The following is a 72,089-nucleotide window of genomic DNA, read 5'->3' on the forward strand; positions in this document are numbered from 1 at the left end:
TTTAAGAACACACTATGTACCTTTGACTAAATTTATTAACATTTCTCAACCTAAGCCTTTAGATTTGAAATGAAGCATAATATTCTCTCCCTTAATTATAGCAAAACAACTTTACAACCCTTACGACTTTGCAAGGTATAACTCTTGTTTTTCTATAGTTAATATTGTCAACTTGCAATACTTTCCATAATAATCATACAATCATAACTTTTATGCTCCCACTATCATGATGATTACTATAAAACATAACACTTATGCTCCCACTAGCTTCGACATGTATTCATAAACATCTTAACTTTCAGAAAAACAATAATTATTGAATTTCTTAAGTTCATGTTTCTAATACTTAGTGCTTTGATAATCTTTTATCAAGGCCTCTTAAACTTATACACCTTTGCCTTTGATAGTTCATATGTGTGTCTAAACAATTAAGACTAATTGCCAAACCTCACAATTCAAATCATGGAAAGGGATACTATAACCATAATTGAATTCGAGAATGCAACTTTACAATCACTATCTTCTTAAAATATTTCTTAGTGAAAGCATTTCCTTACAATCATTTTCATGAGGGATGAAATCTTATGACACTTAGATTTAAAGCGGTGTATTTGTTCCTATCCATGTGAATTTGTTAAAAACAGAGTTTACGACAAATTTAAACTCATATGGATCGAACTTTCTTAATCTTGATTTCTTGCCTTATGGTAGCACAGCTGTCCACCACGTCTTCCAAGTAGTTAAGCAGCTCACTTTTTCCTATCAATGTACCTTTCATTGATTAAGGTGCTTTGCCTTTTATGCATTCAAAATGAGAACTCATAGGACTTACATGCATAATTAACTCAATTGGAACAACACAGAAAGAAAATAATGTCAACACGATAGGTTGTAAACCTCAACTCGTGTGCTAGTGATGATTGATAAGGTTTATTTGACTTGTTCTTGAAACCTTTCAAGACCATTAAGACTCCCACTAACTCCTTGACATATAAGATTCTCTTGTCAATAACCATTTCTTGACAAAACAAATATTCAAGAGTTAGTGTAGTTTTTTTTTTTATCAAAACACTTCATAAAATGGTCCTAATTGGTCTTTGTCTTATCCAAGACATCACAACTTTCCACATTTTATGAACGTTATAAACCTTTTAATACTTGTCACTCATTGTCACAATCTTAACTCTAAGACTTGTTTTTGGAACGAAGTATGATTGACTTCTTGATTTAACCATTTCTTCAATTCTTGATTCCTCTACATAGACATACAATTGTACGAAGACTCACTTAGATGATTAATTAAGATATGGTTCTTAATCATAAAGACCTATCATAAAGCATAAAAGGTACTCTCCCTTCTTAGAATGGAGAAACTTTTATCTTTCTGCCTACTTGATTCTTCTTATTCGTTTTGCTATTGATTTAAACCTTTTTAATCAATTCCGAATTACACTTTATCTTATAAGTATAATCATATTTACTAAACTTCTAGTAAATCATGATGAATATCTTTGTTACTCTTGTGGTGAACTTGATCAACACATAACCTTGTGTACTCGGTCTTCTAGTCCTTTACTTGACACTTTGTCAGCGAATTAGTCTAATTTCCAAATATGAAATTTCTCATTCATCATGCAACCAAGTTGCGTGATTCCAAATTTCTGTCCAATTGAAATTTGGGCGATGAGAAACTCTCTCTATTTGGTAAATTCTTGACTTTTCCATAAATAACATAACTAAGAATCATATCCATTCATTGTAGAAATATGGAAACATCAATTTTCATAACGATTTCATTGCAAGGAAGTAAACAAATAAATAAGTCAAAATTTATTTTATTTATAAAAGCAGCGGAAAAACATTTGTCCTTACAATGCAAAATCTATTGAAAACTATGTAAAAGGAAAATTTCTATCATAACTATCTAAGCTCAAAATCCAATCTTCAAGTCCATGCGATCGAGATCCATCTCTTGTGATTAGATTCATCTTGCTCTCTTATCAAGCTTCCTTTCTTTTCACCGATCCTGCAAAACATTCAAATGCAATCTTATCACATCATGTATTAAGAATCAATTAATAGGAACTTAACGGAGTTAGATAGTGGATTTTACCTGAAGCGTAGTCATACTTTTGACTCTCCCATCTCTTAGATCTCTTAGGTAAATAGGGGAACTTCGTCTCCAATGCCCCTTCTCTTGGCAATAAAAGCAAATTGACTCTTTAGGAACAACACATGGAACTACTTCAAACATCGCCTTTCTCTTATGATCAAACTTTTCGATCATTGCATGTATTTCATTGCCATTGTCTATATCCATAGAGGTCTTGAAGGCAGATTCACCAATCAACTTTGCTTTTCTATTGCGCCAAACCATTGCTGGTTCAGCAGCAATAAGCATATAGGTGAGATCAATAAGGGTCACGTCGTGGTTCATCATATACTACTCTCTTACGAACTCACTATACGAGTTAGGAAGTGACTGAAGAACCCAATCAATAGCCATCTCTTCACCGACAATGGATCCCATCATTCTTAACTTATCAATGTGTGACTTCATCCCTAAGACGTGTGCACACACCGACTTTCCTTCTTTATGTTTACTTGCCAAAAGGGCTTGAGTGATATTGAACCTTTCAATTTTTACAATCTTGTGGGTTAGGGAGAATAATTGGAGGAGGAGGAGGAAGAAGTGAAGCATGATTTCTTGTTCCTCGATCGAATCGTGAAATATCATCTTCATGTGGAATGCTTGTTCCACAAGATTTGGGAAGACCATAGTTGTCGAACTTTGACATCTACAAAACGGGAGAAAACAAATTCAAGTTCGTTGATCGATTGAGCCCTTAGTAAATCACCCAAATGAGATACCAAGGCTAGAACCCAACACAATACGCTACAACCTAGAAAAGGGATGCTGTAATCTAGTTGCAGAATATTTGAAGGTAAGTGAATGACGATTCACTAATTTCCACCATGAAAAACGAAAAAGAAATTTAAGTTTTAAATCTATGAAAACTCCTATATCCTTTGAGATTCATTGAACATTTCAATGGAATATTTAATTCTTGATATGCCCCTCTTATTTGTGACTGGGATGCCGAGGATCACAAAGCGGGTGTGAATAACCATGCAAAGTTACATGGTGCCCTCACATGTTACAGTCACCTATTCGATGTGCCAGTAAACCACACACGCTCCACCGAACTATGAAAAACATTGAGTCACCCTTTGCTACTTTTGCTTAGAACCATTTAGTGTGTCGGTAAACCACACACGCTCCACTAACGTCTTCGCAAGGGCACAAAGTGTAATTTCATGGAATTGCATGAATTCACTTTGCCTAAGTAACTAAGATTGGGAATTTGTAAAACATTTAGTTACTTTTGTATTTCATTATACTTATAATGGAAGGTTTCGTCCTATCCTACCCGTTCGGCTAACGACCCTCCACTAGTCAAGAGTGCGGTGGGTAAGAGTAGATACCCATTCAATCGCCATATTATAGGCAATTTCCTTAATCACCCTTTATAGACCAGCTTCGTGAATGAGGCCTACTAACGGTAAGACTGACTTTTACTCATACATATATATAATATTAGACTTCTAATGTTATATATAGTATAGGGTGCATTTTACACTTTTAAAATATTAGGTGATCAAATTTAACAATTATACTTTTAATTCAATTAAATTGTAAACCTAAACTTTTATGGATTTATTAAATCTCTTTTAATTATACACCTTAATCAATTAATAAAGCCATAAGGGAGTGATTTGAACTTTTCAAAACATTTCTATGGTTTTAGAATTTAACATTCCTAATTAACTTTTAATCAACTTTTAAATTCCAAAACTTGAGGGAAAATTTTGAAACATTTCAAAACATTAGGGTTTAGAATATATATCACAATTAAACAATTAATCAAAATTTAAATTCCAAAACTTGAGGGCAAGTTTTGAAACCTTTTTCAAAACATTAGGGTTTTAACTATTTAAATTTCAAAACTACAAAACTTTTGGGTTCAAATTTAAACTATAAAACCTAAAGGGGGAAATATGAAACTTTTCATAACAACAAGGATCAAATAACAAATAATTCAAATTAACACTTAATCACATAATTATCCATATTTGATTTATTTAATGATTTCTTGCAAAACAATTTATCAATTTACTCAAAATAATTAATCAATTATCATATAAGGAAACAATTATCTTATTAATTGATAAATATCTTCAATTAGATCAAAATTATAGTCAAATATATCAAATAATTGAATTAATATTGATCTAACATGATAAGGTAACTATCCATAAGCAAAAACTGCAAGAAAACCTGAGATAAGCACTATTTGACGAGTTGACTCGTCGAGTCAAGCCTGGACTCGTCGAGTCACCCTGGACTCGGCGAGTTCAGCTATGGACTCGGCGAGTCCAGCCTCTAGAACAGCAAAAAATCGAATTTTTTAGATATACAATGCATCAATACAATTGAAACCATCCTAGACTCTGATACCACTGATGGGTTTTGGTCATAAGACATCCTATATGCTCATACAAACCCTAATGCTTGGATCTAGGTTTCTCTATTGTAGATGCTTTTTATCCAAGACTATAAACCCTAATTCTAGCATATGGAAATCGATATTAACATATAATTAGGTTTAAGATATTACCTTGATTGTTATGTAGCAATAACAATCTGAATTCCTCTTTGAATTGACTTGGAAGGCTTAGAGTCACAAGTGTCACTCCTCTAATGTCTTACAAACACCAAGAGCAAATGGAGAAAGTATAAAGAGAGAGGAGAGAGGTAGGAATTCGTCCTTAGGACTTCTTGGGAAGGCTTAAACGAATTCATGAGCCTTAGGGGGTTTATATAGGTGTAAAGATTAGGGTTTTAGTCCTTATCCTTATCTAGTTGCTTGCCCACCAAGTAACCATAAGATAAGTCTTAGAAACCCTTATCCTAGTCAAATTCTAAGGCATTATCTCCTTAAATTCGTTCACCCTATATTTAAGATAATCCTTACCTTATTTTGTAACTATCACATAATTACAAAACAGCCCCTCTAGTTTAATTAATTACACTTGATCACAAAATTAATTCCTAATTAATTATTGACCAATATTAATTAAACCAATATGATTTCTCCTTTAATATATTATTCTTATAACATATTAATAAATCATAATAACCTCTCTCTCTATTTATTTCTCCAATCAAGTTGCTTTGGTGAAGGCAACCCAAAAGGACCATGCACCATCGGGTCAAGTACATACCAAAATAGTTATGGACTTAGACACTAATCCAACACTACCATGATTAATTAATAAAATAAAATACCCATCTTAAAAATGAAACCTTCCACGTCTCTGCTTCTCCCTAGTTTCCTTCACTTCGTTCATCAGAACCATTTTCTCCAACGGATCAAGCCTGTCATACGCTTCTGCATCTCTCTCCAACATACTTTTATACCTTTTGTATTCAGATTTCATAAGCTTTGCCATGTTTTTTATTCTTAAATTATTTAAAGCAATTACATAACTTTATTTTTTACCTGTAAAACCGCAAGCCTAACCCCCCTTCACTTTCCGCTATATACGACTCCATATGAATCATAAGATACACTCCACAGTCTGATCGTTCTTTTTCTATTTTCCATGTGAATTTCATTACACGAGGTTTAATTTTGTTGAAAGTTGTTGAATTTTTTGTAATTCTCTGTCTTCAAATAGTTGCCAAGCAATTTTTTCTATCGTGCAATACAATCAATTTATTACAATTTAGTTTTAACAACACAAAATTAAATTCACATAAAAAATTCTAAAATGTAATTCTTAATCTGACGACAAGAATTTGTTTCCTTCCATATATATCTTCAACAGTGCCTCTTCTGTTGACATGGTCTATAATGCAATAGGCGGGTACCCTTGGATCAAAGCATATTAAATAATATTTACTCTTCTTAACTACTGGAAAGAAAACCTGGTATACACTAGAATTTATAACAATAAGCTATATTTGTATAATAAATATTATAATATAGAACATAATTATTAATCAAATTTCCAGTCCAACATCCTTGAGACTTTGATTAATTGGTAGACTTCTAATATGGAGTTTCAGCATCAAATCAAATAATGATTGGGTTCTATCGTACACAACCGATGCATCAAGTATCTCAACTACATGTATACATAAATGAAACAATCAATTAAACATATATTATTATTTAGTAATAAACTTATATGAATATGTACCAAAAAGTTTGTATCAAAGAAAACTCTAGCAACTGATCCTACATCCCTTAGTTCCTCTATTATGTTGAGTGATGATGTCCAACAGTCAATCATTATAGCATGCATAAACGTGTGGCTTTTAAAATGATATGCAAATCATTGATGCAATACATGACCGCTCCCAATGATACGTATCTCTTCCCTGCTCAACAATTTTAATCAAATCAATGACAAAACTATGTTTTAAAAGCAAAACACTATTTTATATATATATATATATATATATATATATATATATATATATATATATATATATATATATATATATATATAATCTCAATTACCCATAATCTCTTTTTGATGCAAAAACTGAATTGTATAATGCCATCTCATCCTTCTTCACCTTGTCACCCATTCTAACAATCCTTTCAACAAACAATTATTTTCCATATATAGGTAACTTTGGTCCTCTTCTCCCTCTTTTTGCATTGTTATCATATTCCACACCTACTGCAACTATTTCCAAAATTTCTTTTTATTTTTCTTTTCTTTTTTATAACTGTTCAACGCGGGCTCATCTTTCATTTCAATTGTTGTTGCCAACACTTCAGGATGATCCAAGAATTGTGAACATGTTAGATGGTCTGTATTATCGACCTTTTCCTCATTAGGTGTACTAAAACCTCCATCATCATCCTTTTTATCCCCATAAACTACTAATCCTCTAACCGGAGAGATTCCACCTTGATTACCATCATCGTCATCTCCTTTGATACTATCAGCATCAAAACCATGTTCGTTATCTTTCATTCCTATAGTTCCTTCATTCTTGACTTCGTTGAACGATTTTTTTTTGTACTACTCCTTCAACATCAAGCTATCAGGGAATTTTTCCATTCCAGCTTGCAAAGCCATTTCAACATTCTTCTTTTTGGATAAGATTATTCCATATCTATGCTCGATAACAGCCACGTAAGCCTGAAAATTATATAACAGGTTATGAATACTAAAATTCTGATAGAAATACTGTTAAAAATAATAATTGTTTCAATTATCTTAAGCTTTCACCTAAACAGTTTAAATATATTTTACAGGAAATTTAGAACGTATCATATTTTTCATTATAACTTTATGTCTTACCTCCTCATTCCCATAGTCTCGCTTAAGCCCATCCAATATTTGATCTTCATCCATCATTTCATCATCAGCATCAACATTTTCAAAGTTATCCTGAAATTGCCTTCCAAACCCTCTAACACTAATGTCCAACTTCTATATTTTTTCAAGAACATCGCGCGTAACATGTCTAACAAACGGTAACCTTTTCATTATCTTGCCGCCTGAGTACTTCATGTTATACACATACACCAACTACATCACAATTGTTTTACAATTATGAATTCAATATACATATTTCAATATAAATTCGAGTATAAATCTACTCAAGACAACAAGATTACCATCAAAATGAGTATAGGTCCACTGTAATAGCATGTCTTATCATCCATTCTCCACAACTATTTTTTGCTAACCAAACAATCTAGAATATACTTACACCAATCAATCTTCGAGAAGTCTTTTACCAACACCAACTTATTAACAACATCTAGTTGATTTGTACCACTCAAAGTTGATTCCACAAATGTGTTAATAAAAAGGGTAAGGAAATTCAGACTAAACATAAGATTGTCTTGCTTTGTGTTTTTGATCCTTTTCTGGTATTCTTCACCAGTAAACCCTTTTTTCTCATATTGATTTTTCTAATCTTGTAGAGTTGAAGTATCTTTATCACAACTAATCATGTTCAAGAAGTCTTCCCCTTCATTTGGTAACCCCAACATATCATGCACCGTCTCTTTTGTAATTTTAAACACATCATTCTCTAGAATTAGACAATTACTCTGTGGATCATAGTGATCTAATATATAGTAGTTAAGTTACCCCAGAGTAGTGTCCATGTCAATATTCAGAAGTGAACCAAAACCAATAGACACAATCCTATTTTTCTATGTAAGGGACATTACTTTCACAGCTTCACTAACCTTTCCAGGAGTCACCCTAGTAGCAAGTCTTCTAAAACCTTCTGGATGCTCCTTACTTACTTTTGTAACCTTTCCCTCTATCTTTTTGATATTCACATTCTCATTTTCTATTTTTCCCTTCTTTCTCTTTGGATATTTCTTTCAACGTGGATCATTTACTACCTTTTTTCTATTACCAACATCTTCCTTATCTTCCACATCCATACCAATGTCTACCTTTTCATTCTTTCTCTTTGACCCACTCATACTGTCCACAAGTAATTCATTTGAACTTGTTGGTTTTTTTCTTTCATACCTTGCTTCTACTGAATTCTTATTATCCTTTTCATGTGTTGTTCTTGCAGAATCCTTCCTTTTCACCCTTTTTACACTTGTACTATCAATACGTATCATCTCCTGTTCATATTTGTTATCAACTGTTGAATCACATAAATATAGTTAGTCATGACCTACTCATTGGCACTACACAAGAATTATATTGTATACCAATTACACTAGAATTATATTGTATAGAATTACAAGTTCTACTAGAACTAGTATACAAATTTATAAAACAGTATTTAAAAACACTTAATAGTACATCAATTTTAATATAATCATATATTATACAATCAAAATTTTTACTAGCCATAAAAGGAAGTAAACCAATTTAAGAAATTACTTGAAACTCTGTAACACTATAAATTGTCAAATAAAATTTTCAATTTTAAATTACCAACATCACATATAATAATTCTCAAAATCTCAAGTGTCGATGTCATAACATATTTCAAAATAGTTTTCAAAATTAATTATCAAAATCAAGGATCCTTATTCATCATTCTTTTCTCTTGTGTGTACAATCAAGTCGCCGCCTTCCCGTGATCTTGATAAGAACCTGAAACACATAACACATAACACGGTAAGCACGAAGCCTAGTGAATTCCCCAAAATACCACATACACATATTAGCTACTCGAGGCTATAACTCTGTAGGACCCTCCAATCCGATGTGTCTCGGTGGGACCCTCCAGTCCCATGTCTTGTTGGACCCTCTGCTCCGGTCTGGGTGAGAACCCTTCTGTCTCACTACTCGATGAACCCTCCGGTTCGGTCTAAGTGAGGACCCTCCGGTCTCATAGTTCGTTGGACCCTCTGATCTGGTCTAAATATCACATAATATAGTACACATCACATATCACACATAAAATGCACATCTCAAGCAAGCATATTAGACCCTCTGGTTACGCATAATTACCACTCTAGGTAAAGTATAGTGAGAAGACTCACCTCGGATTATGTACCGAAATCTAACTGTATGCCAAACCCACAATTATCCTAATTCAGAACTAATTTTGAACTCTCACTCATTAGGTCTAAAGGTAGTCCACTAACCAGCCCATCAATGACCTTGAACCCATTGGGCCCACCAAGGCTCAATAATAAATGGGCTTTCTCGAGGCCCAACTCTCTCACATCTAATGTCAAGCCCAACTCAAGGGTACGAAGCACATATGTATAATCCTCTGGTCCAAGAATCTACTACAACAAGTCTAAAGTCCAGGCCCAACACTCAAGGACAAAACTGAGACTTAGCCTAAAAGTCTACATTAAAGTTATGCAGGATGTACCACTCTTGGTACGTTCAGCGTACTGACAAATCCATATTGGCCATCGGGGACACTGGGGTAGTTCGCGGGGCATACAGGAATTATGCTCAGCGTACTCCCCAGATTCACTCTTTCTACTCATTTGGTCTTAAACAGTTAAGACATTACCTCAAACCCCAGATCCAGACTCCCTAATGGCACTTACTTCATAAAGTTAGTGACTTTATGTCTTTGCATGGCTTGAAAGGTCACAAACACCCAAAACACTCACTTCCTTATCTCAAAAACCTCTTATCTCATGCATGGCTTTATTCCAACATCCAAGATTGGATTTTTATGACATAACTATATACTCAAAAGGTCATATATTATGCTCTGGAGTTCAACAACTCATAAAGCTTCAAGCTTTGGGACCAAAAACCCTAAAATGGACCCAAAACAAAACTAGAACAACAAAGCAAGTTCAAAACTTGATACCTCTGTAATATGCACTAACATGAGAAGAACATAGATCCAAAAGCTAAGTGCTCAAGCTATCCACTTTCAAAGCTCCTACTTCTTCAAAATCCAGGTGATCACCCCACTAGATCTACATGAGAAAGCCACCAAGATTCAAACTTTATGCTTTATGGACCTAAATCAACATGAATAGGGTTGGGATCCAAAAGCTCCAAGCCAAGAAATGCTTCCTTAAGGAGCTCCTTCTTCCACAATATGCACCAAAAACTCACCAAATCACCAAAAAGCTCAAGAATCACTCAAATGGAGGCTTAGGGTCGATTTCTAAGGTTTAGAGGGATGGAGGCTAAAGATATTAGGGTTAGGTTATGAGATAAGGAGTTTAAATAGGGTCCAAGATCCTTTCAGGTCTGATTGGCGTATGCCCAATGTTCATATAGTACGCCCAACGTACTCTGAAGAATATTCACGACCACCCCTGGTCAGTACGCCCAGCGTACTCCAAAATTACGCCCAACGTACTCGGCTAAGCCTGCAAACCTCAAAAGTTCTGAAGGCCATAACTTTTTCGTTATAAATCCATATTCGACAATCCTTATATCCACGAAAAAGGTAACGAGAAGCCCTACACTTATATCAACTTTATTCCTCCTGAAGCCAACTCGAACTCAGATCCAAAATTCATGAAAAGCCCGCACCAGCTCCTTTAACAATACATTTGGGCTCTAAAGCACTAACCAAAATCTTTTATCACACAACCTACCTTACCCATATCCCAAAAGGCCTAAACCTTTCTATTTCAAATGCTCAAAACCATTTCATACTCGGATTAAGGCCCACGGGCCTTAAATCACAAAACAATCTGGAACAAGATGTTACAAACTCCAGATTCTACATTCTTCTTTACATGTTCTGATTTTGAAGATTTTTTTCTATTGTCCTTTGTTTTACTTGATCCAACAATACTTATACGAATTGGTTCATGTTCTACACCAAATGCTTCATCAATTAAGAAAATATACATATTATCAAAATGTTATAACCGAATCTATATATATATATATATATATATATATATATATATATATATATATATATATATATATATATATATATTCAAAATCATACTATAAATTAATAGACTGTGCAAATCATATAAATAATTCTGTTAGAGTGATACCACTTACATTAAATTTTAAAGAACACCATTTGTTACCATTATAACTTATTCTTCAATAATTGTTATTATTAGTTTTTCCCTTGTAGTATCAACATTTTCCAAAATAAGCACGCATACTTCAATCCGTTAGACCCCAATCTATACTTACTATATTGTCATTCTATAAGACTGCAATACATGTTCATACACTGATTCTTAGAGGATTGTAGTCAAATACTAATTACCAATAAAGGAAGGCCCCCAAATAACTAAACTCTTTCAATTCCCAATCTTAGTTATTTTAGGGAAAATGTGAACATGGTGCTAGTCCATGGAATTCACACTTTGTACCTTACCAAGTCGTTGGTGGAGCGTGTGTGATTAACCAACACACTAACTAGGACTAGTAAGGATCACGAAGGGTGACTTAATGTTTGTCATAGATCAATGGAGCGTGTGTGGTTAACCGGCACATTGATTAAGTGATAATATTAAGAGTACCAAGTGAATTAGCATGGTTATTCACACCTTGTTTTGTGATCCTCGGCATCCCAGTCACAAAACTTGAAGGGCACAATCGAGATTGAAACATGCCATTGAAAAGTTCAATGAATCTCAAAAGAATCTAGGAATTTCAAATCCAATTAAACCTAATAAATCATTTCGTTTTCATGGTGGAAATTCGTGAATCGTCATTCACCTACCTTTCAAATATATTATTACTTAGATTACGGCATCCCTCTTCTAAGTGTAATATATTGTGATAGGATCCTAGCCTTAATATTACATTTGGGTGTCTTATTAAGGATCCTATATATATCTAATCTAAACTTACTCTCTTTTCAGATGTCTTCCAACACTAATGCTTCAGGCTCTAACCCAACTGGTTCTTTCTCTCTCATGAATCTTTGTGGGAGGGTCATGTTTGATGGTTCCAACTTCATGGATTGGATTAGGAACATCAGGATGGTTACTCGTTACGAGGACAACGAATATGTCCTCGATAAGGAGTTAAAAGAACTTGATGAGTCTACTGCTGCTCCTGAGGAGATCGCTGAATTCAGGACTCATGAGAGAGATGCTACTAAGGTGGCATGTATCATGATGGCCACGATGACAGCCGAGCTCCAAAAGTCATATGAAGATTTCTACCCTTTTGAGATGCACCAAGACCTGATGGAAAGGTACCATCAGAGTGCTCGTCAGGAGCGGTATGAAATAATCTCCTCCATAATAACTACCCGCATGAAGGACGGTGAATCCGTCACGGGCCACATGCAAAAGATGCAAAGGTATGTGGACCGTTTGCTGAAGCTGAATGTTAACATCCCCGAGGAGTTGGCAATTGACATCATTTTGCACTCCTTGCCTTCTTGTTATGATCATTTTCGAATGACATATCATATGAACAAGGAGGAAGTTACCCTCAGCAAGCTTCAAGGACTCTTGAAGACCGCGGAATCCGGTCTTAAGGGTAAGGCGGTTGTTACCTTTACTACTCCTACTCCAACATCTACCCTTATTTTAGCTATTGGGCAAGGCAAAGGGAAGAAGAGGAAGCACCCTTCGAAGGGTACCAAGGGAAAGTCTCTTGAAGGCTCCTCATCAAAGACCAAGGGCGGTTCTGCTACTCCTTCTGCCATTCCCAAGGATGCTGAATGCTTTTATTGCCATGAAAAGGCACACTGGAAGCGAAACTGCCCTAAGTACTTGCAGGATCTAAAGGATGGGAAAGTGAAACCCACCCATGCAGGTATTTACACTATATTGTTTAATTACTCAACATATTCTAACTCTTGGGTGCTTGATACAGGATGTGGTATTCACATATGTTCTGATTTGCAGGGCCTAAGAAGAAGTGAGGATGTGGAGCACGGAAAGATAAACTTAATCATGGGGAATAGGAAGGCTTCACCTGTTTCCAAGATTGGAGTTTATACTTTGTTGCTTAATAATGGGTTAAAATTAGATTTGAATAAATGTGTGTACTCGTCTGAAATGGCAAGGAATATTATTTCTTTTCATGCTTTGTACAAACAAGGTTTTACCTTTTCGTTTGATAATGAATGTGGTGGTATTAATGCTTTCTTTAAAAATGTGTTTTATTTTAAAGCATTACCTTGTGATGGTGTGTATCAAACTGTGTCGATTGTAGACAACTTAGGAAATAATGTGTTGTATATTGATTCTTCTACTAGCCTTGATAAAGCATCATTGTGGCATTGTCGTCTTGGACATGTAAACAAGAAACGCATAGGCCAACTCCAAAAGAGTGGAGTCTTGGAATCATTTGACCTTAAATCGGATGATAGTTGTCAATCTTGTCTACTTGGAAAAATGACAAAAACACCCTTCACTGGAACTTGTGAGAGGGGTGAGGGTTTGTTGGACCTAATACATACTGATGTATGTGGGCCATTCAAAACCGCCACAAGGGATGCTAATCGGTATTATGTGACTTTTATTGATGATTTTAGTAGATATGGGTATGTCCACTTAATCAAACATAAGTCAGAAACCTTTGAAAGGTGTAAGGAATTCAAACAGGAAGTAGAAAATCAATTGGGCAGGAACATTAAGATGCTTCGATCCGATCGAGGTGGTGAGTATCTTAGTACCGAGTTCCTTGACTATCTTAAGGAGTGTGGGATTGTCTCACAATTGACTCCTCCCAGGACACCACAGCTGAATGGTGTATTTGAGAGGCGTAATCAAACCTTGTTGGACATGGTTCGCTCTACGATGAGTCGAGTTTCGTTACCAATCTCTTTTTGGGGGTATGCCTTAGAGACTATCGCCCATATCGTTAATCTAGTCCCTAAAAAGAAGGTTACCAAAACACCTCATGAGATGTGGACTGGGAAGGTTCCCAATTTAGACCACATCAAAATTTGGGGTTGCGAAGCTTTCGTGAGGTGTGAAACTCATGATAAGTTTGAACCCCGAAGTGAAAGGTGTATTTTCATCGGCTACCCACAGAAATCCTTCGGTTACCTCTTCTACAGACCCAGTGAGAATGTGGTCTTTGTAGCACGAAGAGGGATCTTTCACGAGAAAGAATTTATAAGCCAAGGAGACAGTGGGAGGCAGATTGATGTTGAAGAAATTCAAGAATCAATTGGTGAAGGAACCTCAGACACTAGCAATCAACATGAGGAGGAAACTCCTGTTGATCCAGCTGACGAGTCTGTACCTCTGAGGCGTTCCACACGGGTTAGGAACACACCTTCGTTTTATTATGGTTTTCATATTACTACGGAAGGTGATACGTTCATCAATGATAGTACACTGGTAAATTTGGATGAACCTAGCAGTGTTAAGGAAGCCATGGCAGACCCGGAGTCTGCTAAATGGAAGGAGGCTATGGACAGCGAGATACAGTCCATGTGTGACAATCATGTTTGGAACTTGGTTGACAATGTACCAGGCCGTAAAATAGTCGGGTGAAAATGGATCTTCAAGAAGAAGACAGACATGGAAGGAAAGGTGCATACTTATAAGGCTCGACTGGTTGCGAAGGGGTTTACTCAAACTCAAGGTATTGATTATGATGAAACCTTCTCGCCGGTAGCAAAGATTAAGTCTATTAGGGTTATGTTAGCCATTGCAGCATTTCATGATTATGAAATATGGCAAATGGATGTCAAAACCGCTTTCCTTAACGGAAAGTTGACTGAGGATGTGTACATAAATCAACCAGAGGGTTTTGTCAGTGCAGAGTACCCTAATAGAGTATGCAAGCTTCAGAAATCCATTTATGGATTAAAACAAGCATCTCGTAGCTGGAATCTTTGTTTTGATGAGAAGGTAAAAGAGTTTGGCTTCTCGAGAAGCGAAGATGAGTCTTGCGTTGTAACAACCCGAAATTCATATCCTTAATTGTAACCCATTTTGCGACTCGTTCCGATCATCCAATCGCCGTTTTCCGATTTCGTTTCCATTTCCGACGTTTTATTTAGTCGTTAATGTGAATTTTATTTTATGACTTAATAAGTGTCTTAATACCCTTATAACTCATTCTAACGTCTCATATTAATGATCGGAACATTTTTAGAACCAACCATATCGGGTTACGGCAAATTGGCCGGGTGCGACCAAAAGCCCCGTCTAACGCCGGTATCGGGTAGAATTCTAACATGTCCCGAACTTGGACACTATTTAAAGTGACTCAAGTCTCCATTTTGAAGCTTTTGCTCCATTTTACAACTATCACTCCAACCTTTCTCCTCAAACTAGATTTTAGGGTCAAAATCTCAAGTTTAAGGCTTCAAATCACCAAGGTACCTTCCCTAATTAGTTATGCAACATCTTTAGCCCTCAAATTCGAGTTCAAACCATGGGATAGGACCATTAACATGAGTTTATGGCCCTAGAACAGTCCAAGGCCGTAAACTCACATAAAGAGGGTTTTTGGAGCAACAAAACCCTTCCAAATCTCAATTGGACCTTGTATATGGCTAGAGGACTTTATGAAATGGAATTAGAATGCCTCAAACCAAGATTTGAAGCTTTGTACATGAGTTTACGGCCTTGGAAGGTGCCATGGCTGTAAACACATATTATGAGGGTTTTTAAGCGATTTAACCCTTCCAAAACACAAACAAGACTTAGATATGATTTTTAGAATATTAGAATTGGACTTAGAACACTTCAAACACAAATTTTGAGAGGTTTATATGAGTTTACGGCCAAGACATGTGCTTGGGCCATAAACTCCTCAAAAAGGGGTATAAAATCAATTCTAAGGTGTTAGAAAGCCATCCAACACCACCAAAAGCCTTGGAATAAATCATAGAACCAACCAAAAATAGTTTAAGGACTTTAAACACATCAAAATCCCACATTTGAGAGTTTACGGCCATAGAACATGCCCCATGGCCATAAACTCCTAAATGGATGTCAAATGGTGCCCAAAATTGATTTCTAGACTTGTTGGAATTTTTAGAATCATATGTGATTAATTTTGGGACCTTAACAACACTTATTCTATGAGATATGTGAGTTTACGGCCATGGAACCAATGCCTAGGCCGTAAACTCCCTTAAGTGTTGTATTTGATGATTTTAATTCAATCCAAGCCTTAGTTAAAATTATTCCAGGCATTTCCAAGTGTCCATACCCATTTGTGAGCCATTAAACACCATAAACCACCCCTCTATGAGTTTACGGCCGTAAACTCATGGGGAATGGGTGTTTAGGCCGTAAACTCAATTAGGAAGTTTACTCTTGGGGAGTAAACTCAAATCCCAAGTCCCACGCTTCAATTCCCGTCCGTAGATGTCACCCGGGTCACTCCAAACACCCGTTTTGAGGTATTTTCGTTCGTTGGAGTGTAACTTCATATCTAGTTAGAGTTTGTAAATCTAATTAGATATAATTGTATGCCATTTCATTTTACATAGGAACCTCGCGAGTTATAAGGCCTCGATTCGAAATTTAACATCCGAAATCGACACATATCCGCGTCCGGTGAGTTCATACCCCTACCCTTTTTTCAAAACTGTTTTCAGGGGGGAATACAAGCAAAAGTACAAGTATAGTTTGTACTTAATCACATGATTTCAATTAAATGGCTTCATAATTGTACAATTTAAGAATTGAAAACCTTTTTAAACAAACTGTTTTATCTTGCAGAGTTGTTTGCTTTTAACCCGATTTTCAATTCTTATTATACACTGTTATATTGTGTACTTTGCATTTGATTGTTCACATTTAAACTGATAGAATACATAAACCATTGTAATGTCTGTAATAAAACACTAAGGTTCGAGTGTAAAAGACAGACTCCATTAGAAAACATGAAACATCTATATGTCCTTAACAATACACCTAGGCTCGAGTGTGATAGATAAATACCATCATAACACACAAATCACTGTAATGTCCTTAATAATACACCTAGGATCGAGTGTAAAGGACCATAATCATTAAATAACACCTAGGTTCGAGTGTAATGTCCTTAATAATACACCTAGGGTCGAGTGTAAAAGGACAGCCATCATTAAATAACACCTAGGTTCGAGTGTAATGTCTTTAATAATACACCTAGGGTCGAGTGTAAAAGGACAACCATCATTAAATAACACCTAGGCTCGAGTGTAATGTCCTTAATAAAACACCTAGGCTCGAGTGTAAAGGACAGGTACGTAGAATATAGTCAGTTGTAAATACTACTTCCTAGTCGAAAAGTAAAGAGTAATCTTAATGATTGGAGACACGTCCTTGTAACACTTCCATGGCACGAGATAGTGGGGGACTAACCCTGTAACCAGAATCTCCGTTCGTAGGAGAGCGTGGCTTGAGTGTATTGATCTATACGGGACTGACAATCCCACACCTGGCTGCTAGCTACAGCCGAACCGAATGGTTCAAGGGTGACAAAAGTCATAAAAAGGATACTGACCATGGTCCGAGTCATATCCAGTCTAAGTATAGTTAAGGACTCGCAATCTAGATTATTAACGTTTCAGACTCATTTACTAGCTTTATGTACGTAGTAAAGCTAATGTACATTTAGGGATTGCAGATACACACAGTCAGGAAAACATGGGGTTTTCCTGGGAAGAACACTGAACATAACCATAACCAGTAAAGACACACACACACAGTCAGGGAAACATGGGGTTTTCCTGGGGAGAACACTGAACATAAACAAAACCGGTAAAGATATACGCACAGTCAGGGAAACATGGGGTTTTCCTGGGAAGGACACCGAATATAGTCAGAAACTAGTAACAGTTCACACACACACAGTCAAGAGAACATGGGGTTCTTCCTAAGTAATAGTAGTACGAAATTAGAGAAGTGTAATACGTTAAACAATTGAATTACATTTCACAAGAACAATCATGTTTTAATTAAACATCGTTTACTTTACTTTCGGATTTGGAAACTAACTTTACATAAGAAAATATGGGATTTTCTTGGATAACCACTTTTCAGGAAAACAAAGGAACTCGTACATTTTCAGAAAAACTAACCGCTTATGAACTCACCAGCTTTATGCTGATTTTCAAACCGCTTGTATTCTCAGGTCCATGTTAGATAGGTACCTGAAGAACCTTTTGTGTGAAGATGGAGTTCTCAGAAGACTCATTTTGTATTGATTATATATACTATGTATCACTTGTATAACTTATACGTTTGAAACAAATGTAAAAGTTTCATATATGTAATGTAATGGTTAATTTACTTTACTTACTATGTACATTGGATTTGATACTCTACGTGGAGTCAACCCCGGAAATGTTTCCGCCTTTGGTTTTCGGGGTGTGACAGATTGGTATCAGAGCCCTTGTTTATAGTGAATGAAGTATACCAAACCTTACATGGTATAAAAATATAAACATTAAAAGGGCCTAAGTGCTCTGAATTAAAAGTATCTTCAAAACTATAAGTATTTTCAAAAGTATACAAGTATACCGACCCGTCGAAATCCGTAACTACAAGTAGAACAAAACATAAGTAAATGGATGTTGTACACTACGGTTAAACCTGGGCAGTTATGTAGTCGTGTCTAGGATCAATATAGCCTGGCCAACTATATTCTTTCCAGACACGGCCAACATGTGCTTGGGAGTGACTGTAGTACGCAGCATGCCTAAAACTTACCTAATATTTCAAACAACGAATCGTCGCTGCAGTGAACCATGAAATACTATGGGAGTATTTCTCGAGCCAATCCTTCGTAGAAAATCCTCGTATATGCGATGTTACTTGAACATTCCTCTAGCGATAAAATGTTCTGTCTTGATAACTCTTTCCTGCTTTATCGCTTAGTATGATGCTATATCTGTCTTGATGAGATATCCCCTGTTCCATATCTCTTGATTCAATTCAGAGGACTTATGATCCTCTCTTTCCTGATCTTTTTAGATCAAGATGCCTCCCCGAAAGAGACCCAGCTCGAAGAACAACGACAATCCTCCTCCGCCATCACCTCCTCCTCAGTTTGACCTAGCATCACTCCAGACAGTCATGACAGCTGCAATGGTGGCAGCCATGTCACAAATGAACCCTAGCGGTTCAGGAGGTGGTCCTCAATCCCAAAACCCAGAAGATAGCCAGGGAAGCCGGAAAGAGGGTTCCTATAAGGATTTCATGAACGCCAAACCCACGTCTTTTGATGGCACTGGAGGTGTCATTTCCCTTACCCGATGGTTTGAGAAGTTCGAATCTATCTTTGAAATCTATGCTTGTTCAGATTCAGACAAGGTGAAGTTTGCCGCCTGCACCTTTCTTGACAAAGCCTTGACTTGGTGGAATGGCTGAGTCAAATCCCTAACCTTACCTGTAGCCAACGCCATGGGTTGGGAAGCCATGAAGGAACTTCTGCTGGCTGAGTACTGCCATCGGGGAGAAATGCAGAAGTTAGAACATGAACTGTGGAACCTAAAGATGAAAGGTTCCGACATTGCTGCTTATACTTCCAGGTTCTACGACTTGGCACTACTTTGTCCGGGAATGGTTACCCCGGAAAGTAAGAAGATAGAGAGATTCATTTGGGGACTGACTCAGCCAACGAAAGGAAATGTCATAGCTGCGAGGCTGGATACCTATGACAGCGCCAAATGTTTAGCACAAATCCTAATCGATCACAGTGATGACCTTGAAGAGGCAGCTACCACTACTGAACCGACGGTGAGGAGTGGCGAGAAAAGAAAACTTGGGAAGAAAGAGAAAATCCAAACATCACACGAGTCTTCAAAGAGACAGCAAACGATGGCAGTTCATGCTGCCACTTCCCCTGTGACTGTTTCTGTTGTCGGATCCTGTGACAACTGCCAATTCAGGTCATTCTTGGACTCATGCATCTTTATAATAACCATTCATGCACAACATTCCATGACCTAGTAGTATAAATTAGGTCAAAAATCTTGCATAAACTAGGATCCAACTAAGGTCTAGGACTAATATACTTGATACTTACAATTCTAGTAAGTTGCTTAGCTACAATACGAAATGCCAATACTATAATTAGAATAAAGCTTCCAGCTTTGTTATAATTCAAATAGGGTATAAAACTCTAAAAATAAATTAAAACATTCTAATTATACTTCAACATGTTGTTGAATATCAAACAATATTCCAAAAACCCTAAAGAGCCAAAAATCCAAAGTTATAAATTATAAAGCTTAAAAACTTTATAAAATTTGGCTATAAACTTCCTAATATCAAATTTTATTAATCAAATTATGGATTATACCAATGAACTAGAAATATAAATTACAAGTATTAATCATAAATTATTTGTTGAAAACAAGATTTTTAAATAAATCAAATTGCTTAATAAACATTTTATAAAAATGAATGTTTTTATATAAAATATAGGAGGGAAGTTTATAAAGTTTAAATTTTAGGAGAGAGGAGGCCAAAATGCATGCAAAAACCGGCCATCACCTCTCCCCATGCCCTCTCTCTTCTCCAAAACACAATCATTAAGCTTAAACCCTTACTCCACCTCTTCCCTCTTCACTCTCTCACTTCACTCTCTTCACACACTTCACTCTCTTCTTCCCTCTCTCTAAACTCACGAAAATCCTCTCATTTCTCTGCAAAATTTCGAGATTGTGAAGCCCTTGAAGTGTTCTTACTTCTCTCAAGGTCAAAACCAAGGTAAACAACAACATCTTCTTCCATAGTTTCATGGTTAAACCTCTTTTTCTTCTTAGTCTTCTCTACTTTTCGGATTCTATGCCTTTCCATGGCTAGAAATCTTTATTCTCCCCTTGTGGTTTGTAGATTCTCACCATAACACAATGCATGTGTTAGAGATGGTGAAAATCCGGGATCAAACCCATGCAAGGAGTGGAAAAGATGCACATATGATCATGTGACATCAAAACCTAATATTTCATGTTCTTCTCCATTTCTTTTGTGTTCATGCATGAACAAAAGCATTTAAACCATTTCTAGTACATCTTGGATGCTCATTCATTCCATGCATGTGTTAGAAATCGGGCCTTACCAAAGACATGCATGATGTTCTTGTTGAAATACCCTAATAATGCACACAAGCAAACATGCAATCTGCCAGATTACTTTGTTCGACTTTGAACAGTCATAACTCAGTCATTTCTTAACCAAATCATGATATTCTTTTTGTATTGGTTAGCTCCACGAGTTAACTTTCAAACCCAACTGGTCTCACTGTAAAATATTAAATATCCGATTTTTAGCAGATGTTACAAAAAGGTTGTGCATACAGCTCTTTTTCTATGATCACTATTTTTATCTTGCTTAAACAATGGCCTTAAACCCAACCATAAATCTGAGGAAAAATACCTTAGAAACTTAACATATCTAGTGATTATGGTTGAAATTTCGTGGCTTAAAACCTCACTGAATGGGCTACACAAATTCATGAACTTCAGCCACATTTACACTTCATGCATTATTGCATGCAACTTTTCTTAAATTGTTTGAAATCATTACCCTCATTTCTCTTCTGAATACATTTTTTTACATTTTTCCTTTTGAAAGCCCTTCCACGCATGAGATAATCTGGAAAATTTCAAGAGCTTTTGTTATTTCTTTGATTTATTAGAATTATTGCTAAAACCAAGGGCATAAATCATATAAAATACTTCCAGAGGTCAATAAATCCTAAATAAATTCATGGATGATCCTTATGGGGAATAATGACCCCTCACCAAATTTCAGCAATTTTTGTTACTGTTTCATATGATTTCTAATTTTCTTTTATTTAGGATATGATAAATTACAAAACCACTTTATAGGATGTGAAAATTATATCTAACAATTTTCGCATACCTTACCTATGATGGGTGACTCCAGAAAATAATTTCAAGATTTTCCATCATGTTTTACTATTTTTCCCAATTTTTGGTAATTATAATGGTCTAAAAATGGGAGAAATAGTTCTGATTAACCAAAATTCATGAAAATTTACCAGGATATAATATTATACAGTAGGAGGTTACATAAAAATTTTGAATATTTTTCTCTACTGTAAACTATTTTTCTCTTATTTTCTAAAATTAATTGCACTAAAATACACTTAAATATACATAAATACCCAAAACCAGTTTATACATTATGAAAACCACTTTTGATATTTTTCCCAGGATATTTATACTGTAAATGATGTTACAAAAATTTATGGTGATTTATTTTAACTGTTTAGTATTATTTCTTTAATTAATGACTATTTAAAGGAATAAAGTAAGGAAAAATAGAAATACCCACTGAAAAATATCTTTTATATTTTTCCCAGCCTATTTATGTATAATAACAATTAAATAAAAAGTTTGGGTAATTTTGGAAACTATTTTCTATTTATTTCAATTTTTATTGAAATAAATGCTCAAAAATCATAAAATATAATTAAACAGCTTGGAAATCCATTTTTATAATTTTCCCAGCTTAGTATTGTGTAATAACAGTTAAATAAAAAGTTTGAGAATTTTATCCCTCGAATGCTATTTTCGTGAATTTATGTTGTAATAAGGACTTAAAAATTTGGAAAGTTTATATTCCAAGGTTGTAATTAATCGCCCAATATATAGAATTTCATTACTTCAGAAAAAGTGTAACTAATTGATATAAAATCCAATACTAAAACATAAATTGGCATTTCCCTATATGTAGAGTTTAGTATATTAGCATTAGATATCGACATGGAAACTCACTAGTGCGTGTGTTTGATGTCGTAGGATCCCGGTAGTAAGACGTTGGTGCATCCCGAAGTACCGCTTGTGTCTACACAAAACATCGTGAGTATTCATGCACTCCCCTATTTTCGGTTTTTATGTTTTGGGGTGGAAAAGCATGTCCAGAAAAACTACTGTTTGCATGTTGTATTTAAATTGAATTGTATCAAACATGATTGCTATTGTATTGCTATGTTTCTTTATGTATGTCTATGCAACACGGAACATGAGAACTTATCGTACTAAGGCCCTTCCCTTATCTCTAACCATTAACTCTTTGAGCCAATGGTCGTTATGGATAGCGCTATTAGGAATTGACAACTCCTCAGTCGCCTGAATCGCTGGAGTGCATGATACCATATTCATCTATGGAACGATAAGCATAGATCTCGATAGGGATTCAGTCATAGGTTTGGTTGAGACTCATTGTTTGCTCATACACATACAAACTCGTTTCTCGTTATAGCAATAAACTTGTATTCATTAATAACAATCAACTTGTTTATCATTGAAGCAATGTACTTGTATTTAGGAAAAGCCTTATTGTACGCTCGATTTTTATAAACTTGTGATACTCACCAACTATTTTCATAGTTGACGCTCGTTTTACATGCTTTTTCAGGAAGTAATTAGTAAGTGGATGTAAAGATTCATCTTCATAGAGCATGCTGCATCGTGTTGAAGCTATTATGAAGCTATATTTTGAACAATGTTATTTTGAAAAACTTGTATTTTGTTTCTTTTGAAGCTATGGGTTGTAAACTTTTAAATACTGCTATGGTGATGTATCTTTATCTTTTGCATTGAAACCGTTATCGCTGTCATACCTTGCGTTTCCGCTTTAGCGGGGTGTGACAGATCCTCAACTCGGAAACCTACCAGTAGGTATACTGGAACTCTTCCTAGTTGTGGCAAGTGCAACTATCATCATCTTTCGTCCTGTCCATGTATAGAGGTAATTTGCAACAAATGTGGCATAAAGGGTCACATGGCGAAGAACTGTAAGACGCCAACTCAATCAACGAGTCAAACTTCCGGAGCGGGCATCGGTCGGGCCTGCTATGGTTGTGGAGAAGTGGGACATCTCAAGCGAAACTGTCCTAAGACTGTAAAACCTGGTAACATTGGAAAAGTTCTAGCGATAGGACAAGAAAAGACAGCCACCGATCCCATCATTGCCACAGGTATATTTTCCCTTGTTAAGTTATATGCCCGTGATTCTTTTCGATTCTAGCACCGAAAGAAATTCATTAACCATCCATTTGAACATTTTCTAACCCCTGTCGTTTATGGGTAACCGAAAATGTATGTCTTTGAGATGGTTATCACATGGAAACAAGAACGTTTGTGTCGTATTCGTAGATTGTTTTCTCAATCCGAGTGATTATTCTTTTCCATTCTATCTATTGGTAAACTTTTTATGAAATGCTTTGATGTCACCCTTAGCATGTAATGACCGAGGCTCATTCATGCTGTCTTTCCTAGATTCGAGAAAGCCATTTGTTCTAATCTTCCTCCAACTCGACTCTCATGATCTTTGTACATCAAAGCTTAAAAAGTTTTCCCATGTATCTCTCGTCCAAGTGATCATCGAGAAATGAGAAGTCTACGATCCTTTCCCGATGCTGTTTCTAAAGAATTCTTGAGAATTCTTTCCGAACGTGTAGTCTAGTGTCGCATCGACCTAATCCCGGGAATTTCCTCGTAACCAAACCTCAGTAAGCATGATGTGTGCAAGTCAGCAATCAGGGCATGATACGATCACTACGAGGAGGTAGTGACGCCCTTCGGTCGAACCATTCTCTTGTTCATGTAGATAAGCAAAGCAGTCATACTCGTAGATCCTTTCAAAAGCTAAGGCAATAAAGAATTAGTCGACACCGGGAGCACCCATGAAACCTGTCGATCTTTGGGTCCCGTCGGCTACGATCATAGACTCACGTAAAAGTTCCCCTTAGAACCATTGGACCTTTAGTTACTCTGACATGTGAAAGTGTACCCACTTGTTGAAGGTTTTACCCTGGAAAAAAAACATAGTACGTCTTGGGAAGTGCGGAAAACTTAACTTGTGGAACCTTAGACCCTTCGAGATCTTCGATAGGAATCGATTCCATAGCCCTCTCCGAGCTATGTTAAGGACTCAGTAGCAATTATCTGGTATTCCGCATCTTTATTCGTAACGCTTGCCGACCTGACGAAACCCTAGTAAATTCCTTTGAGGAAATAAAAATCAAAATTTTCATGTATGAATCAATTGAGATCGTAGATTGAGAGATTAATCATGCGTAACAAAGCCACATCCTGACAGTGAGGGTTCGCTAGAATGTTAAGCGGAGACCCGAATGCAGTAAATTCATCCTCATATATCTTTCCACTTCATGATCTGTGTTCGAATCTTTGAATTTCGGGATGAAATTCCTTCTAACGGGGGTTTAATGTAACAACCCGAAATTCATATCCTTAATTGTAACCCATTTTGCGACTCGTTCCGATCATCCAATCGCCGTTTTCCGATTTCGTTTCCATTTCCGACCTTTTATTTAGTTGTTAATGTGAATTTTATTTTATGACTTAATAAGTGTCTTAATACCCTTAGAACTCATTCTAATATCTCATATTAATGATCGGAACATTTTTAGAACCAACCATATCGGGTTACGGCAAATTGGCCGGGTGCGACCAAAAGCCCCGTCTAACGCCGGTATCGGGTAGAATTCTACCATGTCCCGAACTTGGACACTATTTAAAGTGACTCAAGTCTCCATTTTGAAGCTTTTGCTCCATTTTACAACTATCACTCCAACCTCTCTCCTCAAACTAGATTTTAGGGTCAAAATCTCAAGTTTAAGGCTTCAAATCACCAAGGTACCTTACCTAATTTGTTATGAAACATCTTTAGCCCTCAAATTCAAGTTCAAACCATGGGATAGGACCATTAACATGAGTTTACGGCCCTAGAACAGTCCTACAGCCGTAAACTCTTGGGGAGTAAACTCAAATCCCAAGTCCCACGCTTCAATTCCCATCCGTAGATGTCACCCGGGTCACTCCAAACACCCGTTTTGAGGTATTTTCGTTCGTTGGAGTGTAACTTCATATCTAGTTAGAGTTTGTAAATCTAATTAGATATAATTGTATGCCATTTAATTTTACATAGGAACCTCACGTGTTATCAGGCCTCGATTCGACATTTAACATCCGAAATCGACACATATCCGCGTCCGGTGAGTTCATACCCCTACCCTTTTTTCAAAACTGTTTTCACTGTTTTCAGGGGGGGAATACAAGCAAAAGTACAAGTATATTTTGTACTTAATCACATGATTTCAATTAAATGGCTTCATAATTGTACAATTTAAGAATTGAAAACCTTTTTAAACAAACTGTTTTAACTTGCAGAGTTGTTTGTTTTTAACCCGATTTTCAATTCTTATTATACACTGTTATATTGTGTACTTTGCATTTGATTGTTCACATTTAAACTGATAGAATACACAAACCATTGTAATGTCTGTAATAAAACACTAAGGTTCGAGTGTAAAAGACAGACTCCATTAGAAAACATGAAACATCTATATGTCCTTAACAATACACCTAGGCTCGAGTGTGATAGATAAATACCATCATAACACACAAATCACTGTAATGTCCTTAATAATACACCTAGGATCGAGTGTAAAGGACGATAATCATTAAATAACACCTAGGTTCGAGTGTAATGTCCTTAATAATACACCTAGGGTTGAGTATAAAAGGACAACCATCATTAAATAACACCTAGGTTCGAGTGTAATGTCCTTAATAATACACCTAGGGTCGAGTGTAAAAGGACAGCCATCATTAAATAACACCTAGGCTCGAGTGTAATGTCCTTAATAAAACACCTAGGCTCGAGTGTAAAGGACAGGTACGTAGAATATAGTCAGTTGTAAATACTACTTCCTAGTCGAAAAGTAAAGAGTAATCTTAATGATTGGAGACACGTCCTTGTAACACTTCCATGGCACGAGATAGTGGGGGACTAACCCTGTAACCAGAATCTCCGTTCGTAGGAGAGCGTGGCTTGAGTGTATTGATCTATACGGGACTGACAATCCCACACCTGGCTGCTAGCTACAGCCGAACCGAATGGTTCAAGGGTGACAAAAGTCATAAAAAGGATACTGACCATGGTCCGACTCATATCCAGTCTAAGTATGGTTAAGGACTCGCAATCTAGATTATTAACGTTTCAGACTCATTTACTAGCTTTATGTACGTAGTAAAGCTAATGTACATTTAGGGATTGCAGATACACACACAGTCAGGAAAACATGGGGTTTTCCTGGGAAGAACACTGAACATAACCATAACCAGTAAAGACACACACATAGTCAGGAAAACATGGGGTTTTCCTGGGGAGAACACTGAACATAAACAAAACCGGTAAAGATATACGCACAGTCAGGGAAACAAGGGGTTTTCTTGGGAAGGACACCGAATATAGTCAGAAACTAGTAACAGTTCACACACACAGTCAGGAGAACATGGGGTTCTTCCTAAGTAATAGTAGTACGAAATTAGAGAAGTGTAATAAGTTAAACAATTGAATTACATTTCACAAGAACAATCATGTTTTAATTAAACATCGTTTACTTTACTTTCGGATTTGGAAACTAACTTTACATAAGAAAATATGGGATTTTCTTGGATAACCACTTTTCAGGAAAACAAAGGAACTCGTACATTTTCAGAAAAACTAACCGCTTATGAACTCACCAGCTTTATGCTGATTTTCAAACCGCTTGTATTCTGAGGTCCATGTTAGACAGGTACCCGAAGATCCTTTTGTGTGAAGACGGAGTTCTCAGAAGACTCATTTTGTATTGATTATATATACTATGTATCACTTGTATAACTTATGCGTTTGAAACAAATGTAAAACTTTCATATATGTAATGTAATGGTTAATTTACTTTACTTACTATGTACATTGGATTTGATACTCTACGTGGAGTCAACCCCGGAAATGTTTCCGCCTTCGGTTTTCGGGGTGTGACATGCGTGTATGTCAGAGCTAGTGGGAGTATAGTTAGCTTCTTGGTACTGTATGTGGATGACATACTACTCAGAGGAAATGACATCCCAACCTTGCAGGAGGTTAAGTCCTGGCTTGGGAAGTGCTTTGCTATGAAGGACCTAGGGGAGACTACCTATATCCTAGGGATAAGGATATTAAGAGAAAGGAGTAGAAGACTAATTGGACTTAGTCAGAGTATCTACTTGGATAAGGTGTTGAAAAGGTTCAACATGGAGAATTCCAAGAAAGGAGATTTACCGATCCAAAGCAATACCAAACTGAGTAAGACTCAGAGTCCGAGTATAGAGGCAGAGATAGCTGAGATAAGCCAATTACTGTATGCTTCTGCAGTTGGCTCGATCATGTATGCTATGACTTGTACCCGTCCTGATGTGGCATTTGCTTTGAGCATGGTCAGCAGGTATCAGGGGAACCCTGGCAAGGCTCATTGGACAACGGTAAAGAACATTCTCAAGTACCTGCGGAGGACTAAGGATTAGATCCTTACCCTTGGTGGTAGTGATGACTTGAGAGTATTAGGGTATAGTGATGCTGGTTTTCAGACTGATAGGGATAATTTCCGCTCTCAGTCGGGCTGGATCTTTACCTTAAATGGAGGGGCAATTTCTTGGAAGAGTTCCAAGCAGGAGACGGTGGCTGATTCGACTTGTGAATCAGAGTATATAGCAGCGAGTGAAGTAGCGAAGGAGGCGATATAGCTAAAGAACTTCATCGGAGACCTTGGAGTTGTACCAGCTATTAAGGAACCTATAAAGATTTTCTGTGACAACAATTGTGCGGTTATCTTAGCCAAGGAACCCAGAGATCATGGCAGATCCCGACACATTGACAGAAAATATCACTTCATTAGACACAAGATTGAAGAAGGACTCCTTGTGACAAGGAGGATATCGTCGGATGAGAATCCTGCAGATCCCCTTACGAAGGGACTGGCGAGGGTTAAGCATTTTCAGCATGCAAGATGCATCGGGCTGAGGGACGATATTAGTTTTACAGATTAGATAGTTTTCCTGAAACTTGTGAAATGTAATTGACGTTTGATGATGAATAAAATTTGTGATTTATTTATGAGTAAAGTGTTACTATCATTGTCAATTATCTACTATTGTTTCAGTTTTGCATGTTTTGACTTCCAGAATAATTAATTTATTCAAACCTCCACAATCGATCATACGTCGGAAGTAGGTATGAATCAAGATTGTCATGAATTGGGTTTGTAGATGCCTTAAAGGTGTTTAGATATGGCAATGGTTGCTGCAACATTCATGAGTACTCATAAGTTATGAGTATTGGTATAAACCCACACTCACTTGTATCACTTCATGGAATTTATCTCGAGTGATCGTGAGACGATAACATCATATAAATCTTCAAACCTAGAGATATGAGTTGTTACCTATGAGTTGGTTGTGCATTGATTGCACGTAAACACATCAGTAACTTGATGTTATAAAACGTGCCTTTGTGTACAATTCAATAAGTAGTAGAACAAGCATATCAGTGGAAGTTTATCTATTCCTTCTAGAAATAGAAGCGATATCTGGGCCCCTCGATGATTTTGTGTTGACCCATGTACCAGGCCTGGTCAGAACTAAACCGATGTGTTCAGTGAAGTTCTTCGTCAAACAAATCGGAAAATTGAGAAACAATTTCTACACAATAAGCAAGACATAGTTGCATATGTTTGTCCGGCTGATATCATGAGAACAGAGGATTATGTGATCACTTATCTAAAATGGCGCTTCATAGTTCGACAGAGTCTTCATAGTTCGAGGGAGTTTTCGAGAGCTACGATTGCTGGTTGGTTCCTGAAGTTATAGGCAAATACAGTTATTAGACTTATCCAAGTGGGAGTCTGTTGGATAAGGTGTCTAAGTCCATAACTTATTTGGTATATACTTGACCCGACCGGCATGGTCCATTTGGGTTGCATCTCATCCAAACTATTATGGATAATTTTATGAGAGTTATACACATATGTTTATTAATATATTATGAGTTATAATATATTTATATGAAGTTACGTTATTTAATTAGTTTTAGTCTTAAATTAATTATGAATTAATTTAGAGATTAAAATGAAGACTAATTAGATTATGGGCTATTTGTTTTATATAGTGTGGGCTAATACTCATTTGTTAATGGGCTAGGCTTATGTGGAAGTCCATGGATGATCCATGGAGCTTTTAACCCATGGATCCTTGGAAAGGAAAAGACATGGGTTATTAGGGTTTCATCCTAACCATGCACACTATATAAGCATGCTTATGGAGCATGAAATGGAGCCTAAGAGAAAACTAGTGAACTAGTGTGTGTGTGCTTGTGTGTGGCCAATTTTATACAAGGGTGTATACTCTCTCAAAGTTTTCCAAGAGTTTGTGGTGTTTGTGATTCCATTTGAGGCATTCACACTATTGGTGCTTGGCCCTCAAACTCCTTAGAACCAAATTCACCAAAAGGTATGTAATATCTTCTAACTCTTTTATGTTGAAATGTTCCCCATGTCATATTAGATAGGTTATAAACCTTGGAAAATTATTATTTTGCATGTATTTAGACAAACATAGATCCAAGGTTTATTAGGGTTGCATGCACACTTAGGAAGTGTTAGATTGCTCAAAACCCAACAACGTGTTGATTCGCTAAATCGCGACTATAAGCAGCCTGATATAACTTGACGAGTCGGGGGGATGACTTGGCGAGTTGGGTCGCGATTTCAGGACTGTTGAGTTAATGAACTCAGTGAGTTGATAGGTGGACTCGACGAGTTGATCAACCTAGAATGTTGACTTTAACCAAGCGTAAAATTGACATTTTACACTTAGAAGAATTATCAGTTTTTGACTAAGTATTCATTGTGAATTTATAGTCAGAGAGTTGTGGGAGTAGCAATCAGAGATTCCTCACTCGATATTTCAGCAGCCAGCTTGAGAGGTGAGTTTTCCTCCAGTATGAACGAGTCGAAGGCACCAATGTCGTCCCGTTTATATATGTTAGCATATGTTGGACATAGGTCCAATGTCGGGGTTATCCTGATGTAGTTTATGTGTTTATGTTTTCTGGACTTAGATCCGATGTTAGGGCAACGGCGAGGAAAGTTTCTATGATTGATGTCTTTGTGATTCTTCCATGTATTGTTATGTGTTCCGGACTTTGGTTTGATTTCGGCGCTAGCCCGATGAATGCTTATTTATATGCTATGTGTTATGAGTTCCGGACTTTCGTCTGATACCTAGGGAAGCCTGAGGATTGTTTAGTTATATGCTAGGTGTTATATGTTCCAGATTTTAGTTTGATGTCGTGGCAAGCTTGAGGAAGGTTTAGTTTATATGTTTATGTTATGTGTTATATTACATGCTTTCTTATATGCTATATGTATACAAGACTTCGGTCCGATGCCAGGCAGGGCCTGATACCGAGCAGGGCCCGATGTTGGACTTTGGTCCGATACCGAATGGGGCCCGATGTAGTGGGAAAGGCCCAATATATGCTATTATGTATTTGTGTGTATGATATGTGGTAGTTTGGGGAGACTAACTATGCTTTGTGCTTATAGTTTTCAGTTTTGGTTTCAGATACTTCCGGTAACAAACAGAAGAGCTCGGGATGATTGCAGTGCACGCACCATTCATGATGCCTGTGATGGTTTAGACAGTGATATTTAGAGACATGTTTTTTGTCATAGCTATTTGTATGATGATTTGAGATACATAACTTATGATTTTATTGTGATGTTTGATGGATTATGGTTTTCTTAAATGATTTTTAAAACGAATTTTTGGATTGTATTTTTGGGCTGTTACAAGTTGGTATCAGAGCCTTGGTTTGAGGGATTCGGGCACACTCTTATGTGTGTCTGAACTCAAACTGAGGAATTGGTATAAAACTTATCACAAGAAAATCATTTTTATGAAAAGCCTTTTTAATAGAAAAATGAACTTTGAAAAGAGAAAAGGGTGTGGTGCATGCAATCGGCCGAGCTCAAGTCAGTACTCCCAAATTACCCATACAAGTTTATGTTATGGTATGTTATGAGAACTGCATGCTAGAGTAGGACTAATGATCTAGGAATGATGCCTTATGTGCCTGCTATATATATATATATATATATATATATATATATATATATATATATATATATATATATATATATATATATATATATATATATATATTAGCTTATGAGAACTGTGTGCTAAATTAGGGCTAAGGATCTACCAAGGATGCCTTATATGCCTGTTATATGTACCTCAACTTATTGAATTGCATGCTAGTACAAATTAGTCAAGGATGGCCTAAATGTGATATACTTGGTTATGTGTACTCAAGGCCGAATGCTTCTTGCTTTGTGCTTTTAGGAGTTCCAGTTATCTTTTACTAACTAGTAAATGAATATGTTAAGTTACATATTACAAGGACTAGATAATTCCAGAAGGTTAGGTTTAGTTCACATTTCTCGTTTGAGTCTGAACATTGTAGGGTAGGACCTCTCATTCGAAGAATTATCTAGTCTTAGTTATATGTAATGGTATTCGCGAGCTAGTTAGGGGAGATAATAGGGACTCCTTATACAGATGATGGCGGAGAGTAGGATGCTGATTTCCCTAGGGCAAGACTAGGATGAGAGTAGCGCGTGATGCATTAGTAGTAGAAAGGACTTGGTGAAGTGAATGCAGTTCTTGAGGAAAGTACGGATAGATTTGGAAGGTAGTATGGGCCCGTACTACTGAAAGCATAGGATCTGTACTGAAATCAAGGAAGGCTAAGATGAATCCAAGGAACTTATAGTACATGTGATCCCTCGAGATATGATTAGTATTCTGATGTTATGATGTTGTTTTTTAGAATATATTTGGGGAGACTCACTAAACTTTGTGAATATATTTTTTAGTTTTGGTTTCAGGTACTTCTGGTAGCAAAGGGAAGAGCTCGGGATGATTATAGTGCACACACCATTCATGCAGCCGTGGATGTTTTAAACTCTGATATTTTGAGACATGATTTTTAACGTAGCTTTTTGTATGATGATTTGAGATACATAACCTATGATATTATTGTGATGTTTGATGGATTATGGTTGTCTTAAATGATTTTTAAAAAGAAATTTTTGGACCATATTTCTGGGTTGTAATAATATATATATATATATATATATATATATATATATATATATATATATATATTATTTTATATAACTAAACATAATTATTTACATCATTTTTTATATGCATGTTCATATGATATTACTATGAACATATATTGTCTTTTCATTCTTAAAGAATATGATTTTAATGAAGTAATTTTTAGAGAATTCTCATTCTTAAAGTATACACCTCTTATAAGACATTTTATTAAGAGAGAAAAATAAAATTGATCTGTATTTTGGGAAACTGAGTCAAATTTTTTAATAAAATTAAATCAAATAAAATTTAATTCAAATCTTAATATAATATGATGATGAGAATCATATGTTTCCAAGAAAATAATCAAGCATTTTAAAAGAAATAAGATTTTATGAGAGGGAGAGAATAAGACATGAATTAAAAATATATAACAGATATTCTTGAAGAATAATACATAAAGTACTAACAAATAAGTGGCAATCTTGAAGAATAATACATGAACTACAAATACATAGATGACATTCATGAAACAAAAATACACATTATAGAAAGAATAAAGTTCATTATTTAAGAATAATACATGAAAATAAAAGAATAAAAATTTGCAGCTTTTTGTGGATTTGGTCCCTATTCCCCTTAAGGGAAAAAGGTGATAGTTAGCATGGACTGGTTGAGCCCCAATGGGACAGTGATCTATTGTGAGCAGCAGCTAGTGAGGGTTCAGACTCTTAATGGGGGAGGGTTAGTGATTCAGGGAGAGAGGCCATAGGGTGGACCGACTCTATGTTCAACAGCGAGAGAGAGGTGCTACCATCATCATGGTTGCGCGGGTTACGTCACGTATGTTATGATACCCGGGACAAGGGTAAGATGACAGTGTATGATGTACCGGTAGTGCGAGAGTACCCAAATGTATTTCAAGAAGATTTGCTTGTAATACCTCTGAAGAGACAGGTTGGGTTTAGGATAGAACTAGTCCCTGGTGTGGCTTCGATGGCCAAGACACCATATCGATTGGCTCCTCCCAAGATGCAGGAGTTGTCTACGCAACTGCAAGAGCTGCTAGACATGTGATTTATTAGGCCGAGTAGTTCACCACGGGGAGCCCCAATCCTGTTTGTGAAAAAGTAGGACGGGTCACATCGTATGTGTATAGACTACCAGGAGTTAAATAACAATGAATAATTTTTAAACTTGTCCTGAGGATTGATGATTTGTTTGACTAGCTACTGGGTGCATCTTGGTTCTCCAAGATTAATCTGTGATTGGGTTATTACCAGATGCGAGTCAAGGATGAGGACCTGCAAAAGACAGTTTTTAGGAATCGCTATGGTCATTATGAGTTTGTAGTGATACAGTTTGGGCTCACCAATGCTCCAACAACCTTAATGGACCCCATGAACCGTATGTGCAGACCAATGTTGGATCAGTATGTAATAGTCTTCATTAATGACATCTTGGTTTACTCCAAGGCTAAGGAGCTGCATGAGGAGCACCCGAGGGAGGTGCTGAAGACATTGAGGAGGGAGAGAATTTTCGTAAAGTTCTCCAAGTGTGAGTTCTGGTTGTGCGAAGTGTAGTTTATGGGGCATCTTGTCAACTGGAAGGGTATTTTGGTCGATTCGGCCAAGATAGAGGCCGTGATGCAATGGGAGATTCTGAGGTCTCCAACTGAGATTTGGTGTTTCCTGGATCTAGCAGGTTATTACCAGAGATTTATTCAGGATTTCTCCAAGATTGTTGTTTGCTTGAACTGACTGACTAAGAAGTCGGTGGCCTTCCACTGGGGGCCTGAGTAGCAAGCAGCCTTCGAGACTCTCAAATAGTGGTTATGCGAGGCACCAATCCTGAATTTGTTGGAGGGAGTCGATGACTTCGTGGTGTAATATGATGCTTCGATCACAGACATGGGAGTGGGATTTTTGCAACGGGGTCACGTGATAGCTTATGCTTCGAGGCAGTTGAAGCCTCACAAGGCTAACTATCCGACGCATGATTTAGATCCGGGGGATGTAGTTTTCGCCCTCAAGATTTGGTGACATTACCTCTATGGGGTCCATTGTACCATTTACACATACCACAAGAATTTGACGTACCTCATGGATCAGCCAATCCTAAACATGAGGTAGTGTCAGTGGTTAGATGCGGCGAAGGATTAAGACTGTGAGATCCTTTACCACCCGTGCAAGGCCAATGTGGTGGCCGACGCCCTGAGCCACAAGGCGGTAGCGACCCCAATTCGAGACATCTGTCTAACGATGACAATGATTACTCCATTACTGACCTAGCATGGGAGGGTCTGGGTATCGTACTAGGGAGGAGTATGGTAGATTTTGATGGATGAAGCCCACAAGTCAAGGATCTCTATCCATCTCAGGGTGACGAATAAGTATAGAGATCTTCATACTCATTGTTGGTGGCCCTGAATGAAGCGGGATTTAGCTTGGTACGTTGAGAGATGCTTCACCTGTAGGGAGGTCAAGGCAGAGCACCCGAGGTCCCACGACAAAATGCAGCCGTTAGACATTCCCATGTGGAAGTTGGAAGATATAACTATAGACGTTATCACAAAGCTTCACAGGACCGCACACAGAGTGGATTTGATATGGATCATTATGGATCAATTGATTAAGAATGCTCATTTTATCCTGATCCAGGAAAGCATATTGGCCGAGAAGCCAGCCGAGATATATGTGCAAGAGATAGTGGCATGACATGGAGTGCCTGTCTCGTAGGTGTCAGACCAAGATGTTTGTTTCACATCAAAATTTTGGAAGTGGTTTCAGGATGAGATGAGTACTTTTATGCTACATGCATGTGTCTTGGATTTCGATGGCAGGTGGGATACGTATCTTCCGTTAGCGAAATTTTCGTATAACAACAGTTACCACACCATCATAGACTGACCTCCCTTTGAGATGCTTTATGGGAGGAAGTGTAGGATGCCAATCTGTTGGGGCGAGGTTGGTCAGAGAGTCATGGGGAGTACTGAGGTAGTACTCAAGACTACAGAGCAGATCTAGCAGCTTCGGAGCAGGCTTCAGACTACTCAGGGTCGGCAAACAAGCTACGCTGACAAGCGACATTAAGACTTGGAGTTTCAGGTGGGCGATATGGTCCTCTTAAAGGTGTCACACTAGAAAGGTGTCATATGGTTTTGGAAGCGGGACAAGCTGGGCCCTAGGTATATCGGCCCGTTCAGGGGTTTAGCCCGGGTCGGCAAGGTAGCGTACAGATTGGATCTCCTAGTAGAGCTCATCGAGATCCACAACACTTTCCATGTATCCCAACTACTAAATTGCTTAGTGGATGATTCGACGGTTGTGCCTCTAGAGGACATTCAGGTTGATGATAGTTTGAATTATATAGAGAGACTAGTATTTATTCTTGATAAGAAGACGATGGAGTTGAGGAACAAGAGGGTGGAACTGGTGAAGGTGCGGTGGCAGCACCACAAGGGTTAACAATGGACTTAGGAGCCCGATGAGGAGTTGAGGCAACATTACCCGAAGTTGTTTCCGGATGCAGCTGACTTCGAGGACGAAGTCTAATTCAAGTGTGGAAGAATTAAAACGCCTAATTCCTGGTACACATTTAATTATACTTTATTCACATCAAAATTTTGGAAGTTGGAAGCCCCAAACTCGTCGTGTGGAAATCAGATTTGATGTTGGATCTTAAGTCACCTACTCGAAGAGTTCAGGGCCTTGACTCGACGAGTAGGATTGATAGGATGAAACCCTAATTTCGGGGGTTTAAACCCTATTTAAGCATCTTAATCCCCACCTTCTGCTTCATTTACAACCTCAAAATCCCCAACCCTAATCTACGAAACCCTAGCGTTTTGCTTGAGATTGTGAGCCATTTTGAGTAACCTTGTGTATTTTAGAAGCTTGCGGAAGAAGGGAAACCTAGAGGGATCAAAAGGGAAAGAGTAGATACAGAAACTACACATCATTTGCTACATTTTCGGGTAAACAAGTCCCAACCTTGCTCAATGGTTTCTTTAATCTCTTCTTTTCATCTTTATGAGGGTTTTGGTCCAAGTAAGCTAGCATGTGAAGAATGGATGATCCAAGTGGATATTCTTCTAGATCCAGGATCTTAAAGGACTATTATGCCATCAAGGTGCAAACTTTATGTCATAGGAGTCCCCATGCAAGCCATAGAGTGTCATTTTGGCCCTTTTAGCCCAAAAGGTCATGCATGGAAGTAAAGTACGAGACTTTTATTTTCATTTGGTATCTAGGATTTAGATCTCAGTTTTCATGCTTTGAGTTGGAGTAATAAGGCTTTTGGACAAGGATCTATGTCCTAAGGAACAAGGGTTTTAGCTAAACTCACTAAGATGGATTATTATCGGGTAAAGTTGGAAACTTTACCCCTAAAAGGGGAATTTCCAATGTATAGACAAAGTTTAGACTTTAGATATGAGAGTAGAGGCTTAATTTGTTATGACGGCCAAAACAAGCAGAGGATCTCGTCAAGTACATAAGGGATCTTGACGAGTTGAATTGCTAAATCACGACTATGAGCATCCCGATAGAACTCGACGAGTTAGGGGGGGAAAACTTGGCGAGTTGGGTCGTGATTTTAGGACCGTTGAGTTAAAGAACTCGGTGAGTTGATAGGTCGACTCGGCGAGTTGGTCATTCCAGAATGGTGACATTTACCAAGGGTAAAATGGTTATTTTACCCTTAGAAGAATTATGACTTTTTGACTAAGTTTTCATTGTGAATTTATAGTCGGGGAGTTTTGGGAGCAGCCATAAGAGATTCCTCACTTGATATTTTAGCAGCCAACTTGAGAGGTGAGTTTTCCTCCAGTAGGAATGGGTCGAAGGCACCAATACCAGATTGTTTATGTATGTTAGCATTTGTCGGACTTAGATCCGATTTCGAACAAGCTCGAGGAAGGTTTCTGTGCTTGATGTCTTTGTGATTCTTACATGTATTGTTATGTGTACGGACTTCAGTCCAATGTCGGGGCAAGCCCGATGAATGTTTAATTATATGCTATGTGTTATGTGTTCTGGATTTCAGTCCGATGTCGGGCCAATCCCGAGGAAGGTTTAGTTTATATATTTATGTTATATAATATATTACATGCTTGTTGATATGCTATATGTATACAAGACTTCGGTCCGTTGCCAGGCAGGGCCTGATGCTCAACGGGGCCCGATGTTGTACTTCGGTCCAATGATGGGCGGGGTCCGATGTAGTGGGCAAAGCCCAATGTATGCTAGTAAGTGTTTATATGTATGGGTTGTGTTAGTTTGGGGAGACTCACTAAACTTTGTGAATATATTTTTTAGTTTTGGTTTCAGGTACTTCTGGTAGCAAAGGGAAGAGCTCGGGATGATTATAGTGCACACACCATTCATGCAGCCGTGGATGTTTTAAACTCTGATATTTTGAGACATGATTTTTGACATAGCTTTTTGTATGATGATTTGAGATACATAACTTATGATATTATTGTGATGTTTGATGGATTATGGTTGTCTTAAATGATTTTTAAAAAGAAATTTTTGGACCATATATCTGGGTTTTAATAATATATATATATATATATATATATATATATATATATATATATATATATATATTATTTTATATAACTAAACATAATTATTTACATCATTTTTTTATATGCACTTTCATATGATATTACCGTGAACATATATTGTCTTTTCATTCTTAAAGAATATGATTTTAATGAAGTAATTTTTAGAGAATTCTCATTCTTAAAGAATACACCTCTTATAAGACATTTTATTAAGAGAGAAAAATAAAATTGATCTGTATTTTGGGAAACTGAGTCAAATTTTTTAATAAAATTAAATCAAATAAAATTTAATTCAAATCATAATATAATATGATGATGAGAATCATATGTTTCCAAGAAAATAATCAAGCATTTTAAAAGAAATACGATTTTATGAGAGGGAGAGAATAAGACATGAATTAAAAATATATAACATATATTCTTGAAGAATAATACATAAATGACTAACAAATAAGTGGCAATCTTGAAGAATAATACATGAACTACAAATACATAAATGAAATTCGTGAAACAAAAATACACATTATCAAAAGAATAAAGTTCATTATTTAAGAATAATACATGAAAATAAAAGAATAAAAAATTGCAGCTACAGGAAATTTTTTGTATGTACACATGTTTAATTTGCAGCTCCGTTTAACAATCAGTTCATGTGCTTCATTCTTATGCTTTCCATTCTTCAAGAATTAGTTTCAAAAGGGCTTTTGTGTATTCTTAAAGAATATGTTGTTGATTAACAAGTGGTAGTGACGGATTGGTGATGACAGATAGATGAACAAGTTATTTGACAAATAAGAGAAGCCAGGCTCACTAAGAATAAACATCCATTTACATAAATCCAAAACCCTATCAAATTGCAAGAACATAAGCTCAAAAATCCCAGATTTCACTAAAACTACATCAACTTAATGTACAATAACTTGCCTGATCAGCAACAACATACATGGGAACAGTTATAGATCGAAGACACCACCAAATGGCTATTGTAATGACTCATGCCAGTGCAACACATAAAACAATACAAAACAACAAATACCATGAATATTACACAAATACTGCATTCTAAATATTGTGTAATTATTCCCTAAATTAAGTATCAATCTATTTAGAAATAATTGTAGTTAACATCATGTTTTCTTCTTATGTGTTCAGCTTTTTTCCTAAAACTTTAGCATAAGGTTATCAATTACCAATCATAAATGAAATTACTAAATTGGACAAGACGTGCTCAGATTTTATGGATTCAAAATCATCGCTTGGACTATGGTCTGAATTTCTCAAAGACTCCCATCTGTTGTGATAACACTAGTGACATTCAGATGATTCAAAATACAGTACAACATTTCAAGACCAAGTACATCGACATTTTCCATCATTTCATTAGTGTCACACCCCCAAACCAAGGATGGCGGAAACGTCTGGGGGTGGAGGACTTCATGTATAGTATCACAACAACGTGTATAATAGTGCTCAAAGTAAAAACAACCACCATATATATAATTGCAAAAGTTACACCAAAGTATATGTTTACATGTTTCAAAAGCAATTACATTATGATGACAAAATAATTTGTTGACGGTTTAGCGTCCCATCCTCAAAGCGATGAAGTTTTCCTGTTTCACTGATTTCCTGAGAATACAAGTAGTTTTAAAAGAGTGTCAACACAAAGGTTGGTGAGTTCATAAGAGTTTTGTTTGAAGTAGAAACCGTTTTTCCTTGTAAAATCGATTTAGTTTGATTTCCAGAAAATCCAATATTTTCTTAGTTAAGTATGAATAGAAATAATCCTACATGATGCTGTAATGAACCCTAGAGTAATCCGTAGAGTTCCTCTATAATCGTCCAACATATAAAGTTATATAAGGCTTAACTTAGATAAAACGTTGAATATAGTGGGTCTGCCCTAGGTCCACAACCCAACGAGGAACAGGAGATGAGGCGGGCACCACCAATTCTAGGCCAATCAAGACTAAATTCTTATATGACTCAACATATACGCTCAGCGACTATAGTTGAAGTCTAACAATTTTAGAGGATGTGTAGTTTTAATATAATAATAGCTTTGTATAGAGACCCGGCACTTTGTATTTGTACCCCTTTTTGTATAGAGACCCGGTACTTTGTATTTGTACCCCTTTTTGTATAGAGACCCGGTACTTTGTATTTGTACCCCTTTTCGTATAGAGACCCGGTACTTTGTATTTGTACCCATAGAGATAAAAGGTGATTTTAAATCGACATAAAACTCATTTAGGTTTTAAAAATAAAATCCCGTAAACTTATGGATTGTTCCCTATGTGAGCCGTTATAATCATACTATGACTATGTGAACCTGCCACGACGTTCTCGGTGTCGCGAAAAATGAAATGACATTTGTCACCCGTAGACCTGCAGGTCCCACTGTAGCTAGCAGCGAGGTGTGGGGTGTCAAACCCAATATAGATCTATATACAAGTATCACGTTCTCCCTCAAGGAGATTCTGATTATAACTACCAGGAATTATATCCCGCACTCGGACGTACGGGGAGAGAGAGAGAGAGTCTCACCATAGGTTAACAAGTTTACTTGAAATGTGTGTGAATATAAATCTTTCTTGTATGAATGTACCCTTTTTGTACGAGTGCGTTGAGTGATGTATCATAAACTATACCTATTATAGTTTATCTAAAATGTATGTAATATGTATGAATTCTTTTATGGAAATGTATTAGTATTGTGAATTTATCAAACTATACATTTTATAGTCTAATAATACGTGTTCCAAAATGAATGAATAATATTTAATATTTAATATGAATGTCTTAATTCCAGTTCATAATGATAAACTAACACGGAAACGCATTCAAATATTAGAACTTATGATTATACACTTTGCTCAACATAATACAAAGTGTTATGATATTTACATGCTGTTGGCTAACTTTAGCCATTCTGCCCTGTATTTGGAACAATCATAGAAAAATCATACGAAGTCGAAAACTAGATCCGTAAATTCTGAGAGTTCACAAAATGTGTCTAGTTTGCTCATAAATTTTATCTCAATTTATAATGACCTCTAACTTGGGTGAAAAAGTCCAAAATCACAGACTGGTCCGGATTTTTGTTTGAAATGATAGGCAGTTTTGTAAAAATCGCCATAAATTGTAGAAAAATCGTATGGAGATGTGCTAGTAGCCATTTTAAAGCTAAAAACTTGAACTATTTGCACCTTGTACAGTTTTGAAAACAAAAATGTGTAAGATGCTCAAAACAGTCCGTGAATAGAGTTGAACTTTTCTGATGAAGGCTGTTAGAAAACTTTTGATAGGTTCTTAGTGTTTTAACTTGTATTCACCCCCTGAAAACTTGAGAAATCATGAAAATGTAGGGGTATGAACTCACCTTGAGTGATTTCAGTAGATGATTGTTGAAGAATGGAAGTGTTTAATTCAAGAACACTTGGAGATGCCTTGAAGGTTTTCGAGAATCTAACATCATAGTTAGGGAGTTTGTGTGAGCAACCAAAGATTTGAGTAGAATGAAGTGAAATAATAATAGGGAGGATGAATTTTTACTTACTAAGTGTGGAAGAACACTTGAATCCAGCCTTGGATCTCGAAAATTTGTGTAGAAGAGTTTGAGAGAAAAAAGTGATGTTTGTTACTTAGTGGAATGAGAGAAATGAGAGAAAATGAGGAGTGTGGTTGATTGTTCCAGCTCAAAAACGTGGGAGTGAGTGAAATTTGAGTGTAAGGGAACATTGAAGTGACATAGGTAAGGTGGGGAGGTATGGCTGGTCATAGAGTGGGTGTGGGGTGGTTGCTTGTGACTTTGATTTTTTTTTTTTTTTTTTTTTTTTTTTTTTTTTTTTAACTTGCAAGGCACAATGGAATATATTACTCCTATAAAGGAAATTGACTCAATCAAGGACGATTTCACAATTAAAGTTCGGATCATACGTCTTTGGACTCAAAAGTCAAGAACAATGTCTTATAATTGTCTATATGTGTGTATCTCTTTAAAAATTCTGCAATTTCATCATTTTATGACCCCCATTTGCGAAGTTGAGTATTTATTTCCAAAAATGCGAAACTCCAGGGACAATATTTGAAATCTTCTGTTTTCTTCCCCCAATTCGCATTCTACTGTGAAATACTTCGCATCTTCATTCTTACACCCTTCGCATCCCTTCGCATTAATCACCTTCGCATTTTAACCTAATTAATCAAATGACAATATTTGAAATCTTCTGTTTTCTTCCCCAATTCGCATTCTACTGTGAAATACTTCGCATCTTCATTCTTACACCCTTCGCATCCCTTCGCATTAATCACCTTCGCATTTTAACCTAATTAATCAAATGACAATATTTGAAATCTTCTGTTTTCTTCCCCAATTCGCATTCTACTGTGAAATACTTCGCATCTTCATTCTTACACCCTTCGCATCCCTTCGCATTAATCACCTTCGCATTTTAACCTAATTAATCAAATGACAATATTTGAAATCTTCTGTTTTCTTCCCCAATTCGCATTCTACTGTGAAATACTTCGCATCTTCATTCTTACACCCTTCGCATCCCTTCGCATTAATCACCTTCGCATTTTAACCTAATTAATCGAATGCGATTCACAAAATTTTTCATTCCAGATGCGAACACAGTTTAGTTCTTGAACTCTAAACTTGCGAAATCAAAATTTTCATATGTTGAACCCATATGCGAATATTAACCCAATTGACTTCAAATTGATTCATAGATGCGAACACTCGATTGTTTTACTTTCGCAAAATGAGCATCAACAACTCCACAATCGAGTTTTTAAATTCTTGCAACCAACAATTTCATAGTCCTTGACTTCGCGTTTTTCTTCACGAATCATCCCTCAATCATCAATCCAATTGCGAATCAAAAACTCATATGTTCTTGCTTTATCGATTCATCGACCTAATACACAAGGTTTAATAGAGTTGACCGGCTTGACTTGATGACTTGACTTGACTCAAGATTGACGATTGTCACAAATTGACCCGAATATGACGGTTGTCACATCATCCCCCCGTTAAAGGGAATTTCGTCCCGAAATTTGCACTTCGAATGGGGATCTAGGAATTTAGAGGAAAGATGGGGATGACTTTTCGTAGTACAAGAATTTGATTATGGCGAGGAATAACTCGCCCGATGTCACATGATTACTACTATGCATGCTTTAATCGATGCTAGATTTATCATATAAAGAAATTCGGGATTTAAATGTCGATGTTAGAAACACGTACTGATATTTGCGGGCAGTTCCGGAGTGGTTTCTCCCTCGGTGATTGCAAACACCCTCCCACCACCACCAGCATCTCTTGTTCTTGGGCATTCCCTTTTAAAGTGTCCCGTTTCTCCACACTCGTAACAGGTTGGGCTTGCTCCAGAGCCGGGTACCTGGTTGATAGGTCGTGCTGGTGCCTTACAGAAACGAGCAGGGTGCCCCTCTCTGTCGCAGTTTTTGCAATGCATCTTTCGGCATGCCCCAGTGTGATGGAAGTTACACTTGTTGCATTTTGGAAGTGTTCCAGCGTATGGTTTCATGGGAGTTGGTGTGGTGAGGGTTGTGGCGGCATGAACAGCAAGGATCTGTTGCTTCCTAGCGAGGCCTTGGGTTGATTGGTCCTTCTTGCTGTCCCAAAACTTTCTTTCGTTGTTCCCTCCTCTTGCTTGGGTAAGGGTGGTTGTCATAGTGTCATGGTGGGCATGATGGTCAATGAGTTGTTGTGCTAACTCCTTGGCGCTGTCGAAGGTAGTTGGTCTTGAGGCGAGCACGCTATCTTGAATTTCGGGGGACAATCCCCAGAGGTAACGCTCCAACTTTTTGTCTTCCGGGGTGACCATAGCGGGACAAAGGAGTGCTAGATCACAAAATCGGTTGGTGTAAGTTGTAAGGTCGGAGCCTGCCATTCGGAGATTCCATAGTTCTTGCTCCAGCTTTTGCACTTCACCTCTTGGGCAATATTCCTTCAACATCATCTTCTTTAAGTCCTCCTAACTTAACGAGTTAGCCACTGCAAGCGTAAGCGACTTAACTTTGCCGTTCCACCAAGTGAGAGCTCTTCCGATGAAGGTGAATGTCGCGTACTTGACTTTGCTCGCTTCGGGGCAAGCACAAATCTCAAAGATTGCTTCGGTCCTTTCGAACCATTGAATTAGTGCGAGGACACCCCCTCTTCCATCAAAGGAATCGGGTTTGCCATTTGTGAAGTCCTTGTAAGTGCATTCCCTTATGCGTCCTGCACTATCCCCGTGGTTAGGGTTTGTGGCTCCAGATCCAGCACCACCATTGCTATTTGTGCCAATTTGTGACATTGCAGCTACCACGGCTGCTGTCACTGTAGCTTGGAACATTTCAGGATCAAACTGGGGAGGTGGCGTTGGAGGTGGTGGCGTTGTGCTGCCCGAAGGTCTGGGTCTTTTCCTTGGTGGCATCGTTCTGTCATGAGTTTGTAAAAAGGAAAACTGATCAGATGGTAAGTTCCTACTAGTAAAGACAAGTCAGTTGTTATAGAATTTGATTTTTCCTGCGTTATTCTTCGATTTAAGAATTCCTTATATATAATTCATAAAGGAAGTCCATATTAATGAACTTCACGAGTTAGTGGGTTTTGTGGTCTCTCTTAGATTTTTCGCGAGTGTTCTCAAGGCGATTGGTGCGGATCGTATGTATTCTCGTTATTTGCATCAACCTCTGCGATACTATGGAGAGTTGTTCTACCCTGAATCTCGTTTCGGGCAACTCTATAGACTAGGATTGGAAAAATTTTATCTGCTGAGTTTCCTTCGTTTATGTTGTAGAAGCTTCGTTCTCTATTAAACGACATATGTTGGTCTTGTTCTTTGCTCCAGGTTTCCAAGCACTCTACCCAAGGAGGCATCGGGCCTTGAAAGCCGGTCAAGGGTTGGGATTCGGAACAAGAGTCATCGGGGTTAAGTTCTCCACTTCAGGGTCGGAGTCAGAACCATCAGCATAGCCTTCAGCTTGGTGACCATCTACAGGGGTTGGGTAATCATTCTCTGGCTCCTCTCCGAGCCATTTGGTATTGTCGTGGTTAGGGTAGTACGGGTCGTCGTGTGGGTGGAATCCAGCCATGATATCTTCGCGAGAAATGGGGATATAAGAAATGATTAAGCAAACGTACTAATTTGCTAATTATACGATGATCTTTATCAGGTACTTCAACAAATTGTTTAGTGCATACTAATTATATGTATTCGGGACAGGATAGACCTTCGAATAAGCGACCCTAACTCTAAATCCCCAATCCAACGAGAACAGGAAGTAGAGCAAAGATCCACAGATTCTAAGTCTATGACGTCCTGGATACATAAAATTTTAATGTATCCACTAAGCAACTATTGACCTATTGATAAAGATCTATTTAGTTCTTGCAGATGTAATTTTTAATAATGCCAAAATACCCCTATGGTATTCCATTGTGGTAGTGTTGGTAAGTTTTTAGACTTGTTGCCACATCACAACCATTCTTGGGCATATGCTAATCACTCCTCGGACCAGCATAGTTGATCAGGCTATGCTATTCCCAAGACTGATCATACATCCCCAGGCTTAACTGTGATATCCAACAATCATTACTTTTGTTTTGTCCTAAATTGATGCTGACCTTAGTATGTATGCATGCATGTATACTTTTAACAAAAGTTATTTATTCTTAAAGGTATAGTGGTTTTGAAATCTTAAAATCAGAGACCTTAGTCCCAATGCATTTATAGTTTGTATATCTTATGTGGTTCGATATACTTAGTTCACTATAAACAATGCTCTGATACCAATCTGTCACACCCCCAAACCAAGGATGGCGGAAACGTCTGGGGGTGGAGGACTTCATGTATAGTATCACAACAACGTGTATAATAGTGCTCAAAGTAAAAACAACCACCATATATATAATTGCAAAAGTTACACCAAAGTATATGTTTACATGTTTCAAAAGCAATTACATTATGATGACAAAATAATTTGTTGACGGTTTAGCGTCCCATCCTCAAAGCGATGAAGTTTTCCTGTTTCACTGATTTCCTGAGAATACAAGTAGTTTTAAAAGAGTGTCAACACAAAGGTTGGTGAGTTCATAAGAGTTTTGTTTGAAGTAGAAACCGTTTTTCCTTGTAAAATCGATTTAGTTTGATTTCCAGAAAATCCAATATTTTCTTAGTTAAGTATGAATAGAAATAATCCTACATGATGCTGTAATGAACCCTAGAGTAATCCGTAGAGTTCCTCTATAATCGTCCAACATATAAAGTTATATAAGGCTTAACTTAGATAAAACGTTGAATATAGTGGGTCTGCCCTAGGTCCACAACCCAACGAGGAACAGGAGATGAGGCGGGCACCACCAATTCTAGGCCAATCAAGACTAAATTCTTATATGACTCAACATATACGCTCAGCGACTATAGTTGAAGTCTAACAATTTTAGAGGATGTGTAGTTTTAATATAATAATAGCTTTGTATAGAGACCCGGCACTTTGTATTTGTACCCCTTTTTGTATAGAGACCCGGTACTTTGTATTTGTACCCCTTTTTGTATAGAGACCCGGTACTTTGTATTTGTACCCCTTTTCGTATAGAGACCCGGTACTTTGTATTTGTACCCATAGAGATAAAAGGTGATTTTAAATCGACATAAAACTCATTTAGGTTTTAAAAATAAAATCCCGTAAACTTATGGATTGTTCCCTATGTGAGCCGTTATAATCATACTATGACTATGTGAACCTGCCACGACGTTCTCGGTGTCGCGAAAAATGAAATGACATTTGTCACCCGTAGACCTGCAGGTCCCACTGTAGCTAGCAGCGAGGTGTGGGGTGTCAAACCCAATATAGATCTATATACAAGTATCACGTTCTCCCTCAAGGAGATTCTGATTATAACTACCAGGAATTATATCCCGCACTCGGACGTACGGGGAGAGAGAGAGAGAGTCTCACCATAGGTTAACAAGTTTACTTGAAATGTGTGTGAATATAAATCTTTCTTGTATGAATGTACCCTTTTTGTACGAGTGCGTTGAGTGATGTATCATAAACTATACCTATTATAGTTTATCTAAAATGTATGTAATATGTATGAATTCTTTTATGGAAATGTATTAGTATTGTGAATTTATCAAACTATACATTTTATAGTCTAATAATACGTGTTCCAAAATGAATGAATAATATTTAATATTTAATATGAATGTCTTAATTCCAGTTCATAATGATAAACTAACACGGAAACGCATTCAAATATTAGAACTTATGATTATACACTTTGGTCAACATAATACAAAGTGTTATGATATTTACATGCTGTTGGCTAACTTTAGCCATTCTGCCCTGTATTTGGAAAAATCATAGAAAAATCATACGAAGTCGAAAACTAGATCCGTAAATTCTGAGAGTTCACAAAATGTGTCTAGTTTGCTCATAAATTTTATCTCAATTTATAATGACCTCTAACTTGGGTGAAAAAGTCCAAAATCACAGACTGGTCCGGATTGTTGTTTGAAATGATAGGCAGTTTTGTAAAAATCGCCATAAATTGTAGAAAAATCGTATGGAGATGTGCTAGTAGCCATTTTAAAGCTAAAAACTTTAACTATTTGCACCTTGTACAGTTTTGAAAACAAAAATGTGTAAGATGCTCAAAACAGTCCGTGAATAGAGTTGAACTTTTCTGATGAAGGCTGTTAGAAAACTTTTGATAGGTTCTTAGTGTTTTAACTTGTATTCACCCCCTGAAAACTTGAGAAATCATGAAAATGTAGGGGTATGAACTCACCTTGAGTGATTTCAGTAGATGATTGTTGAAGAATGGAAGTGTTTAATTCAAGAACACTTGGAGATGCCTTGAAGGTTTTCGAGAATCTAACATCATAGTTAGGGAGTTTGTGTGAGCAACCAAAGATTTGAGTAGAATGAAGTGAAATAATAATAGGGAGGATGAATTTTTACTTACTAAGTGTGGAAGAACACTTGAATCCAGCCTTGGATCTCGAAAATTTGTGTAGAAGAGTTTGAGAGAAAAAAGTGATGTTTGTTACTTAGTGGAATGAGAGAAATGAGAGAAAATGAGGAGTGTGGTTGATTGTTCCAGCTCAAAAACGTGGGAGTGAGTGAAATTTGAGGGTAAGGGAACATTGAAGTGACATAGGTAAGGTGGGGAGGTATGGCTGGTCATAGAGTGGGTGTGGGGTGGTTGCTTGTGACTTTGATTTTTTTTTTTTTTTTTTTTTTTTTTTTTTTTTTTTTTAACTTGCAAGGCACAATGGAATATATTACTCCTATAAAGGAAATTGACTCAATCAAGGACGATTTCACAATTAAAGTTCGGATCATACGTCTTTGGACTCAAAAGTCAAGAACAATGTCTTATAATTGTCTATATGTGTGTATCTCTTTAAAAATTCTGCAATTTCATCATTTTATGACCCCCATTTGCGAAGTTGAGTATTTATTTCCAAAAATGCGAAACTCCAGGGACAATATTTGAAATCTTCTGTTTTCTTCCCCCAATTCGCATTCTACTGTGAAATACTTCGCATCTTCATTCTTACACCCTTCGCATCCCTTCGCATTAATCACCTTCGCATTTTAACCTAATTAATCAAATGACAATATTTGAAATCTTCTGTTTTCTTCCCCAATTCGCATTCTACTGTGAAATACTTCGCATCTTCATTCTTACACCCTTCGCATCCCTTCGCATTAATCACCTTCGCATTTTAACCTAATTAATCAAATGACAATATTTGAAATCTTCTGTTTTCTTCCCCAATTCGCATTCTACTGTGAAATACTTCGCATCTTCATTCTTACACCCTTCGCATCCCTTCGCATTGTTCTCCTTCCAAGCCGATGTGACAACCGTCATATTCGGGTCAATTTGTGACAATCGTCAATCTTGAGTCAAGTCAAGTCATGAAGTCAAGCCGGTCAACTCTATTAAACCTTGTGTATTAGGTCGATGAATCGATAAAGCAAGAACATATGAGTTTTTGATTCGCAATTGGATTGATGATTGAGGGATGATTCGTGAAGAAAAACGCGAAGTCAAGGACTATGAAATTGTTGGTTGCAAGAATTTAAAAACTCGATTGTGGAGTTGTTGATGCTCATTTTGCGAAAGTAAAACAATCGAGTGTTCGCATCTATGAATCAATTTGAAGTCAATTGGGTTAATATTCGCATATGGGTTCAACATATGAAAATTTTGATTTCGCAAGTTTAGAGTTCAAGAACTAAACTGTGTTCGCATCTGGAATGAAAAATTTTGTGAATCGCATTCGATTAATTAGGTTAAAATGCGAAGGTGATTAATGCGAAGGGATGCGAAGGGTATAAGAATGAAGATGCGAAGTATTTCACAGTAGAATGCGAATTGGGGAAGAATACGAATGATATATATATATATATATATATATATATATATATATATATATATATATATATATATATATATATATATATAATGGGGGGTGAAGGTGGGTTGCAGCTGATCCTACATCGGCTTGGAAGGAGAACAAAACATCTCCTTATAAGGGGTGTGGATACCTTCCTTATTACAACGCGTTTTAAAGCCGTGAGGGCAGCAGATCCCATAAGAACTCTGCAGTTAAGCGTGCTCGGGCGGGAGTAGTACCGGGATGGGTGACCCCCTGGGAAGTCCTCGTGCCGAGTGGTCCAAAGCGGACAATATTGTGATACGTGCCAGAGGGGGGTGTTACAAATGGTATCAGAGCTAGGGCACGGGTCGATGTGTTTGACGAGGACGTCGAACCCTATAATGGGGGGTGAAGGTGGGTTGCAGCTGATCCTACATCGGCTTGGAAGGAGAACAAAACATCTCCTTATAAGGGGTGTGGATACCTTCCTTATTACAACGCGTTTTAAAGCCGTGAGGGCAGCAGATCCCATAAGAACTCTGCAGTTAAGCGTGCTCGGGCGGGAGTAGTACCGGGATGGGTGACCCCCTGGGAAGTCCTCGTGCCGAGTGGTCCAAAGCGGACAATATTGTGATACGTGCCAGAGGGGGGTGTTACAATTAGGGACATAATTCAAAAAGGGAAAGTGGAATTTTTCAATATTCCATCCACGGATCAACTGGCTGACATCTTCACCAAGGCATTTGATGAAAAGAGTTTGAACAAATTAATTACAGATTTCAACACGATTTCTATGGTTTAATCTTTAATTAACTTCTTTTTAATCTTATGAAAAACTAAAAAAAAACAAAAATAGAAAAGTGCTTCTTTTAGTATGAATGCAAAATCTTATAGTTGGAATTTACATGTATTTTCTTTCAAAGCTATTTAAGATTCTAAGATTTATCTACATCTTATATGTAAGGACTGAAGCTTTCTTGAAGGATCTCAATGTTGTTGGTATTGAGAAAGAGAGTAGCATCATGTCTTTTTCTGCTTGAGGAAACCCTATTTCTCATTCACTCACTATTATGGATTCAAAGAGCAACTATCAAATCAGTAAGTCTTAGTTTCATCTATTGACTTGTAATTTGATGAAACCTCAAATTCCTTCATGTTGATTTTGAAGACACAATGGTTTCATGGATTCGATTCAGTTACCTCGTAGGTTACAAAGATTGCATCTTGCTCATCTATTGCCCCTGATAAACATGAACATTGGAAGGCATTTGAGACACTTCAATGATATGTAGCCGCATCTGTAGATGTTCACTGATGAGTCTATCTTTGCATGTGCTTTCTTTTATAGCTAAAAATTCAAGTGGTAGGTGTCTCGGAAAATGGAAGTTCATTAATGACCATTCAATTCCAAAGATTTGATGGATCAAGTCCTTATCCCCTTTCTGGAAAATTTGTACATGTTTCTCTATTTAAGCTATTTCATTGTTTGACTAATTCTTTTGTTAATATTCTTATATTCTTTTGTACCATTTTGTAAAGTAATCCGATGGTTGCAATTCTAAGCCGACTATGCAAATTTTGACACTTCATTGTCTGTATAAGTATGTTGTTGTATTTGACAAAATCTCTCTAAGTCTCTCATCAACAAGACCATCTGCTGAGAATATTGAGATACCCTCTCATGCTGATTGTCTAGCATTGTCTAAACTCTCAAGGTAAGATTTCTTGGTCTAAATAAAAAATAATTTATAGAAAGGCTAGGTTTAGTTTTAAATTAATCATCTTTACCTGACGTTGCCTCTGGAACCATGCTTTCCATATAAATCAAGTCTCCTGTTCTTCTGAAACATTGAGCAAAACATAATGAATTACCCTAACTGCATAGTCATCAGTGTAAGAGATACTTGTCATGTCCTTAAATGAAAAAGGGTTATCCATGTCCCTGACCTCCGAGATTGAGGTATGACATGCTACCATTATGAACTAATGGTTAATCGTTGATTCTAGATTACAACATACTCTATGATACGAAAGTTTAAACCACTACTTGTTGATGAGATAAATTTTTAATGATTCACGTTGATTTCACCACAAGGTGACCAAAACAATCCTTTCTCTCATTTATCTTCTTAATAGAGCTTGATGATTCACTATGTAAAACCACACAATGATAAAATTTCAAAAGTATGTGTCGACTGTTATTCTATGTACCATAAGCTATCACACACATCAATCCATTCTTTCCCTTACATTCTTCGTTAAAGTTTTATGATTCCGCGTAATGAACCATACGCTGGTGAGAGCTTGACACATCTATGCTGATGGGTATATCATTGTCCGTGATATATTACATGCACCTATCCACTCTTGCCATTTTTCTTCCAATAAAAGAGATTTATGATTCGGAGTACAACACCTTACATTGATGATGTTTCACAGTACTATGCCAGTGAATAGTAGTTTAAGCCCACACTATTAGGAGACACCACAATCTTACAAGACTACAAGTTGATATTCTATTATGCCTGAAGTTAGTTGTTGATGTCAAAAGGGGGAGAGAATCTTGGTAAAACTGAAAATCTCGCTGAAGAAATATTGCAAATAGAAAAACACATTCTAAGGGGGACTCGATGTTCAGTTCAACTCAAGCTTTTATAAATGTTTGATGAGTCATTCACCTGCTTAGGAGGAGCATTTTGTTGGAACAGCAAGAATAAAGATTTCTTTATTATTTTCAAGGGGCAGCACAAGCTAAAATCCTTCCTTATATATCAGAAGACGTTTAGTTTTGACATCATCAGATAATGGGCGATTTTAAGGTCAGGACTTAAGATCTAATGAGTCAAACACATGACATGTTGATCTATCAGCATCATCGTCTGCAAGTCAACAATGCCAGCGTCTCAAGTTCAATAGCGTCAACAATTACTATAGTTATCTGATTGTAATCTTTTGTATGTTAGGTAGATATTATAGATAAATATAGAATAGATATTAGATCCATAACTTTTGTTATAAGGATGTTATCTTTACTATAGATTAGATGCAATCCCTTGATTGAATGGATATACATGTATATATTAGTATATATACTACATTATGGCAAACCATAATGTTCCGACTGTGATCGTGGATTTATGTCAATCGTCTTTCTGAAAAATCCTTCTTCTTGGTGAAGACATAACCTCTTTTCTTGGTGAAAGAAACAAATCGGAGAACTTCTGTGTTATTTACTTTCTATTGATTATTTTGCTCAGATTAGTTTTATATTTCTTATTCATACTTGAAGTGTATCCGATCAAATACAAACCTTCAATTTGTATCATAATGATCCTTAAGGAAGGTACATATAGATGTGGAAGGTAGTATTGCTTCGTACTACTAGAAGCAGAGGATCCATACTCGAATCAAGGAAAGTCACAATGGTACCAGGAAGATTGTAGAGTGTGGGATTCTTTTTCGAGTGTTTTTTTATGGTTTATCTAATTTATGTTTCATTATGGTGGTCACTTGAGGAGGGTCTACTGTAGATAGGGGTGTCGGTGTTGGTACCGGTGATGAGCCCGTACTATTGGAAGTAGAGGATTTAAACTCGACTCAAGGAAGGCCACGATCATACCAGGAAGCTTGTAGAGTATTGGATTCCTCAATATATATATATATATATATATATATATATATATATATATATATGTTTGTTTTGTGTGTGTGTATGTGTGTGTGTGTTCTGATGGTTTGAGTGGTCTATTTTGAGTATGGTGGTCACTCGAGGAGGATCTGGTAGTGGTTCTGGTGATGGTGATGGTTGAGGTTCAGGCTCTAGGGCCAGACATATGGATGATCAAATGTAGGAGTTCACTTCATCAGAGATTGCCTACAATATTTTTGAGCACACACTTGTGATCTTCGATATGATCAAGGAGGATATTATGGAGATTCTGAATGAGTTTAGACTCCTATGATCTATTCCATTTCAACCCTATTGTTTATCCAATTATTCTTGTTTAGATCAAGCCCAAAATCTAAAAATTTTACTGTTCAGTTTTGAAGCCCAATTTGAAACTACATTTTGATACTATTTTAATACTATTCATCTCATCAATATTTCGAGCCTGATCCGATTAAAGCCCAAATATTGATTCATAGAATTCTCAAGCCAAAATCTAATTCATTTACACCCCGTTCCCGAGTTGTAGCAAAGAAAAGAAGAGAAGAGAAAAGAAAGTAATGAAAGAAAAGAAGAGAAGAGAAAGGAAAAGATATTTATCTTTTGTGTTCCCGAATTGGAGAAAAATGGAAGGAAAATTAAACATTTTGTTCTTTCTCTCCAAATCCTTCCAAATCGGAAGGAAAGTTAGGAGGGAAAGTGATCCCTCCATTTTCTTCCACTTCCCTCCTTTAATGAAACTCGGGAACACCAATTTCTCTTACTTTCCTCTCACTTCCACCCATTTCCTTTCTTTTCTCTCCTTAAATTGAACTCGGGAACGGGGTGTTAGATACTATTCACGGATCTATTAAACATCGTGATATATTGATCTCATTTAAAATCGAAGGAGTCAGAGTTTTCTTTTGCATCGGAATACTTGATTTTGACATTTTTGTTTGATAGTCGAACACAAATTCTTTTGTGACAAGAGTAGTTTGTCTTGAGCAGTAGAAATCAGACGAATGATTTCATATTGATTGGGAATTTCGAATGGTGTCGAACTCATGGACTGCAAGGTATTCGATTTGTATGATATTGATATGGAAATCAGTTTCAGTTAGAGTCAAAATCGATTTTGATTGGTATTGATTGTTGAGTCTCGAGTCGAAAATGATGTTTTGAGTTTCTCTTGGAGTCATTTCGAAAGAAAAGTCAAATTTGTGATGTCAATGTTTAAAGAACTCACGTTGACTATCATGAAATTGATATTCTTAAATCTGTGTTTAGATTGAAATTGATTTTCACTAGTATTGGATTGGAATCAATAGAACAAGGTTTTGATTTTATGAACATCTAGTCAATCGATTGATTTGAAATCAAGAACTGTGGACTCGAACATGAATATCAGTCGACTGATGATCATCTATTACTGTAATGAATTTTTGGAGTCAAATCAGGTGTCGGAGTCGAGATAAACCTCACTTGGAGTTGAGTCGTTCGAATCAAGGTTTGAAATCTTGATTATATGGAAAATATGATTTAAATTGTTATCATTTACTTAGAGTCAAAGTTGATTTTGACTATGTTGCTTGTTGATTCGAATCGTGTATTGGAGTCAATCGATTTTTGGATCTTGGTTTTGATGTCGAGGGTGTAAATCGATGTCAAAGATTTGGGATCGACAATCGAAGATTTTAACCTAAGAGGGTCATTTACTAGAAATCGAAGGCTTTATGACTGAGGTTGGGATAACGAAGTAACTGAAATAGTTAAGGAAGAAAATTTCGACTGAAGTGATTAAAATAGAGTTGCTTGGTTAGAATGGGAAGGATAGATTGTGTGATAATGAATGGTATCAAAATCGAGTACTTGAGGTCGACAATTGAAGGTTGTGGCTGCATATTCGAATTGTGATGGATACTTTGTTGATGTCGATGTCAATTTTGGTCGATGGTCGATACTTGGGTATCGATGTTGATAGTCGACTGGGACGATAAGGTTTGATTTCGAAATGGACGGTTCGATTGGTTGAAGGATTGTACAGTTTTATTTTGAGTTTGCAATGGGTAGATCGAATTAGTGTCTTGGGGAGATGATTAGTTTGCAACATGAATGATTTCACTTTGATTAATCAGCTTCGCACCTAAGGTCATGGTTTGGAGTTGAGTATTGAGGTTTGAAGGGTTGATTATGATGGTTCGAAATGGGAGGATCGACTCGATTCGAAATGGGCATCGACTTGGTATATTCAAAGGTTCAAGATCAATACTTGTTTCGAAATGCAATAAAGAAGAAACAAATTAAGTTGATTCGAATCCTTGATCTTTCTAAGGAGTGGCAAAACACACCCACATTCAAAATGGGGATAAATTTTGTGAAAAATGAAGGAGTTTAATTTCGAATCCCTGAAGTTTAGAAAACTTGGCAGAATTTATCCAATTTCACAATTAGACTGAAAATTCTAAGAAATGGAAATATTTACATAGTTAGTCCTTGCAGTTAATGCGAATTGACACTATGACTAATTTTGCAATTGGGGTAAACTTTCGCATCTAAGACTGTTTTTGGTGCAACGGCTTCGTGCGTAATTCTAATATTGACAAAGTTTACCTAGATTTTCAAAATTCTTGCAACTCTTACACTCAAGTTGAAAATTTTCTCAAAAATCGGTAATTTTCCTGACTTTTTCGTGATTGTTTATCATGCAAGTTTTTTGCAGTTTCATTTTTGCCACACATCGAGGGGTGGATTTTAGAAGTTTATTCATTAGGCGCTTCTCAACCTTAGTGGGTTTTATAATCACTTTTTGATTATAAAAAGGGGGGATAATGTAAAGTGGGTATTGAAAGCTTCTATCACATCATGATTTCCAAATATGAAATTCTATGATTTTATGTAAATTAGAAAGCCTACTCGTCCTGTAGAAACTAAGAAGGCTACATGAATTATATGGCTTGCTCGACGAGTTGGAAGGTCCCAACTTGATCACGAGTTGAAGGCTGACGATGAAATCTTAATATTTAGGGTTTTGCACCCTATTTAAAGGCCTTAACTCTCATTGTTGGCCTCCTCATCATCCACTCATTCTAGAGAAAACCCTTATCGTTTCTCTTTCCCCATTTTGAGTGTGTGTGAGCTTAAAGAGTATTCTTTGGTTCTTTTCTTGAAGGAGCTTGAACTTAGTGGTGCAAAGTTGAAGGGAGAAGCTTTAATCTGGGATTTTCAGTGTTGTTGCAGCCACTTGGAGGTATAAAGTCTTTATCTTGATCATCTATTTTTCTAAATCTCTTCTTTTGAAAGTTATGGCCATTATTAGCTTGTTTTGGGACCATTATTGGATTTGAGCATGTTATGGTGCCATGGTTTTGAATCTGGACATCTCATGGCCTCTATGTACTTAAACTTGCCAAGTTTTTCAAGTCATGACCCTTCTTCATGCCCTAGGTCACTCGATAAGCCTTATATGAGTGTTTTAGACTTCTTGATACCATGCATGGACGAAAAGATAGAAAGTTTACATGGTATCTTAGTCCTAAGGGACCAGATCTCTAGTTTGGGACTTTGGTTTCATTTGGAAGTTTTGAATGTGTTAAGGCTATGAAAACTCGATGAGAACCAACTTGATGATTTGGATCTGGTTTCACTGTCTTCTGGATATTGAGCGAATTCATCGAGTTGTTAAGATAACTCGACGAGTTGGCTAGGGTTTCTCCTGGTTTTTCTGAGCATTGGAGGAACTCGACGAGTTGGTAGATGCACTCAACAAGTTGGGTCAACATGGACTGTTGGCCTTGACTGTTTACTGTTGACTTTGACCATGGTTGACCAAGTTTGACTTTAAGGCTATTTTTGGGAATTCAGGATTTTGATAGTCACATAGTGGTTGTAGGTGGTTCAGCTCAGAGTTGTGATTCGAGAGTTGGATCGTGTCAGCTAGTGTTACTTATGAGGTGAGTTTTCCTTATTATACTAAGGGGTCGAAGGCACCAAGGTCGTCCCATTGGATTGAATCCTAGTAGTTATTGATATGCCGAGTATGAGTTAGATATACATGCTAGTTTGATATGCTAGTCTGGTAGATCTACAAGACTACCTTTGATACTTTCTGATTATTAGTATGTGTATTTATCTGTTACATGTTGAGATGTTGTGTGCGATGGGCTGAGGTTGTACTACTTCATGGTATAGCCAACAAGCCCTGGAGTATGCCATATATGAGCTGATGGCCGGATAGGGCATGCCAGACTCGTACTGTGGGATAATCTTTTATATTTGTTGGAACCTTAAAGTGAACATCTGGCAATCACTATTCTTTGTATGTTTTGGAGTCAACCAAGTTCCAAAGTCAGTCCTTGTTCTGGAGTCAACTCAAGTCCGGAGTTAGTATGGTGTCTACAGTGAAGATTGGTGAATGTCCGAAGTAATTATTCTGTCTGTATTAATTGCTTTTGTCACTTATCTTGATTTAAATTTTCAGAGGACTTAGTATTTTTTTTGCCAAAATTAGATAATCAGAGTGTTAGAAGTAACTCTATTATCTGGTCCTATGAATGTATTTGTTTAATACGATGTAATTAGTTCTCCTATTTAAATGAGCTTTCAATATTGAATCAAGTGATGTATTGTTCAAATAAAAATAACAATATTCTGGTTCACTTGACTTTCTATTCTCTTACAAGTCATGTTCACAAACATTCTTCTTGTTCTTCATTTATTGTCTTTACGTTGATCATTATCTTCTTTCTTCATTAATATCTTGAACACTTTGTTGAATGCATTAACTCAGACTTGACTGGTCTTGCCAAACTTGACTGGAACATTCCTTACTAAGTAGACATTGATATTATGCGCATTAGCTCGACGTTTAAGTTTTTAAACCTTTTCCCTGTGCATCAAATCTATTGAACTCACAATTGGTATCAGAGATTGAGTGGTTGTCCTTTGAATCCATAAGATCATATTATAGTTGGTTTGAAATTAACTTAGTATTTCAACCATTTCTGTGTTCAGGATAAAAGTTCTTCTGTATACCACTTTTTCTTGAAGATATCTTAACTTCAATGGCTACTTCTAATCCTCAACAAATGTATTCAATACAAATAGAAAATAGTGTGGGTTGCCCTACACGTGGCCCAATGCTATTTGTCGAAGAATATGATCATTGGAAAGTTAGAATGCAAATATTTTTACTAGCTAAATAGAAAGGTGAGGCTATCTGGAGATCCGTCAAAGAAGTTCCTCAAGTTCCAGTTAGAAAAACAGTTAGAGATGTTGCTGCTCAGCTCATCGCTCAAGATGAAAACCATACAACACCTCTTACTACAGATGATATCGAGATACTACATGGTGATCAAGTCGCTTTTTCAGATATGGTGTTTGGTGTTCCACCATCTCTCTTTGAACACATTAAGTTGTGCAAATCTGCCAAAGAGATTTCAGACACTCTTCAAGATCCGATTAAACGTTTTGAAAATATCAAAGACAAGCATCTGGCATCTGTTGTCAAGGAGTTTGACACCTTAACAACAAGTCCTAGTGAATCAGTTACGTCAGCTTCCAACCGATACCGAATCTTAGTCAACAACATGACTGTTCATGGGATTGTCCGGACTCCATTGAAGTATAATCTTAAGTTCATAAACATCCTTGGTAAAGGATGAGAAAACGTGAAATATTGTCTTCAAAGCAATGTATCTCTGCAGAAGCTGAAGCTTTACCAACTATTCAATGAAGTTTAAGGTCATGAATCATACGTAGCTCAGACCTTAAGAGAACTCTCCGGAGGTCCTCTTACTCTTGTCAGTTCCTTTGAACCTTCTGTTCCTAACCCATTCACTTCAGACCCTTTCAGATTAGTTGTTCCACCTGTTCAACCCTTCACCACTAACTATCTTGTTGATGGTAATCCTGAATCAGATGCTATGGACTGTGAACTCCATTTCCAACAGGAGTTTGCACTGCTCTCCGTGAAACACAAACTTCCATTTAATGCCTCTTACAAACCTTATCACAATCATTTTCATGCTCCTCATTGAAACAATCCCCAACTATACTCTACTCTGGAACCATAATCCACTCCTGAAATACCATTAGTCTACAAATCAAACATCCTTAAACCTAATTCCACCTTGGAACCTCAACAGACTCCAAAATCTGACCAACCAGAAATTGTGTCATAAGTATGAACATGCAAACCATTTTGCAAAAGATTGTTTGGCCGATATTCTTCAAAAACCGAAGATCAAGGATTCTGCTTACTATGCTCGAAGAGCACAAGAGATGGCTGAAAGTGAAAAGCCATTTATCACAACTGTGTCTAGTGATGTGGAAGGATATTGGTCGTCAGGAGATGATGATAATGATGTGATTGTCTAATGGAAAGAAAAACAATTGATTGTGATGAAGACTATTGTTCATCATGGTCAGAAGATGAATATAGTGTTTGTGAACCAAACTACTGCTACATGGCGACCAGCGATCCACCTGGTCGAAGCATCATTCAACAGGTAAAATCTATGATTACTGATAATAATTTTATATGTCTCTCTGTGAATCTTTTTTGACCTAGATCCAAACAGATATGAACACCATCTATAGAGTCTATGAGTCAGCCATAGAAGCCAGTGAGAAGACAGATAGTAAATTGAGTCTTGTTAGGTTATGTTTCGAGGATAAGAAATTAAAAATAGAGTCTTTAGAACGAGAACTTTTAATGTCACAAGATGAATGTATCATGCTCAAAGGAAAATGTGAAATCACTTATTCTGACAGAAATGTTTTGATTTCTAATAAAAAAACGTCTCAATGCCAAAATTGATGCTTTGCATAATTCCATTGACTTGCTTGTTGAAAATCAAAGGATGACACATAACTTTCGTCATTCTTGGTCAAAAGCTCCTGGTCTCGGAAGCGAGTTTACGAAACCAATAGCTAGTCCCTTGGAGTAGTTACAGAACCTGAATTTTATGGGAGATGTTCCGAACCATCAACCTTCAGATACTCATATTTCTCCCTTGTCACCCCTTCATGATACGACTGATAGTTTTGTATCCTTGATTCATGAGTTTAAACCAATTGTTGTCAAGTGTCCTGATTCCACACCACTTTCGCCTATAACAAACCTGGACCTGAATTGGACCATGAAATTCCACCATAGTGTTTCAAATTGCATAGATTATGTTTAGAAACACAATCCTCCTAACAACTGTGTTGTTGAGAAAATATATCATGTGACAACTGAAATTGTTTCTTTTTAGTTTGCTTGAGCATCCTTGGATGATAACATTGAAACCTCAAGAAATGTCTCCTCTGCTTCTTGTGAATCAAATTTCTTAGTCTCTTCCAAAACAACCTTGGTTACAATGAAGCCCAAGTTTGTAAACCCTACAAGTGGTCAATCATCTAAGTCAACACTTAACAAAAGGAAGAAACCCTAATTTGAACAAAAATGATGTCACTAGTCCTAAGAATAAGGCCAAAAATCCTCTTAAGAATGAAGTCAGGTCTTGATAAAACTCTAGATTTCTTGAAAATTCCAAAAGAAATATGTCTAAGAGTAATAGAAAATCGTTTTCACATACTCATAACACTTTTGCTCCTGTCAAGATTCTCAAAAGACAAACCAATCTTCCCAGTCAGTTTGAACCTATGAATGTTGTCCAACACATCTCCTGATGTGCAAATATCAAGTACTGAATCTGTTTGAAATGGCTCTTCTTGCAATACTAAATCCATTTTTATAGCCAAAGAAGATGGTACAATTTTCAAACATCAATCCTTTTGAAAATCAACTATACCATCAAACAAAGAAATTTTTTCAATGAAATCAAACTCTCAAAAGTCTTCAAAAAAAAACTTGTTTCGAAAGTAAAAATTCCTTTGACTTCGGACAAACCCAGTACTTCGAAGGCAACATGTCCACAGAAGGTTATTCTCAACCACTATCTTGTTGAGTATGACTATTGGATAGATGAGGAAACCATGAGCTTTTGCTTGTTTCCAAAAAAGTTTACGTAATAATTCTAAGAAACACACTATTGTCCATAAGTCACAACCCAAGCCCAAAGCCCTTTCTCCTGTCCCAAAACCTAACTCGGAGCCTAAAAACTCCGTCACTCACTAATTTTGCAGGTACTTTGTGCTTTAGAGCAAGATACAATATGGTATATTGATAGTGCTTGCTCCATGCACATGACGGGGCAGAATGACTTTCTGCAAGATCTCAAACATTCTCTAAATGTTGGTTATGTGACATATGGTAACAACTCCTACTCGCAAATTCGTAGTTATGACATCCTCACAAACATAAATTCTCTTTTTCGAATGTGGCTTATGTAGCATACCTGAAGCATCACTTGATAAGTGTAGCTCAACTCACTGACTCAAATCGACGTGTCGAATTTTGAAAGAAATATATCTATGTGATGAATAAAGACAGAAAATAATGTTTGATCAAGTAAAATCGCAACAAGAACATGTACCCACTCAACATCAACATGGTGATTGGCAAACCTCAACTTTTCCTTCTCTCCAAAGTTATCTCTGATGTCAGTTGGTTATGACACCGAAGGCTTCCTCATCTGAAGTTTCGATACATGAATGATCTTGTGTCTGGTCAAATGGTAAGAGGACTACTACTCCTTAAGTTCGAAAATGATCATTTGTGTGATGTATGTGAGTGTGGAAAGCAATCTAAGAAGGGTCATTTGTCATCATCAAAAAATCTATCTTGGATCCGTTGGAATTTCTACATATTGATTTATATGGACCCTCAACTGTAGAGTCTTCATTACAAAAAATATAATATTGTGATCGTTTATGACTTTACAAGGTTTACATTGGTCTTCTTCCTTAGGCTAAAGTTTGAAATAGCCTCTAAAATCATCAATTTCATCAAAGGAATAAAAGTTCTCATCAAGCTTCCTATAAGAAAAATCCGAAGTGATAATGGCTTGGAATTCACCAATGGAACCATTGAGAAATCCCGCACTGAGAAAGGAATTGACCACAATTTCTCTGATCCTTACGCTCCACAACAGAACGGTGTTGTCAAAAGACACAATAAAATGCTTGTTGAAGCTGGTCAATCTGTGCACAACTTTGCAAATCATCCACTCTACCTCTGGGCCGAAGTTGTATTAACTGCTTGCATCACTCAGAATTGAAGCATCACCAATCGACGCCTCAACATGACACCATATGAAACCATGAATGGTCAGAAGCGAAGCATTTCCTTTCTTCATGTTTTTGAATGTCGTTGCTTTATCAAAAAAATTCCGATCAACTTACAAAGTTTCAACCCAAAGTTGATGAAGCAATTTTTATTGGTTACTATGAAAATTCAAAGGCGTATCGAGTACTTAATCGTCGTACTCGAGTTATAGAAGAAAGCTTTGATGTTACCTTTTCTAACAATTTTGTTTGGATTTTTGGTCCCACTCATGTCACACTCACATTGTGGAGTCCGATGCTCATCCTCCGGAATCTCTAAACATTCAAATAATTCATGAATTAGACTTTGAAACTCTCTTCGGACCTTCTGAAACAACACTTGATTCGGAATCTCGAACGCGGTAAATCTCATTTTCTGAAGCCCCTGTTTTTCAAAATGTCTCCGGTACTACTCCCACTTTTCCTCCATTTGATTCTACACCATTTTAACCTTCTCAGGTGGGGGGGGGATGGTCAACCCTCACTTGAATCAAATGTGGATGGATTCCTTGATGCAACTGCTGATTTTGAATCCAATTCTATCAATAATGAAGATGATATAAATATCTTTGACTTCCCACCTGATGATGATGTCAACCTCTCTGGTTCATAAGTTCAGGGGCAGCATAATCTGCAGGTTCAAACCACTCATGGGGAGCAACACAATACCATTGTCGATATAGGATCATCTGCTTCTTAAGAGATACCGAGACTTCATATCTCGACTCGAGATCATCCTCCAAACCATGTAATCGGAAATCCAAATCATGGTATTCAAACTCGCTCAGCCACAAGTGTTCAAAATGAATGTCATTTTTTGGCTTTTATTTCTTTGGTTGAACCCAAATCCATTAAAGAAGCATTAGAACATGCTGACTGGATCATAGCAATGGAAGAAAAATTGGCAGAGTTTAATAGAAACAAAGTATGGACTCTCGTCCCTCCTCCTCCGGATCACCCAATTGTCGGTATGAGATGGACATTCTAGAACAAGCTAGATGACGCTAGATTTATTATTCAAAATAAAGCAAGACTGGTTGCCAAAGGATTCACACAGATCGAAGGACTTGATTATGACGAGACCTTTGCTCCTGTTGCCTGTCTTGAAGCAATTAGAACTTTTCTTGCTTATCCTGCTCACAAAGTCTTTAAGGTTTACCAAATGGATGTTAAGAGTTCTTTTCTTAATGGTGAATTGGATACTGAAGTATATCTTCAACAACCTCCTAGTTTTGTCAATCTCTCGTTACTGAATTATTGCTACAAGCTCCGAAAAGCTATATATGGCCTCAAGCAAGCTCCTCGTGTTTGATATGAAACTCTCACTAACTTTCTCAAGTGCTCTAGTTTCCAAATAGGAATTCTCGATCCAAACCTGTTCTGATGATCAAATGGAAAACATCTCATGCTTTTCCAAATTTATGTTGACGATGTCATTTTTTGGATCTACCGATTCATCAATGGTTGCTGACTTTGCTAAATTAATGGTCAATAGATTTCAAATGAGTATGAATCGTGAAATGATCTTCTTTCTTGGTCTCTAATTAAAATAGACCAACCGATGAATCTTTATTCATCAAGAGAAGTACATTTCTGGACTCCTCAAAAAGTACTCAGTGGACTCATGTGCCTCAGCCAAGGTACCCATGGGTTTCGGTATAAAAATTTTCTCGGACCCATCACGTGTAGCAGTTGATTGAAAAGAAGTACAAAGGAATGATTGGATCCTTACTCTATCTTACAGCAAGTTATCCGGACATGATGTTTGCTACTTTTCTTTGTGCTAGATTTCAAGTCAATCCAAAAATGTCACATCTTTTGGCTCTAAAATAAATATTATGATATGTCAAAGGAACAAAGAGTCTAGGAATCTGCTACCCAGCAAATGAGAGTTTTTTTCTTCAAGCTTACTCATATTTGAACTATGGCGATCTTCAATTGGACAGGAAAAGTACTTCTGGTGGCTGTCAACTTTTTGGTAAGTCGATTGGTTAGTTGGTCATCCAAGAAGCAGTACTGTATTGCTCCCTCAACAGCCGAAGCATAATACATTGTTGCTGCTAGCTGTACCTCTCAAGTTCTCTGGATGTAATCTCAACTTCTTGTTTATGGCAATCACTTTCAACTCATTACAATATATTGTGATTCTTAAAGTGCAATAGTAATCTCGCACAATCCAATTCAACACTCAATGACGAAGCACATTGACATACGGTACCATTTCATAAAATATCATGTCTTAAATAGCAATTTTGAACCCATTTTTGTTCCATCTGATGATGAAATTGTTGATGTCTTTATTAAGGCAATAGACGAAACCGTGTTCAATGGTTTTCTGAACAAATGGGTATGATGATGCCTAATCCTGAATTCTTTGAAGTGGTATGTACTCTTTGATGGAAACATTAGGAAGTAAAGTTTGTTCCGAATCAAAATCTTTTTTCATCTCGAAACTGTTATCTCTCAGAATAATCTGGATCATTTTATGTGTATTTTTATCTAACCCTCAATTTTAGTGTATATTGTATAGTCTCTTGACATTCAAGACCAGTATAGTGACATTGGTAACAATATCATCTCGGAACCTACTTCATAATGTCATCCAGGAATTCAAATCCGGAAAGGTATTGTATTCTGAAATCTGAATGTTTTTCAAATCTCACTCCAGAAATTTCTCTAATATTACTTCAAAAGCTTTTCAAAATTATGCCCCACAATTTCTATCAAAATGCACCTTGGAACATCTCAATGATCATTCTAGAATTTCAAAATTTTACTCCAGACTCTCTTCAAACTTGCTTTCCGAAAACTCAGTTCCAGAATTTTTCAAGTGTTTAAAACTTGTTTTTCAAATTCAAATCACTCCGGAATATGCTTCATACCATCAAGAACTCATTGATTCCTGAACCAATCATTGTGAAGTCCAATGGTTTTTTAGGTGAAACGTTTTCTAACGGTAACTTTCCAGAATCCTTATCATTTCTTTCCATCCCAACCCTTCATCATCACTGGGCAACTCAATTCCAAAAAGGGAAAAAACCTTAAATGCGACACATTTCGTTTTCGGATTTCATCATTACTCTTCTTAAACCCGGCCCGTTTCCATCACCTATATAAACTCCTCTAAGACCCCTTTTACCTCTTTAAGCGCACAAAACCCTCAAACCCATCTTCTTCAAGTATTCAAACTGTTCTTCAAGCTCTCAACTTGTTCTTCAATGGCATCTCCTCTCCTACTAGCCTTTTACGATGCTCATTGCGCGTCGTAAAAGGCTCAGACGACGCACAAATGCGGGTCAAGGAAGGCCCTGTCATAAAGAGAGACGACGTGCATTCACGACGCTCATTTACGACGCGCAATTACGACGCGCGTTTACGACACGCAATGCGTATCAAGGAAGGCCCTGTCATAAAGGAAGACGACACGCATTCGCGTGTCGTAACCTTACGACACGCGTGTTTTTGACACGCGATGCGTAACAATAAAGCCCCTGTCAAGAAAGGCCATGTCATAAATGAAGATGACACACATTTTTGCGTATCATAATTTTTAATGTTTAAAAAAAATATTATTTATAGATTTACTAATTTTCAAATTAAATAATACATTAAAAATCTCATAATACAAAATAAAATACAATAAATAACAAAGATAATTCATTTCACTAATATGTCAAATACAAAAATTTATTCCAAAAGTGAGTAAATATTATAAAAAATGAACTTATTTATATACAATTGCATCATCTAGCTTACTATGTGCCAACAACTCTCTGTGTGTTTACTTTTGCTTGAGTCTCGTTTCGTCCAAAGATTCTAGCCATGCCAAAATATGATATCTTGAGTCTCGTTTCAAGAACCAAAATCACCTTCAATCACCCAATTAAACTCTAGATCTTATGTTGTTTGAAAGAAATTGGTGTTTGTAATCTATGAACAAAAAACGCAAAGACCAAGGTTAACGTTTGCTATGTAGAAAGCACAACTGGACATATGAATATATAATACGCAACATAAACATTTTCATGAAAATGATATAGACATATAAGTAAGAGTGATGATATTGATACCTTAATTACGCCATTTAATTTATATCAATAAATGATAATAACAAAAATAAAAACTGAATCAAAATTCAAACCAAACCTGTAATTGGAGGTTGCTGTTGCTGCACAAGACTAGGAGGTCCAGCTTGAACACCAACATGAGGCATGGAAAGATTAGCAGTTCTTGAGAGTAACCATTAATTAGTACACCTTTTATTTTTTATACTAAAAGAAAGACCAATTTGATAGCAGATTAGCAACAATGTAACTTGATAACAAAAAAATACACAAAGAAAAGGAGCCACAAATGGTAACACAAAGTACATAATTTATTATTGTTTCTTACCATTTCTAAGGCTCTCCATGTAGTTTCATCAACAGGGAAGAGTTGAAGTTTAAGTTTCATTGAAGACTATATATTTTGATGAAAAATTGGCACAGGGGGGATGATACTTTAGGTTTTGGGAATAGGATTCGAACCCATGTCTCCTGAAAGCCAAGATTAAATATTAAAAATTAAAGGAAATAAAAGTGTGAGTTTATTATTTGGTCAATTGGGTCAACTCACCACCCTGATCCTGTACAGTATCAGCTAATTTATCAGCATATTTGATAAAGTTGGAATTTCTCAGAGGTCGGAAGCACCATTGGTAATGATTCAGAGAGTTTGAATGAATTCAAAAAATGAGAAAAGTTTCAATCCCTTTAACACTTTTTTCAATCTAACATGTCAGTTTCAACAACATTAACTATAAGGGTAGAATTGTCTTTTTACTGTATCAGGGGCATACATGTAATTTTTCATTATTTGGTTGTTATGAAAAAAGTTAATTAGTTTATTTCTATTTATGTAATAAGTTCTGTAATGATTCAGAGAGATTGAAATAAATTCCGAAATGAGAAAAGTTTCAATCCCTTTCAATCAAACAGTAATCGGAAAAAATTAAAGACAATTCAAACTTTGCAAATGTTTTGTAGATGAACCATTTTGATGAGTAGCTGGATAAACATACCTCTGGGTTCCGAGTTTCAGGCCAAATTAAAAAGTCTTCACCAACCCATGACCTAACAATAGTCAAATTAAGTCTTTGACAAATCTCCATGTATATTACACTAAGTAAAATCGCTGCCAAAAGGGTAGTTTATATATATAAACTATTAAGATTAGGTTCAAAATTCAGATCTGAAGCAAGTTTATAATATGAAAAAAGACGAAAATATACCACTGCCACATTTAGAGCTTAAAACAGAATGCAAGTATGAACATTTTGAATCGTGCGGTTTTTTCTGTTACTTCCAGGATGCTTGCAGCTGCCCTTGCCACTAGTCTGCAACTCTTTGAAATCAGGAAATCTTAAATGAGCAAGCTTGGACTTGAATGTTCGTGGTGGTACAACTGTTGCCCCAGGAGCCCATAATGTCTTTAATAAATCTCCAAATGCCATTCCAATCTCACCCTGTCATCATACCCATAGGCCATAGCCATAAAAAATCAATAATCTTCTACTGTTTGTTTGCTGCTATAACTATTCTTGCAGAAATACAAATGAACAAAACCAATCATTTATATGGGACATTTAGGGCTAATTACATTAATGATGACCAACACCAACTGATCTGTTATGGAGTATAAGAAGGGCAGACATCAAAACAAACAAATTACAAAACCATGTAAGTAGGGTAAATTCAATTTCATTCTTACTTTTTTCTATCATGTAGATGGCATACAAGAAGGGCAACACCAAATGCCCCCTTTCCAAATTGCTCAAGCACTTCGTATTGATCCATGTAGATACCAATGCATTTCACTCTGTCGTATATACACAATTATAAAACCATGTAAGTATGAAATGTCTTAAAAACTTGTTGTGAGGTTCAATATAAAGATCAAATCGTGAAGATACTTTGAAACAACACATCCACAGTGAACAGGCTGCAAGATTTTTTTAAAAAATAATAAAATTGTTGAGCAGAAAAAATCAAGTTCTTAAAGATTTCAAGAATGTCAGATTTGAGATTAATCCCACCAACCGGGTTTGTTCAGGTGGAATATTTCATAGTATCTTACTTTATCAGGTGGAATCACAACCAAAAAACTAAAAGACATCATCATCACTACCAAGTTCCTGCCACTTCCTTGATCAAATAGGCATTAATATGCATCAACTAAAAACACAAACAAACCTAATCAGCCAAAAAGATGAACCAATGAAAGAGATGAGAATAAAACCTTGAATTTTGGTACAGTTCACACAAGTCTGCCACCAAGTGATTATAGAAATTGATTTTAGGGACAACATTCTTCAAATTACCTACTCTATAAATGAAAAAAAAAACCCTAATATAGTGTTAGAAAACCCTGAGCAGCCTAATTCGATTGTAGACTTGATTTTTTGCCAATTGAATCGCACAATAGGGACGTGAGTATGTATCTGATGGTATCTCTCCAATCTGCCTTTGCTAAATTCTACCATTTCCTCTGTGTGCATGAAGAGCCGCAAATCTGTAAATGGTGCCCTACGATTGGAGAGATATCACCTTGAATCGACAGATGACGTGATTCTCTCATCTGTACGAACTCAAAAGGAGAAAAGTATGGGGGGAGGATATCGCACCTAGGAAATCAAACAAGAATGAGAATAAGGGAGAAGGAACGAAGAATACCTGAGATGCATAAAGAGTATAAGTGGGGATCGTGGAATGAAGAGGAGATCGCGGTCTCCTCCACAGGGATGTGAACGAACCCTAACAAATCAACTCCGAAAATATAGGCATCTTTCACTTCGATCGATTGAAGATAATGAAATCGACTGGAGACATTGAAGCGAACGATTGAAGATAGTTGAAGAGATAAGAGTATAACAATATCAAGAAATATTACCTAAAACTTTGAATCAACAATGCCATGAAATTGAACCGGAGGGTGAAGAAGGTGTGACTTCATCCAAGTTCTCATCGTCTGAATCAATTAGGGATTTAAATCTGGGTTTCTTTTTCTATTGGGTGTTTTAGGGATGATGTGCTAGGGTTTTTCCAGGATGATGATTTAGGTAGGGTTCAAAATCGAATTGAAATATCGGGGCTTTAAATGAATGAATGAAATATGAAACAACGATTTGATTTTCATGTTGCATATTTTGTGAATGAATAAGAAGATGATTATGGTGAAAGAGAAGGGTGGAGAGAAAGGTAGGAAAAAAGTAGCAAGTGTGGATCGATTTCATGAGGGTTGACCCACTGATCATTGTTATCTTCCATCCCTAAAGTGACCGACGTGGCGTCTTTTTGCTTTGGAGCCACCATCGCTGCCATATTCTTTCCCTCAAGCCACCATCGCTGCGAAGATCAGTGAGATGAGACAACATTTGTTACAGCCATGGGAGATCTCTACGAAATCGCAGATTGAGTTTTAGGTTGGAGAGAGAGGGGGGAAGACGAAGACCCTAGGCTTCTTTCTTGCTAATTGGAATAGGAGGCGGGGTTTTAATTTTTGAGATTTCATTTCCCGCTTGAAACGCATGTTTCATTAAAAAAAATATAAAGCGACACACTTACATGACGCACATCTTATGAAAGGCATCCTCCGTATTTCTTTTTTTTTTTTTCTTTTCTGACACTAATTTTAGGGCGCGCACAAAAAGCGCATCCTCTATCCTTCAAAATTTAGAAGAGATGACATTATTTTTGGGGCACACACTTTTGCGTATCGTAAATCACCACGTGTCATTGTTTGCGCGTCATTAAAGGTCTTTTTTCTAGTAGTGTAAGGGAGACAACTCAACTATTTTTGTTGTATCCTAATGACTACGATGAGTCATTCGAGTGATGATCAAGTTCATCGCGTATTACCCAATCTCTGTCCCACTTACAAAGATTCCAGATCCTCCAATCCTGCTTTTTTTACTGCACACAACGTTTGAACGCATCAAGATTTAAAATTGGACTCTTGAAACAAAAATCACAGGGGATAGGATTGTGACTGTTCATAAGTAAACTTTATTGAAGGAAATAGGGGTAGAAGAGAACCCAAAAGGATTCACTGTTCAAGAGCCAACGACTGAAGAGTTTCAGTTGTTTCTGAATCATATTGGATACCATGAAGTGTACAAGGCAAAGAACTTCAACAAATCGGCGGTTTCAGGCTTATGGACTGTTCTAGTGCATTTCATTGTTCGAGGTTTTTCTAGAAAAAATGGCGGTACTGACTCCTTAAGCAAGGATTGGCTATACGTTGTATACAACATCTACTCCGGAAGAACAATGTTGATCTTACGGAAGTTTTATGGCAAGAATTTAGGAAATCCGCCATCAATCGCAAGCCTCATGAAGTTTCAAGCCCTATATTTTGGGCTCTCAACATTCAAAACAATTAAATCCTATCGTCTTCCGGACCAATGTTCCTTCAGACCTGTTAGCCGCTTACTAGAATACATGCAAGCCTTTATTCCATTCGAGTCCCTTTATTTGAAACAACATTTAGAGACTTCAATTGTGTTCAACCCAACACAATCCACCCCTATCTCTGTTGAGACCATCTTGGACAAGGGCAAGGCAAGTTCTTCCGGAGGTAAGAAAAAGCAAACAGCCAAGTGAAAACCTTACCCATCTAAGTCTAAAGCCAAAAAGAGATCCAAAGTCAGTTCCACCTCTTAAAAGGAAGGAGTCCAAGACATTCTGACTGATTATGGCCATCCGTCTACCCCTCCTGCCTACTCATCAAAGGTACCCCTCGATGTTTTGAAACCACTTGCACACACTCATGGGGAGTCTGCTAATAATCCACCCATACCTTCCCAACAAGGTGATGTTGGTGTTAAACAAAGTTCCTTGTCAC

The sequence above is a fragment of the Lactuca saligna genome, chromosome 4 (assembly GCF_052625555.1).
Source record: "Lactuca saligna cultivar CGN05327 chromosome 4, ASM5262555v1, whole genome shotgun sequence".
In the NCBI taxonomy this organism is placed as follows: Eukaryota; Viridiplantae; Streptophyta; class Magnoliopsida; order Asterales; family Asteraceae; genus Lactuca; species Lactuca saligna.